The sequence below is a fragment of the Quercus robur genome, chromosome 11 (assembly GCF_932294415.1).
Source record: "Quercus robur chromosome 11, dhQueRobu3.1, whole genome shotgun sequence".
NCBI lineage: Eukaryota > Viridiplantae > Streptophyta > Magnoliopsida > Fagales > Fagaceae > Quercus > Quercus robur.
Genome location: NC_065544.1, coordinates 14,376,999 through 14,429,081, shown reverse-complemented (window position 1 = coordinate 14,429,081; position 52,083 = coordinate 14,376,999). Strand labels below are relative to the sequence as shown.

At 35.0% G+C, this 52,083-nt stretch overlaps 3 protein-coding genes and 1 pseudogene across 5 annotated transcripts; 2 read left to right on the top strand and 2 right to left on the bottom strand.

Annotated features, from left to right (window-relative positions):
- Positions 1-10,126: 10,126 nt before the first annotated feature.
- LOC126705592 (serine/threonine-protein phosphatase 7 long form homolog) lies at positions 10,127-15,210 on the top strand. The gene is made up of 7 exons (XM_050404673.1): positions 10,127-10,371; positions 12,518-12,618; positions 12,850-13,613; positions 13,715-13,802; positions 14,017-14,412; positions 14,505-14,712; positions 14,801-15,210. Exons 2-7 carry the CDS (start codon positions 12,520-12,522, stop codon positions 14,848-14,850), a joined length of 1,605 nt encoding a protein of 534 aa, XP_050260630.1. The 5' UTR covers positions 10,127-10,371; positions 12,518-12,519; the 3' UTR covers positions 14,851-15,210.
- A 148-nt stretch (positions 15,211-15,358) lies between these two features.
- On the top strand, positions 15,359-18,744 carry LOC126705593 (E3 ubiquitin-protein ligase AIRP2-like; annotated as a pseudogene).
- Positions 18,745-22,652: 3,908 nt separating this feature from the next.
- LOC126704596 (protein FAR-RED IMPAIRED RESPONSE 1-like) lies at positions 22,653-30,624 on the bottom strand. Of its 3 annotated transcripts, XM_050403622.1 has the most exons (10): positions 27,931-28,887; positions 26,641-27,631; positions 25,307-26,493; positions 25,168-25,224; positions 24,962-25,030; positions 24,773-24,841; positions 23,364-23,432; positions 23,148-23,216; positions 22,959-23,068; positions 22,653-22,867 (listed from the first exon to the last, which is right to left on the bottom strand). In XM_050403622.1, exons 2-9 carry the CDS (start codon positions 27,575-27,577, stop codon positions 22,991-22,993), a joined length of 2,535 nt encoding a protein of 844 aa, XP_050259579.1. In that variant the 5' UTR covers positions 27,578-27,631; positions 27,931-28,887; the 3' UTR covers positions 22,653-22,867; positions 22,959-22,990. The 3 variants fall into 3 exon arrangements, with proteins under 3 accessions (XP_050259579.1, XP_050259578.1, XP_050259577.1); XM_050403621.1 differs by lacking the exon at positions 27,931-28,887 and adding an exon at positions 30,479-30,624 and having other exon boundaries at positions 25,307-27,631; XM_050403620.1 differs by having other exon boundaries at positions 25,307-27,631.
- Positions 30,625-47,897: 17,273 nt separating this feature from the next.
- Positions 47,898-51,247, bottom strand: LOC126704741 (uncharacterized). Its single transcript, XM_050403756.1, has 4 exons — positions 50,799-51,247; positions 49,428-49,658; positions 48,913-49,156; positions 47,898-48,272 (listed from the first exon to the last, which is right to left on the bottom strand). Exons 1-4 carry the CDS (start codon positions 51,245-51,247, stop codon positions 47,898-47,900), a joined length of 1,299 nt encoding a protein of 432 aa, XP_050259713.1.
- Positions 51,248-52,083: the final 836 nt, after the last annotated feature.

The following is a 52,083-nucleotide window of genomic DNA, read 5'->3' as shown; positions in this document are numbered from 1 at the left end:
ACATATATATTTAATTAGGTTAGAATAAAATTTTTATCTTGTATTAAAAAAAAATTAATAATAAAGTAAAAGACTAAAAAGCAACGCCGAGCAAACACTGAGCATTAATGCAATTCAAATTACAGGATACCATTTACCTTGGAATTAAGCAACAAATCCCCAATTCATAAAAGTTTTTTTAAAAAAAAAACATAGATCCTCGTTAAATTGACTTGCATTCAAAGGAGTAAATTTCATACCAAAGGTTATTTCAATTTGGTTAGAGAAACAAAATATTTCAGTAATGGTTGATATAGGTGATCATTTCTAGGTTTTCGCTACACATGTATATATTTGTATTTTTTTTTTTTATCTTTATAAATATATAATTAAAATCCACATATTTTATAAGTCCAAATATTAGCTTAAATACATTAACACCCAATGTATTAGGTTAAATAACACGTTTATAATGTTTTTAATTTCTTAAAAAATTATTTTAAACTATTTATTAGTAGTGTACCAGCTAAAAATCCTAGGGGGAAAAAAACTAATACAATTAGGTATTTTATTCGGTACATCTTAAAGGAATACTAGTGTGTAATAACCTAAGAAAAAACGTTAGTCACATTTGCACTATATCCCAAAATGACTAGTCTAGACACAATTGAGGTTCCTTAAAACTTAAATCAACCTAGTATATGCTTGATGTATGACTCAGCACACACCGAGTATCGATACATAACGGCTTAAGGAAAAGCATTAGTCACATTTGCACTATATTCCAAAATAACTAATTTAGTCACAATTGAGGCTCCTTAAAACTTAGATCAACCCAATATATGTTTGATGTAGGACTCAGCATACACCATATCCATTCAAATCTTGGGCATCACAATCTAAGCCACTTAAATTGTTTATGTCCTCGTTAGGTCCACTTTGTAGGGTAGTGATTTTTAGCCTACACATGAGGTTATTGCGCCCACTCTGATATCATTTGTAACAATCCAAGGAAATTCCCTAGTCACATATGTACTATATACTCCAAAAGGAATAGTTTAATCACAATTGAGACTCCTTGCAATTGTTAATAAAGTCTAGATCATCCCAATATTGCCCAATATGGGACTCACATCCTACTACACACACTCAATCAATATCCAATCAAATCTAGGATATCATAACCAGTACCAACTTTATGACCGATATTGTTATGATATTGACTCCCTTGCCTGCATTATATCTGCAAAAGTATGCAAATGGATCTCTTTTATCAAGGGAACTCATCTTTATATCTTTAGGTGTTGTTGTTCTTATCCCATTTCCCATGTCTCGCTAATTAGACTCTTCCATGTAGTTTTCACCCCATCGCATATGGGATAAGATCTCCTATAATTGAATTTTCTAATTTCTTCCAATTTCTATTTAGATGTAAGACTTGCGAAATTTAAAAATCAAATAAATATCGTGTGTCATACATCCAACTAAAAATAAGAGGAAATTGGAGGAGTTAATTGGAAGGGGTCATTTCTCACAACATATCAACTTCAAAAGTGGATAAGAATAATAAAATTAAAAAAAAAAAATTATATCTTAACATGTGTTTTATAGATAATTAAGTTATATCCTTTATCCAATATTTTTTTTATTGATAAGTATTTTTCTTTTAAGAAGTTATTTGGTTGTAGGATTACAATAAGAGTAAAAGTCGTAGTACATGTGGCAATTAATTAGGATATCCACTTAGTGAAACCATTGCTCTAAGACATAATTTTTATTATATATAATAGATTATGAATTTTTTTTACAGAGTTCTAATTTCAAATTTTGGGTAATTTTAAAAAGATAAAGGTGAATGCTATTTTAAAAAAAAAAAAAAATCTATCATTTATAATGGGGAGAGGATTTGAATCTTGGTGGACATTTTCATTAGCCTAGTTGAATTACAAAACTCTCGAAAAATGTGAATTCATGAATGTGTTAAGAGTATTAGAATTGAACTCTAAATTATAATAGGGGAAAAAAAATACAACTACTAGCCAATATTGCACAGACTCTCTTACACCAATAACTGTTAGTTGATTTTGCCAATAGAGGGCTAACCGGTCTTGGTTTATTTGTTTGTTAAATAAAATAGAATAGTAAATTAAAAAAAAAAAAAAAAGAGGTTAAGACAAGTGGAAGTGAAAAATAGGATAGTATATTTGTTTTTTTTTTTTTTTTTTCAACTGATTTTTTGGGTTTAATTTGTCTAAAATTTTAGCTAACCTAATGTGAATTTTCTAAGGCCGACATGTCTTAATGCTTTCATGTTGGCTACTTCATGTTTGACATTCAAGTTATTTCTTTGACTAAATTATGAACTATGGTTTCTGTACTTCATGTTTGACATTCAAGTTATTTATTTATTTCTTCTCAAAAAAAAAGTTATTTATTTATTTATTTTATTTTTTGTTTTTGTATTGTTTAGAAAATAGCTTTGGGGACATTTTAATTTTAAACATAGTAATGCTATTTTTGAAATGAGTAGATTAAATTTGTACATTATCAATAATTTTAAAAATATATCAAATTGGTTGGTAATTCAAGTATTCAACTATAAATAACACATTTAAAAGAAATTTGACATGCAAATATGAAAGAGCCCTTTAATCAATCAATTTTAATATATACATACACACATACACTAGCTTTATCACAAGCGCTTTGCAAGTGCGATAAAGCTTTTTTTTTTTTGGTCTAGTGTCATAATTTACTTTTTATTTATTTATTTTTTTTGTTTAAGTTTATTTTGAAAACATGGATTAGCAGGAGAATGTCATATTTTGTAGGCATTTTAAGTGGAGTTGGAAATATATTGAGGTTTTTTTTTTTTTTGGTCTAGTGTCATAATTTACCTTTTATTTTATTTTATTTTATTTTTTATTTTTTAAGTTTGTTTTGAAGACATGAATTAGTAAGAGAGTGTCATATTTTGTAGGCATTTTAAGTAGAGTTGGAAATATATTTTTACCGGATTATCCTCAAATTTGGTATTTCTAAACTACATAAAAGTCTAGTTCAAAGAGGTGTATATATATATATATATATATATATATATATGTTGGATTCAAGCTACACTTGGTATAAATTTTATTTATTTATTTATTTTATTTTATTTAGAGAGAGTTTCAACCTATGGCGTCTGCTCTTGATAATAGCTCTTTATCATCAAACCAAGACACCAATCGGTTTTTGGTGTAGACGGGGAATGAATCTCATAATTTTTATTCAACAATCAGAGACTTTACCAGTTAAACTAACTAGAGCCCACATCACTCAGTATAACTTTAAGTAATGTTATACCAACCAATATTTTTTAATTAGATGTAAATTTTGATAAATCCATCACTGGATTACATTATATTCGTATATTCTCCATACTTACAAAATTTAAAGATGATTAAAAATCAATAACCATGTCATCAATAAAATTGTTTAAATTTAAGTTTTTGTAGTTTAAAATAATGCATAAAAGATGAGTTTGTGGATCGAATGGTAAATGACATCCGATTGACATGTATGTTAAGAATATATAGATCATGTAATTCCACGTTTAGATTTTCAAAAAATAAATTTAATAATAAGTTATTGGGTTGTGTAACATTGTTTAGAGTTACACTTGAACCCAATCCATATATATATATATATATATATATAAAATTATAATTATAATTATTTAAAAAAAAAGTCAATCTTCTAAGTCAATGAAAATGGCAACCTTTGTATTGGGTTAATTTAATGGTACATGATACGGTTCATGGTAAAACCTTAAAAATAGGGGTGTGCATGGATTGGGTTAAGGTGATTTTTTGACCCAACCCACCATGGTGGATCAAAAAAAATTCAACCCAACCTAACCCACATGGGTCGGGTTGGGTCAGGTTGAACTCATGGGTTGGACAATTTTTTTATTACTATTATTAAATTAAGCAAAAAAAAAAAATATCACACTTGCCACCTAAATTGATAAACAAAATATACATTAATATATAAACTAATATTCCAACTCAATTATCCAACTGAGATAATAAACAAAATATAAATGAACTAGTATCCTAATTCACTTATAAAACAAATATACGAGTTCCTTACTCAGTTATAAACAAAATATATCTAAATGAGTTGATAAACTAAATATATATGAACTATTGAACTAGTGTCCTAAGTTCTTGACTCAATTATAAACAAAATATATGTAACTGAGTCAGTAAACAAAATATACAGAACTAGCATCCTAAGTTCCTGAGCCAATTATAAACAAAATATATCAAGAGTTTATAAACAAAATATATGGAACTAGTTCTATGAATGGATTTCAAAAGAGTTCTATACTAGTCCCACTAAGAACCAAAATATCCAAGCTATCCAGATTCCAGCATTCAAATTTCAAACTAATCTTCCTCTTCCACTGTTATGGTGCTTTGAGATGCAAACTCTGAGACAAATCAAAAAAAAAAAAAAAAAAAGACAATAAATTATATAGTGGAATTTCAAAACCCAAAAGGCTTATATAACAATTAAAAAATTACAATCATAAAAAAATACTTTGTTGAAAAATTACCTGACTCAAGACTCTCATAGGATTCAACTTCTTTCATTGCTTCTTGAAGATCAATTATATCAGTAGCTCTTAACCAATTCTAAGCACAAATCAATATTTCAACTGTGTTAGGCAACAAAGAGCTTCGAAATGGATCCAACACACGACTCCCAGTACTAAATGCGAACTCAGGGGCAACTGTAGAGAGAGGAATGGCTAACACATCACGAGCTACTTTTGAGAGAAGCCGATATTTTGAGGAATTCACCTTCCACCAATTCAAAATACAAAAATTTGGAGAATCTTCTTCCACACAATCAGCCAAATATCTTTCCACCTCTGATTTGCTTTCCAAACTATTTGCTGCCAAATGCATCTTATAAGTAGATTTCACCAATGTGTGGGGATCTTGTACAAGTCTAGTCTCAACATTGTTTGAAGAAGAGCCATCTTAACCTTGCCCATTTGAATACCCATCACAGTTACAATAGTGCTCATACATACGAACAAGAGTCTTTTTCAACCTTTTTTGTCATGTTGTCTGCCACTGCTCCTGGATTCCATTTGGCAATCCAAAAATTTACAAACCTCAACTTGTACCTCGGGTCTAGTACAACAGCAACAAACATCATCAAATTAAGCTTCTCAGTGTCCCCCCCAATACTTATCAAATTTCTCATGCATATCCCTTGCCATCATACTCAAAAGAGGATCTTCACTTTCACACAAGTTTGTCAATTCAGTCTTCATCATACAAAGTTCATGAAAAAATACATTAGATGTGACATATAGAGAACCACAAAATTGTAATGTAACTTCATAAAACAACTTCAAAAATTTCACAAACACCTTCACATTATCCCAATCCTCAAAATCAGGTGGTCCTAATATTTTTTTCCCACTTCCATCATCCAAGAAGTAACGAATATATTGTGCATCATTAACACGTAATCTTTCAAATGCCCTTTGAAATTTTTCTGCATTCTCTAGCATCCTGTAGGTTGAGTTCCATCTAGTTGGAACCTCGAGACATACATAACCCTTGCTAGCAATCTTCACTTTTTCCACACATGCTTTAAACTTATCATACCTAGATGGAAAGGACCTCACATACCTTACCGCATTACAGACTTTAACAATTGACTCATGAAGGCTTTTCAAACCTTCCATCGCAATAAGGTTCACAATGTGTGCACAACATCTCATGTGCATAAACTCACCACCCAAGATAGAAGCACCCCACTTTTTAGTTATCCTATCCAGGTAGGTTACGGTCCCACTGTTAGAGGCTGCATTGTCAATTGTGAGGGTGAAAATTTTATCAATGCCCCAACTAAGCAACAATGACTCCACTACCTTTCCAATGGTTTCACCTTTATGATTAGGGACTTGACGAAAATTTAAAATTCTTTTGTGATATTGCCAATCATCATCAATGAAATGGGCAGTAAGGCACATGTAATTAATATTTTGGATTGAAGTCCAAGTGTCAGTGGTGAAGGAAATCCTTTGAGTAGATTTTTCCAAAAATATTTTCAACCTATCCCTCTCTATTGAATAAAGTCTTATGCAATCTCTCGCAACAGTAGTGCGAGTTAGGACAGTGAACCTAGGCTGCAACACATTACTATAGTACCTAAACCCTTCATGCTCAACAAATTTAAATGACAATTCATCCACAATAATCATCCTAGCGAGTGCTTTCCTACACATGCTCTCATTGTAGCTTACAGCAATAAGACTATTACTATTAGCACTCTCTGCATCATCACTCTTTTTAGGTCTGAAGGCTAAAGTCATTTGAGTCTTATCCTGCTTATTCTTTTTACCATAAGGATATTTTTTACACCGAGCTTCCAAATGAGTTCCTAAGTTAGTAGTGCCATAAGTTTTTGACCCAGCAGCATAAGTTTTGTCACAATACTTACATTCAGCTCTCTCACCTTCTAATAAGATGAAGTGACCCCATACATATGACGTTTGGTTAGGTTTTTTTTATACCTTATGCTTCTATGGGAGGCAGATTTGAGGCAGCAGCACTAGTGTCCGTTGTCGCCATTTAAGGAGCCTCATTTGTAGGAGTGGGTGCCACTGGAACCTCATTTGTGCCGCATTGAGTTTCAGATGCCATCTATAAATATAAATATATTTAAAAAAAAAAAAAACCCAAAGAATAGTATAATGTAACTACTTAAAGGCAAACAACACTGATAACTAAACAACAATAGTAAAAACAATAGGGAGAGGGCCAGACAGAGACAAACCTAAAAAGCAAGATAGAGAGAAAGGGACACAGCAACTCGACAAGATAAAATATTGTAGAGTAAGAAATACACCTGTAGGTTGAGACAAAGCAAAAACATTTAAAAATCAGCCAAAAGAAAACTAAGAAATCAACAAAGTAAAAGCTAAACATTGATCCACCACAGCAAGAGAGATAAACAGATAGAGTGAGTGAGAGAGAGAAAACATTGAGAAACTTTACCTGAGACTGGAAGAGATAGCTACCACCGGAAAGATAGAACTACGGCCGAGGCGGTGATGATAGCTGATGGACGGCAATGGCTCAGCAGAGGGAGAGAGTGTTAGAGTTCAAATGGGAGTGAAGTGTGACTGTGTGAGAAACTGATAGGGGAGGGGAAGAGGGAGGCGGCACATTAGTCATTAGGTTTGTCATTTGTGTGACTGTAAACTAATAGAATGTTATGTATGGTAGGAGGAAACCAAGTGCTGGACAGCTGGTTTTTGAATTTTTTATTATTAAGGCGTAAATACTCTTTTCGTCCCTATATTTTGGGGTCATTTCTATTTTAGTCCCTACATTTCTATTTTACCACTTTTAGTCCCTAATCCAATTAACGCTTATTATTTTAGTCATTTCCGTCACTCAACTAATAGAAAAAGCTGATGTGGCAAACAGAGTGCACTGTTGACACAGTAAATGCTGACGTGGCGAATAAAATAATAATAAAAAATTATTTATTATTTAATAAATGCCAAGTCAACATAAAATAATAATAAATGCCACCTCAGATCCATGTCAGTTTAGAATTTTAAATTTTAATTGATCAATTTAAAAAAAAAAAAAAAAAAAAAAAACAGAATTAAAAATAAAAAACACGTGAATTTAGATCTAACATCCTCTTCATCAAGAACACAGAAGAACACAACCCAGAAAAAATCATACAAACCCAGAAAATCAAACACAAGAACACAATAAAATCAAACTTAGAAAAATCATAAATGAATATAGAAATTAAATAAAAATAATATAAATAAAAAAGTCTTTTGCAAGCTCCAAGCTCTCTCTCTCTTTGAATAATATAGAAATTAGAATCTCTAATTTATCAATTTCTAATCTCCAAGCTCTCTTTCTCTCGGTGAAAATCTCAAGCGCTCTCTCAAGGTGAAGGTGGAGGTGGCTGATGGTGGTTTCAGGTTAAGTTGGATCGGAGGTGACTGAAGGTGGTTTTTGTTGAAGGTAAGCTCTCTCTCTCTCTCTAAATCCATGGTCGAAATCCCAACTCTCTCTCTCTCTAAATTCATGGCCAAAAACCCAGCTTTCTCTCTCTCTCTAAACCTTAGCCAAAACCCAACTCTCTTAGACCGAAAACCCGACCCTCTCTCTCTCAACCTTGGCCGAAAACCCAACTCTTTCTCTCTAAACCCATGGCCAAAAACCCAACTCTCTCTCTCTCTCTCTAAATCCGTGGCTATTTGTAGTTTCGAATCTTGGGTTTTGTTCATCAATTTGGGATTTGAGTTATGAGTTTGGTTTCTTAGAAAGCATAAGAAAATCTATGTTGAGTTTTGTGTTTGGGGCCAAAAAATTTGGGTTTGAGTTTTGTCTTTGTGTAATTGTTGAATGTCTTTGAGTTTTGTCTCTACGTAATTGGTGAAAAAAAACTGGGTTGAGTTTTGGGTTTGGGTTCTGAAATTTTGTCTATGTAATTGTGAGTTATGATTTTGCTGATCTGGGTTTCCACTTTGTTCAGATTTGGTTGTAATTGTTGTATTCATGGGTTGCTGTTACATTCAAAGCCCAACTTGAGATTTGTTTTGTTTCTTTTCTGTGTTTGAGAGAGAGAGATGAAGATGGAGAAACCAACGAATTACCAGATCTAAATTCAAGTTTTATTTATTTATTTTTTAATTTGGTTTATGTATATATGTGGATTGATTTTGTTTTGTACAATATTCATTTATGATTTTTCTGAGTTTGATTTTCTTGTGTTCTTTGTGTTTGATATTCTGGGTTTGTATGATTTTTTCTGGGTTGTGCTCTTCTGTGTTCTTGATGAAGAGGATGTTAGATCTAAATTCATGTGTTTTTTTATTTTAATTCTGTTTTTATTTTATTTTTTTTAAAATTGATCAATTAAAATTTAATATTATAAACTGACATGAATCTGAGGTGACATTTATTATTATTATTTTATGCTGACTTGGCATTTATTAAATAATAAATAATAATAATTATTATTTTATTCGTCACGTCAGTATTTACTGTGTTAACAGTGCACTCCGTTTGTCATGTCAGCTTTTTCTGTTAATTGAGTGACGGAAAGGACTAAAATAACAAGCGTTAATTAGATTAGGGATTAAAAGTGATAAAATAAAAATGTTAGGACCAAAATAGAAATGATTCCAAAATATAAGAATGAAAAAAACATTTACATCTATTATTAATTATATAATATATTTAAATATATATATATAAATATATATATATATATATATATATATTAAAACAACTAAGAGCTATTGGATTTTTTATTATATAATATATATGATAGTATATACTCTAAAGGCTGATTTTTTGTTAAGAAATTGAAATGGAACTAAACAGTAAACACTCTCTAGTCATAGTCTCCAGAGTGCTCTAAAGGCTGATTTTTTGTTAAGGAATTGAAATGAAACTAAATATTAAACTTATATATATATATATATATATATATATTAAAACAACTAAGAGCTATTGGATTTTTTATTATATAATATATATGATAGTATATACTCTAAAGGCTGATTTTTTGTTAAGAAATTGAAATGGAACTAAACAGTAAACACTCTCTAGTCATAGTCTCCAGAGTGCTCTAAAGGCTGATTTTTTGTTAAGGAATTGAAATGAAACTAAATATTAAACACTCTTTAGTCATAATCATAGTCTCCAAAGTACAAGTTGTACACGTCTGGGAAGCATTTCACTTTTTTCTATGGTATGAGTTATCATGTCAATTTGCAGTAGTTATCGGAAGTCAGAAGACTCAGAACTCATGTGAATTGCAGAGTGTAGTGTTACACGTTAAGCATTCCAATTTTTTTAGTGCAGTACAGTTGGTTTTTAAAAAAAGTTATTAAATATATAATATATTTTAAATATATATTAAATATAAACAAGTCAGATTGGATTTAATGGGTTTATAATTTTATGACCCAAACCTAATCCAACTCACTATAAAAAATATTTTTTAACCCCACACACCAAACCTTAAAACTCAATCCAACCCGATGGATCGGTGGATTTTTTACACCTCCCTTCTTTAAAAAAAAAGTGTTTGCGAAAGAAACGACAGGTAGAAATTAGATAGTCTTTGCTGATATAACTCGAGCTCCGAAATCTCGAGTACTTTATGTATTTACATGTAAATATGTAATCTCCTCTCACTTCAACTTCTCACTGTCACCCTCCCTCTCCCTCTCACCGGAGCTCTGCCTCTCCTTCTCCCTGTCATTAACGAACCAGAGATTATCTAACCGGATCCCTGTCTAACACTCTTCTCTCTGACACCTAGCTTTCTCTCTCAGAGGTAAACTATGTTTTTCTTTCTGCTTCATGGGTTTCTTTTGAGTTGGTTGTAAGAACTATGTTGTTATAATTGTGATTTTATGGGGGTAATAACATGTGATTTGTGAGTGGGTTTCGGAGGTGAGGGCTCGTTTTACTTCAATTTTGAAGTTTCAAAGTGTTGCTCACAAGGTGTTTGATTAAATGCTTGAGTGAGTCTAGATTTTGAACTTGCACAAATGTTTACAATCTGTTAGCTTTTAGCTTTAGCTCTTGAGCTTTTTCTATTTTCTTCATGTCCAAAGTGTTCATCATCATGAACACCATGTTCATTTTTTCAATAAAAGTTTTATTACCTATCAAAAAAATGGAAAGTTCAGGCTTTTTTATTTTTATTTTTATTTATATTTATCACAACTGAGTACATTAGGATTGTATGAAAGCATTTGGTTTTGTAGCATGTTCACCCTAAGAGTTTCCACCCACCTCACAAACACAAAGAGATGCAAATTTAAATAAAATCAATAAAACAGACTGCAACTTTTGAATCAGAACTACCAACATCTTTTATCAGGCTATGATCTAAAAGTAATGTACAAAAGCAACAATTAATATTCATGTAAAACACCTAAATCATGACAGTTACTGAACAAGTCTCAGAACTGATATTATGTACATAAATATTCCCTTTATAAGAAAGAACATACACAAATGAGTAGAGTGACACATTTAAACAGTACTCACCTGTGCAAAGCCTGTGGCACCATATCCTGCACCAAGAGCACCATAGAGACCACCAACCAAACCATAACCAACACGAGGTGGCTAACTTGGAAGCAGTCCTACCTTCTGTGAATTTGATCCTCCAGACTTTTGATCTGACTGTGGTTTTGCAATAGAACACTCCAAAACTTGGCCTGAAAATCAGAACAAACCAAGCAATGTGAATGACTAATTTAATTTTTTTCCAAAAAAGTAAAATGCATTAAGAAACAAATGAATGATCACCATCAAGTTCATATTTTTCTGTATTCTTCAGCGCCTTCATGCCTTGACATTTCATATTGGGATGTTCATTCACAGCTGCCTGCAATTTATGTAGATGCATATCTAATCTTTATTTCTATCTTGAATTGAAAGTTCATACAAGGATAAAATGTGAACATTTGAGTAAGCTTTCACGGTCTTGGCATTTATGAGCCAGAAGTCTAACAATGACATGGAACCTCATATATTAAATTGATGATAGTTGGTAGACTGAGTTTTTGATGGTATCAAAGCACCCTTTTCAAGTAACATTTTGCATGTCTTTCAACGAAATGCTATTTACTCCTCATATTACTTTTGTGTCACTTATTAAACACTGAGTGGTACACATGCTTTACATGCACCACAAGAGAACAATGATCCAATTGCCTTTCATATAGGCTTCAGTTCATACACAAGGCCAAAGGGTACCAAGTACCAACCCTTCTCACTATGTCACTGTCTGCACCCACTAATTATATAAGATTAAGAGTTTTTTTTTTTTTTTTTTTTTGCAATTGTTGTAATATGTGATCACAAGCAAGAAATAAAATCGTGAGCTTGTGAAGACATATAGAAGCCAAGAAGTAAGAGAAGTTGTGAAGTATAGATTCAAAGCACCACTAGCAAAATAAAATCCTCTGCTTTATTGCAGCTCTTTGTAATATATGATTTTAATATATGTGTTTTGCATGTTGTACGCCATTCTTGAAAATTCATTGAGAATCTTTTTAGTACTGTGAAAAAAAAAATTTGAAACAATAGTAAAAGGAAGTGTAACCAGTTCTAAAGGTATTTTATTTTTAGTTTAAATTATATTTGTTAGTCTAATTTTCAGCTTTCTATGAATTGTGGTGATAAGTGCAGAATTGCAACCAGTTCTGATATTTAAATACCATGAAATATCAGCAAGTTGAGATGATAACCTCTATGCCAGTATTTCCTTTGTCAGTAGGTTCATGTTGCTACTTTTATACCTTAGTGGGATTGACTTTAGTGCTTCAAATTAATTGTTCCATTCATGTCACCAATTAAAGCCATTTCTGCAATAGTTGTATTATGATATTATTTTGGCATAACTACTGTTTGTACTTGGCTAGTAGTCACTTAATGGGCCATTAATCACATTTAATGTATGCTAGATATGGACAAGCATCCAGCAGGACCCCGTGATTGTACTGTCTTGACGAGGCAAGCAGAGCATCGTTCGAGTTGGCTTTGGGATGGTCCTCCGACAGGCCAGGTATGCACTTGTCCAAAAATTTTACAGGAAAAGATTGTACTCATTGTTAACTAGATGAGTGTGTATGTGAATTTGAAGAACAAACACGTTATTATTCTCATATAAATCATACTCAAGTTATTAGTGACAAATATTTTCTTAAAATACATTGATGTTGTCAGTTTAAGTTTGATGTGTAATTATTACGTTGTTATTGAATTCTATATTAATATAATGTTGCTCCATTTGTAGGCATGGCCAGGTGTACTCACTTGTCGCCATCGATTCAGTTGTATGCCCGAAGTTGGGTTAGATCCACGGGTTGCCGCTTATATCACGGATGCGGGGTTAGGTGGGCTATTACACGTCCCAAATATAGAGATCGATCATGCATTGATCACCGCATTGGTGGAGAGATGGCGGCCGGAGACGCACTCATTCCACTTGCCCCACGGTGAGATGACAATCACGTTACAAGACATGGAGGTTATTATGGGGGTACCTGTAGAAGGCTTGCCAGTGGTGGGGAAAACCAATATGGAATGGGGCAACTTATGCCACGAATTGCTAGGCCATAAGCCTCCGGACAAAGAACCCCATGCTAATGAAAACACGGCTATGTTGTGTGGGGCGAGGTTAAAATTGTCTTGGCTCAAGACAATGTTTCATGACCCTCTACCGGCTGATGCCACTGACTTACAAGTGCAGCAATACGCTCGGTATTACATACTAGAGATGTTGGGTGGTATGTTGTTTATGGACAAATCTGGCGAACGGATCTCGGTCATGTATCTGCAATTCTTGAATCCAATCAGCAATGGCAAGAAGTATAGCTGGGGTAGTGCAGCACTAAGTTGGCTATATAGACACCTGTGTAAGGCGTCAGAGACTACCGCGAAGCAGATTGGTGGTGCACTGCTATTGGTGCAAATATGGGCGTATGCCAGGTTCCCACACATATGTCCAATGATGAGGCATCCACATCAGGCACTGCCCTCGGGTCCACTTGCTGTTAGGTATGTAGTTTTTGTATACTTATTATTTACATACGCACGACTTTTTTGCACGGGATTATGTAAGTAACTAATATGAAGGTTATGTATGTGTTGTTTGCTAGATGGAAAGTGGCTACGTGCACCACAGAACATGCAACGCACGTCTTAAGCGCCTATCGTATGTCACTTGCTTCGCTACGGCCAAATCAGGTATTGTACCTTTGCTGGAAACCGCATTGGCATGTATTGTTCTACTTACAATTCGCTTGCAACCCAACCATCAATAAAGTTTTTTTTTCTTTTTTTGGAGTTATACTTTTTAGAGTAGAGATACATATTTGTATTATATATCATTCCCATTCTTTACACTTTTTTTCTAACTATATTGTTAATATGGCTGTTTGTCTCTGTTGGATCATTGTAGATTGTGTGGGAGCCGTATAAGTCAGTGATAGGTTCCCTGCCCTCATATTGTACTGCAGGCCAACACATATGGAGGTCTACCGTGCCGCTTCTACATTTTTGGGTGGTTGAGGGCCATCACCCCGAACGTGTCCTCCGACAGTTTGGGATGAAGCAGGGCGTACCGGTCGATGTCAATACTTCTACTGATTTGCACAATATAACACTCCAAGGGAAGCATGACAAAGATTGGGCTGTGGAACATGCCTCTCCTATTGCTAAATGGGCTGCGCATGCTGAAGTTGTCAATGCACCGATCTTTGAGGGGGAGATGGGGTTCGATGACGAGTATATGAAGTGGTTTCGTCGCATCACTCGACGCTTTATTACAAAAGAAACCTCATACTGGGACACTTTGGTAAGTTTACAATGTCTCTTCTACTACAAATGTCCTCTGGTTAGCATATTTTAGTTCAACCTACTAACACTACTCTTGAATACTTGTGAAAGGTTGAATCACATTTGAGGATACTGGCAATGTGCGAACCAGGTTCCGCGATCCACATTGAGTGTATGTCTGCCTTGGAAGCTGTTGAAGAGCTTAGTCGGTTGAACTTGGATAATGCACGTGTTGCGAGCAACACGAGTGAACCGGCTGCAGGGCATGGCCAGCTAGTTGGTGGACGTCGAGGCCATAGAGGGCGTCATTCTGGTGATGGTACTATACCTCGTTACATACTAATTAGCTATAGATCTTTTTATAGTTAAACGAATTGCATATTATTATTTGCTTGTATTGTTTTCAGGCAAGGTGAGACCAGACAAGGAACCAGTGAGGAGAAGAAAACGGGAATGATTTAGGTTCATTGCATGTTTGTCAATAGGTAGCTCAGATTTTTGTATTATTCTGGGCTTATCTTTCCTTTCCTGCATCTTCAAGAGATCAACACTGCAGTGAGGTTCAGTTATTCAGCAACAAAAGTATTGTTATAACAACTACTAACGTGAGCGTTAATTCTGCCAATTAGTTTTAGCGATTACAACAGTACTCCATCTGGTGTTTTGCTATCTTATCTACTATTAAAGTGAAGTCTTGTAAATACCCCCTAGTGGCCTGTGCAGGGGTTTTTGTTAGTATCCCTCTGTTTTGGATTTCTACTACATCAAAATGCCTTCAACTTCCACCAAATCAATGCACTTGTCATTTCTTTCTACACATATTTGTTTCTCTGTTTATGAATAGATTAATGCAGTGCAAAAGCAGTCTATGTTTATTTTTCATTTGTGTACACTGATTATACATAGGACCCCCCACCACTTTCTGGGTTCCTTTGTCTCTGATCATCTCTCACTATTGGTTCTTATATTCCATAATTCTAACAAGAACTATCATAGTAGAAAGAGAAAAGAAAATAGAGTGAAGAGAAATGTTGGATTACTATCAGCAGCTTGCTGCTAAGCCCTCTTACCATGATTCCATTAAAGTTCTTGAGACTGATATTCAGTACGCCAATATGCTGTAAGCTCTCTCTCTCTCTCTCTCTCTCCGGGCTTTTTTTATTTATTTTTATTTTTTATGATCATAATTGTTTGGTTTATACAAGAAAAGGTGGGGTCTGCTGAAAACCTGTAATTTTTGTGTTAGTCCACACCCCTTCAAATTTCGAAGGCCATACCCCTTTGAGTGCACCATCTGGCTTTTCCCCCCTCAAGTAAAGTTCCCCTAATGCACCCTTGCTGAAACTCCTAGAACTGCTGCTCATTGTATTGAATATGCCCACTTAATCAAGTGGGATGAGGTAATAAATTACTCACCATTTTGCTCTCCCTTTTCCAAAGTGTGTATTTTATACTAACTCTTTGTTATCTAAACATGCATCATATTTGTAGGTTCATAGTGGAAAGACTTTTGATCCAGATGACCCAGAGCACATGAAGTGGATCTATAATGAGGTTAATAGAATGCATTTATTTGCCGACATTTTTTTTTAAAAGTTATTTACCAACTTTTTTCTTTATATTGATTTCTGTTGTTGGCCATCTCACTTATGTAGTTATGTTACCCATATCCTGTATGCTGTCAAGAGAGCTGAGGTTTTTGGCCTTCTAGGAGTCACATATTCTCTTACCCAGGTATTTGTAATTGTATAGCCCGGGATGTCAATTCCCCAAAAGCTTAACTTTCATTCTATTTTATGCCCAAGTACCGTGTGGTTTGTATGAGATGTTCTTTGGTTATCATATATTTTTAAAAAATCATTTAATTTTTTTTTTTGGCTTTCATCTCTTTATTATTGTGATAATGCTTGTGAAAATAGTATTTAGGGTATGTTTGGTAACGGTTTTTTTTCCCTTATTTTCTATTTCCAAAAACAATGTTCTATTTTTGAAACTAAAAAACTTGTTTGGTAACCCAAAATGGACAGAAAACAAAATCTGTTCTCAAAACTCAATTTATGAAGGAAACTAAAAACATGCAAAAGACTATTTTCAGTTTCAAATTTTCAAAAGTCAATGAAAGTACGCATTTAATTTAATGAATCTGTCTCATTTAATGAGTTAGCATTAGAGTTCAAATTCTAGTAACAACATATTTTAGTATTTTCTATTTTTTCCTTCAAAAAACTTTTTTTTTTTTTTAATTTCATCTAACCAAACATGTTTTTTATTTCAAAAATACAAGAATTTTTTTTTCTTTATATTCCCAAAAACAAGTTTTTGAAAATAAAAAATAAAAACTGTTACCAAACACAACCTTAGCTTTTGATTAATATTTTTTCCATATATTTAAAAGAATTCATTGTAAAAATAAAGTCAGAGTCAAAGTTTCAGATATCTAAATTGTTATTTAAGTGGATTCACCTTACTGTTTACAGGGGGTTGTGAAGAAAACATTATTCCAGCTATTGATTCCACTAATGCAATTGTATCAGCTGCATGTGCACTTGAAGCTTTGAAGATTACGACAGGATGCAGCAAAACTCTATCAAACTATTTAACGTGAGTCATAATTTTCCTATTATTTTTGCTTAGCAAAAAATGCCTTATAATCTTGTCCTTGATGTGGTGATAACCTTTGATGATAGATATATGTATAGGAACATTGTTGCATTCATAATCATCATACCATGATTAGGGCTTTTTGATACTTGGAAGGTCATGTGTCACTCTTTGATCCTACCCTGTGGGTTATTGATTCAAGATAATCTTATTGGTCAGTTTTATGTCTCCTAGAAGCCTGTTTGGTCTAGCTTCAGCTTATTTGGGTTATATACAACTTTTCAAGACTTTGTTCTTTCTAGGTATACTTTTGCTTAACATATTTTTTAAGTCAGATAAACCAATGGAAATAAGACCAAACAAGTCATTACTCATTAAAACCCCTTGTTAATTGGTTACTCTAATTTTGTTAAAACACGCCTAACTTTGTTATAACCTTATTAATTCCCACTTTCTTGCTTATGCATTACTACAGCCAATTAGATGGTATATAATTTGTATTACCATATCTCTTATATCCATATTTGTATATACTTGTAAAATCTAAGCTCTTGAAATTTGATATGTATGTTAATCTCTTATTTCTTTAGGTGCACTCTGATGGGAAGCTGAGAATGTCTTCATCTGGATGGAGAGCTACTATTAAAGACTTCTACGGTATGTAAATTATCTTCAATTCTGTATTTACCATATGTAAGATAAGTGGCCTATTGGGCATCATACATAGAAGAAAACAGTTGTGTTTGGTTCAAGAAGTTTATCAAGGATGTAGCACTTATCCTTTTATTAGTATAATAATATGATATAATTCCAATGGTTTTTAATCAAATCATTTTAAGGACACCTATGTGGTTGTTAGAATTTATATGTTTTGGAAATTAGATTAGAATAATGTCATATTCATATCTATAATCTTCTAACTATCCCTAAGAAAAACAAAAGCAAAAGAAATGGCTTGATGGTCTTGTGCTTCACTTTATCTTGTGTTATCTTATGTCAACCATGTGTCCTTTAACTTGTGACTGCAGCTATTATATTGCCATCTCTTCAGCATCTCAATTGTAACTCGTCAGAGTTTGATATTAGTCAAGAGGAAGGTGGCAGCATGGAGATGATTGTCAGGAAGAAATTGGACGATAAGAGGAAAGACTGCAGAAGGGGACTTGGAGAGAGAAGATGAGTGTGGGATCTGCTTGGAGTCCTGCACTAAAACGGTTTTTCCTAATTGCTGCACACTCCATGTGCATCAATTGCTACCATGACTGGTATTTATAACCTTATCAATTTCATCCTTCCATTTCCAATTTAGCCCACTGTTGATTTGTGATAACGGAGAGAAGCCTTAATTTTTAATAGTTACAAGTTCCCTTTCTTTTCTATCTGTTATAGGAGCACAAGGTCAGAATCTTGCCCATTTTGCCGGGGAACTTTGAAGAGGGTGAAATCAGGGGACTTGTGGGTTCTGACATGCAGTAGCAATGTGGTTGGCACTCAAACTATGTTGAAGGAGGATATGTTGCGGTTCTATCTTTATATAAACGGCCTGCCTAAGGATATCCCTGATGCTCTGTTCTTAATGTATTATGAGTACTTATTTTAATCTAACAGACATTAAGAACGATGTACAGGAAGGAAATATGCCAACCATTACCTGTCCAAGAGTCTGGTAAGGTTTCCACGTAGAAAATTCATTTCAACTTTATATTTGATTAGGTAATGATCAAATGACACTCATGAACTACTTTTCCTACTTACTATTTCTTTTTCTTTTTTTCCTTGAACTTTTTGCTCTATAACCCATCATCTTCTTGAGGTAGTTCAAGCCTTCCGCCACCCACCTTAGTTTAATCGTAAGTCACTCCTATTAGCTTTCAGCTTCTCTCTGCTTTAATTTCTCTTGGACTTTGAGCTAGTTGATGGCTACATTAAGTTTCCTTCACTGATCACCTCTTCAATATTGACTAGCATAGTCAATTAATGTTTAAAATCAGAGTGGAAATTTTTTGCTTATATGCTAGTAATGCTACCATGCCATCAATAAAAACAAGTAATTTTCAAAAAATAAACCAAAAGAAGTCTTTCATTGAATTCCTTTTCTATTTGGAAGTCACTTTCTATCAAACAAACACAACCTAAGTTTATACAGGAAAAAATAAATAAATAAAAACACAAACATTTCAAAGATCTAATACAGCAATGGTTCGTCATACATATTAAACTACAACGTAGCAATTGCGGCCACACTAAATCCCATAATTACTCTTCATCTGACGTATTCACGTCCAACTTATAAATGTTATCTGCAAGAAATGATTGCATATAGCGTGCTTGGTCGTATAACTGTAGCTTGACTAATTCACAAATCTTGACTTGGGTCCAATATCGATTTAGACATATCTTCATTCGATTGTTTTCCTTTCTGATGCGATTCAATGCCTTACGAAGTCCATCTATAGTATCTATTGGCATATGAGTTGCACGTTGGCAAGGCATTGGCAACTAATAACCAACTAACTCTTCGTAAAACAATGCTTGTTGTTTAACTAACCAAGTCCACTCCTGCCTCATTGTGTTGTGAACTTGTCTACTATTTTGCAAATTGGGATCAATCAAATAGCTAAACTTGTCTTCAAGTACCCATTGACGACCCATTGTTCTGAATACATCACTGGGTCTGTAAATTGAGTAATCACCTTCCATTTCCTTGCAATGGTATATCAACTGCAATAGTTACTAAATAATGTAACTTTGCATAAACTGTTAATACGATAATACTACAGTGTCCATAATGTACTGTTACACTAAATACTATCTATTTGTACAACGTTGCATAACCTTGTTATTAATACAAACATGCATAAATAGTAGTACATTGAAGAGTCACTGAATTAAACCATTGAAATTATTCACTATTAAAAGCTTCACAAATTTAAATAGTTGTAGTAGTAGTACATTCCTGCCATTGTTTACTCACATCAACACGTTCCAAGACAAAATACCATAGTGTATTTACAGCTCTGTTAAAGTACGATGCATAGTGCGAGGTGACAAATGAATTAAAAGTTCACATGGCATTATATGACAAAGTTTGCAATCCAATAAAAACTGTTGTTATTGATAGACATGACATCTTCAATAAAGTACACAATGCCCAGTGTGATGAGAAATTACGTAAAGATTCATGTGGCATTACATGACAAACTTCGTACTCCAATAAGAGACATGACATCTTTGTTAAAGTACAAGGCAATGTGTGACATGTGAAATGAAGTAAAGGTTCACGTGGCATTACATGACAAAGTTCGAAATCCAATAAAAACTGTTGTTATTGATAGACATGACATCTTCAGTAAAGTACACAATGCCCAGTGTAATAAGAAATTACGTAAAGGTTCACGTGGCATTACATGACAAACTCCGTACTCCAATAACAGACATGACATCTCTGTTAAAGTACAAGGCAATGTGTGATATGTGAAATGAAGTAAAAGGTTCATGTGGTATTACATGACAAAGTTCGGACTTTAATAAAATATGTCGTTATTGATAGACATGACATCCCTATAACATGTCATTACCACCCTCAATTGACATGAAAACATAAACACTTTGGCATTAACGACTGTAAGATGTACTCATAAATTCGCCGAATACGTAAATGGTTTGTTTCAAACTCACTAGCAATGAAGGTTGAATTGGAAATGAGTTCCAACGCTTCAAAATCACATTGTGTAGTGAGAAAAAAGTTTGAATCTACTTCCACATATGCATCATCAGAAACGTCATCAGAGCCACTACTACAGACATACACCAACCACTAAGGGCTAACATGGGTTCGAAGGAAGAGAGATTTTGTTAACGCTCCAATATACATGCATGACAGACTTGGTAGCGTTGAACACATCATGGTCGGCGAACTTAAACAACTAGGTGCAGATAACACTACCGTAGAAGCCACCACAGGAGAACAGCCGTGGTCAAAGCTGTATGAGAAACGGTGTGAGTTGGAGGTGTATTGTAGGTGGCATGGGTTAAGAGTTCCAAAAGCACGTTCTGTGGAGTTACCTAGAGAGGTAAATGTACTTGCACGCCTTGAAAGGGAGAACAATCAAATGCAGTGGAGGCTAGATCGTTTCCATGCAATCCAAAAGGCTAGAAAACATCTTAAGGGAAAAGCACAAGAGCGAGCTATCAAGTCCATTAACGAAATTACAAACTTAGATGATAGCAAAGATATTTCAAACTTCTCAGATTCAAGCAACGATGATTTTCAAGAATTTCTACCTATCAACATAAGACGTTGTTAATGTGTAACAAAAATATGATCATGCATGCTGAAATTTTGTAAAAGTCAACCGTTGTGCTAACTACAACAATACCTTCTACAATGTTCTATCCATTTTCATTTGCATTTTGCACAAAGAATTTATGGGAACTTATCTTTTATTATTTCTGTCTTGTTGGGTTGCATTTTAATGCTATCCACTAATTAAAACAGTAGTCAAAGTTTCCAGCATAACATTGAGTTATATATGTCCAAATTAAAGTTAAATTTATTTAAATGAAAAATGATGTTTATTCAATTATAAACATCATTTGCAACTAAGAATATAATTAAGTTTTCAAATACATATTTGCATCAACATTAACAACAAAAATTAAATCAAACCCAATGGCCATTTTAGAATTGTACCTTTTTTGTTGGATCGTTTGGTAGATCCCCACATATTTAAAAAAGTGGTATTTGACCATTTTAGCCGTTATTAGCATCAACTACATATTTGCATCAAGGTTCTCAACAAAATTTAAAATAACCTAAATGGCTACTAATGAATTGTACCTTTTGGTGTTAAATCTAACGGATCAAATTTGTTAACAAGAGACAAACTAAGTTAGAAATGTGAGAAAATTATTTCAGGTGAGATCAGAGGAGGAGACTGACTTGTAGAATCGCAGGCTGGGCTGCATCTGCTAGGAAGTGTGGGTGAAAGGGAGATGTGATCCAACAGAATGTTGGTATATAACTACACAATACTTGAGTTTAAGAAACTCAAGTACTGTGTAGTTTACTAATTAAATTACTTGAGCTTCCAAACCTCGAGTTCAATGTGACATTTTATAATTAAAAAAATATAGCTCACCCATGGTCATGGTGGCAAATTTTAATGGAACTCAAGTTCTTGAAACTCGAGTTCCTAAATAGTGATAGCTTACTATTTATTTCTAAAAGAATGATATATCTCTATATATTCTGCAAAAATGTGCTCGGGACAGGGCAATCTTTGGATTTCTTGGGAATCTTAACGCTTTGGCTCTGTTTGCAATAAATGTCAATCAAGTCAAGGTCAGTGTTTGGTGCCACACCATTTTCTACCATTGTGAACAACAATATTTTTGCTTATTCGATTTACTAGCAATAAAGTCGGATTTATAAAAAGTTTATGGTAGGTTTGAATGGGAATTCACTCGGTATATTTTGATATTTTTTTCCAACTTTCGGAAAAGAGCTTGTAACCCTCATTATGAAAATGATTAAATCCTTCCATTACAATATTGTGTGGAATGGAAATTTGATACCTACCATCACTCTTTCAAGGGGGATTAGACAAGGAATAGGTGGCTTTGGAATGGAATCCTCAACAAATAGTTAGGATGGGCTAATATACAAGATATCAATGTGTCTTGGATTATATGATGTTTCCCCAAATATTTAACCAGATAAATAAGTCCATCTCTAATTACAAACAACAACTACAAAAAAACTTCATCTAGTATTATAACATGCATCAATGCACTGAAAATGCAAAAAGGAAAAAAAAATGGTAGTTACATCAAGTTGACTGGTACTCTTCCAAGAGATAATTCATCTCCACCTGTGAAATACAGATAGTAATCTTTAAATTTTTGACAAATTAAGATTCTATCATTCTAAGAAATTAGAATAGTAATTAATATATAACCCACCGGCCAGTAGATCACAGCTACTAATCTAGCAACTAACGAGAGAGGTGTTTCTGATGAATATGCTTCGATGCCATGCCATGCAGTTGTGAAGGTCCCATGTTAGACTGGTCCTGGAACAAGAGTAAAATCACCAATGTAAGGAGCCCATTGAAGAAAGAAAGGAAAATCCCGAGTTGCAATGTTAATTACCATATCTTGCAAACTATCCTGAACATCAAAACAACTAGGAATAGTTTGTGGTCTGAAATGTAGCTGCCCCTACAAGCACACGAAAGATAAGAGTATATCATTATTTAACTTCATTGTATAAATATTATAAAAAATAATAATAAAAAAAACCTCCCTTGAAAGAACAAACCCCTATACTGAACTCAACTCTAAGCAAAACATAGTAGAATGCCATACCATCCCATGCAACCTTTGTTGAGCTAAGTAATGGACATCGTGGATAGGAGCTATAGAGTTCAATTGTCCCTACAAAAAAAACAAAAAGAGCCCAATTTAGATATTGCATTTAAAACAATATTCAACAAATACGTTAACTAGATACCAACCCTTGCATATTACTCCCTCTGTCCTAATTTAAATCTCTCGTTTTTCTTTTTGGGACGTCCCAAAATAAATATACAGTTTCCAAAATTAAAAACACATACTTGACAATTTTCTAAACTATCCTCAGCCTTTTTTAATAACATAAATAGGATTCTCACTAAGGGTGCGTTTGTTTTGAAATCATTTTCCCCCAAACCCGCGTGTTTGGTAGCAACGGAAAATAAAATTTTCCGGAAAATCATTTCTTGTTGACCAACAATTACTCCTTTGACCCGGAAATTATTTTACACCCTTATTTTCACTTCAATTCATTTCCGGAAAAAGAGAGAGAGAGAGAGAGAGAGAGAGAGAAGAGAGAGCCCAGATTAGAGAGAGAGAGAGAGAGAGCCCAGATTGTGCCGCTCGTCCGACGATCGCACCGCGCCGACGAGCGGCGCGATCAACGATCGCGATCGATGAGATTGCACGGTGTGATCGTCCATCGAGCAGCGCGATCGACGAGTGCGATCGCGATCGTCAATCGCGCCGCTCGTCGGACGATCGCACCGACCTCGCCTCCGCTCGATGTCGCCTTCACCGCGTGATCTCATCTTCTCCTCCGCCGCGCGATCTCAATTTGACCGGATTTGATGAATTTTTTTGCTGGGTTTTGTTTCTTTTGTGAATGAGTGTGGAATTGATTCATTTTCTTTTGCTGGGTTTTGTTTCTTTTGCCGGATTTGATGCATTTTCTGTAAAAATGTTTGAATGAACCAAACACCGAAATTAATTTTCCGTAAAACGAATTTTGTGACAGCCAAACACATGAAAACGTTTTCCTTTCCGGAAAATAACATTTCCGGAAAATGGAATATTTTCCGGAAATGCTTTTACGCGAACCAAACACAGCCTAAGAATCGTGCCAACTTCTAAGTTCTGATGGCATTTTAGGAAGTTTGTTAGACTTTCTAAGTTTTATTAATAATTGTGCCTAATAGAACCAACAACCAAGGAACTTACTTTGGGGAGAAAGAGAGTATGCTGATTCTGTAATGCAGCTGATCACAAATAGTCAACATGGCTTAGAACTATTGAGTTTAATTGTCCATAGGGAAAGATAGGTAAAACAGGGTTTTGATAAGTATATAGGTTATATTGCTGGTAATACTTATCTATTGTTCCTTGAGTAAACTCCATATTTTTACCCTTTTTTTTTTGATAAGATATTTTTACCATTATAATAAGACAAATAAATTAATTAATAGAAGAAGAAGAAATCTCACCATTCCCTGAACAAGTTGTTGTGTGCTAAAATAGCCATCAAGGGCTGCAGCTCTTGAGTGCAGTTGTTCCTACAATAAATAAAAAGACAAAACTCTAAACTCTCAGTAACAGTCATATTCAAAAGTCAAATTAAAAAAACAATCTTTTCCTATTCCATGCATTAAGGTAGCTATTAAACCAAAACATACCATCCCTTGCATTCTCTCTTGTGATTCATAAGAACAATCAAGGGCTGGTGCTCGTAAATTTGCATGTCCCTGCAAGTATGGAATCCACACCAAAATGTTATTAAAATTACAACATCATAACCTGCATTACTTATGAGATTAAATGAGTATAACTACTTATCAAAAAAAAAATGAGTATAACTAAAGAGAGACACAACATTACTAACCATTTGTGGCCAGCTGTCATGGGTCCCAATTGATATGACCTCTGGCTCTGGATGTACCTAAATTTACATAAAAAGGCCTACTTAAATAAACATAGTTCATAATAAAGTTGCAATGATTATCACCAAAAGCTCAACTAACCTGTCTTTTTTTGGATGCACTATTTTTTCTGTTTGCGTTGCTAGTGCTGTTACCCTGGTTCACTTCTTCAAGGCCTTGAGGACCATGAGTTGAAGGCGAGCTTGGTTCTATTAAACTCTGAATTGAGTTGTTTACACTCTCGCACTTTCTCAAAGCTTCTTCCAGCGCATTCAATGCAATATTGTAAGTCTCTTGAGATAAAGACCCTTCATCACCCAACTTAAAGGCCCGTCGACATAGATCATTGTAGCGTTGAACCCTAGACTCAACAACTGAACCTTCTCTTGTTGTTTGTCTACTCTTTGCATCCTTTGTCCAACGTTTCAATATATACTGAGATGGAATGCTATGTACACCAGACATTTGAAGAACAATCATCACATGCCTACAAAGGAAACCATTGAATTCAAATAAACGACACAAACAAGCTATATCTGATGTTGTTTCATTCCATACCACAATGAAATCTTGATTCTCTTCAAAATCTTGAACCCTAAAAGTTATGGTCGCTCCATCTTCACTTTCTTTTCTTGGATGACAAGCAACCACTCCCAAAACTTCATTTTGAAATTTCTTAAATATTGTGTGTGTATACAGAGTAGCCAACTGTTTCCCAAAAGGTGATGGAGATTTCAATCCTGGTTGTTTATGCCAAGTTTCAAAATCTGCTTTTGCTTCCTCTTCACACTTCTCTCTTAGAATCACTTTATAGTGTTCTAAGAACTCCTTCAATGTAGTTTTCCTTTGCATGTATTTGTCAAACAAACAGTTCATTCCTTCCAATCGTTGGATTGTAGACATCCCTGCCAAAAAAACATCTTTCATATATGTAGGTGCCCATTGTTCACGTTCTTCATACAAAGATTGGAACCATAAGTCATTTCTTAAATTGAATCTATCAACCATTTTCCACCATCTCCTTTCAAACTGTTCAGTTGTCCAAGACTTAAAAATGCATTTGTTAAATTTTGCCATAAAGTTTTCATGTTGCCTTATTACATAACTGAGCTTCTCAGGAATTTTGCTCAGTATATGCCACAAACAAAAACAATGACGAGAATCGGGAAATACCTCTGCAATAGCTTCTTTCAAGGCTTTGTCTTGGTCAGTAAGTATCACTCTTGGAGCATGTCCACCCATTGCTCTGAGCCAAGCCCGCATCAACCAAACATATGTTGGTTTAGTCTCTTCAGACAACAATGCACATCCAAGCAAAAGGAAATGAAAATGATGGTTCACACCAATAAAGGGAGCAAACGGCAATTTATATTCATTCTTGATATGTGTGGTGTCAAAAAAAATTACATCGCCAAAACTTCCATAATCAAGCCTACCTTTTGCATCGACCCAGAAAACGTTTCTCAGCCGCTGCTCTTCATTTAGATCTATCGCATAAAAGAAATTAGGATTCTCATCTTGCATATACATGAAATGGTCAAGCATAACTTGAGCATCTCCTTCTTCTAAAGCCAGATGCTTTCCACTATCTAATTGATTTGCGATTCCACCTTTCTGCTTGTCAACTTTCTTATAGCCACCAGATTGTCTAGACATTGTAGCAAACATCTTTTTTGTTCTTGCCCGAATAGCATGCAAGGCATCAACATTACTACTACCTAGATCTAAATTCCGATGACCCCGAAAGTAATAGGCTTGATCTGGAAAAATTTCATGATTATGCTCCTTTATGAAACTAGAGATAATCCATAAACCATCTTGCCTAGTTTTAACATGCATGCAAGCCTTGCAATCTGTTTTTGACCATGATAGATTAATCCTACCTCGTCTCCTCTTTACAGGAATGTTCATTGTGCTTTCTATATTTGAATCAGGTTCCATAGTTTCATCTGCTTTACGTTCCCGCTTGCTTCCATATCTAGTACATGCAAATTTCGCATCAATAAATTTTCCGGATATTCTGGAACGACGGCTGGCCTTTATTACAACAGCAAATCCCACAGACTTCGCATATTCTCTATAGAATGAAAAGGCTTCCTCCTTTGATTCAAATTCCATTCCATCATGAGGCTCTAAACTTTTGAAAGAATTTAAGTTAATATCCTCTCCAGCATTCCCCTTGTTTCTACTATCTGATATTCTACTATTTACATTTGGTCCTGTATTTTCCTTATCAGCTACATTAGGAGATTTTATGATCAATCTGTCTCTATCATGCACTTCATCACCACCATGCACCATATTAACATTCACACTTGACCTACTGTCTTCCTTATGGCATTCTCCTGAAGGCTGCTCAAGATCTATCCCCATGGAGAAAATTTTACTTCTATTTTCTTTTGGAAATCAAACTATTGACATATGTACCTAAGAAGTGAGAAGAAAATGTGCACCTGTTAGAAGCATATTAAAGAATAGTCCAAAGCCATCTAAAAACTCCAGAATGTCATTGAATATAATTCGCATATTAATCAAACATAACCATATATGATAAATCTTAGATAAAGTAGAAATTTCTATTGATAGAAATACGAAGTTTTTAGCAGTATGAATGAATATTGAAAATCGATTATCCAGAATCACTTTAAGAAATATATAAAAATGCCAGCCAGATATCAAATTAGTGCTAGTTATGCAGAGAAAGAGAGAGCACTGAATGTGTTAACCTGATCAAAGTCCTTGAACTTCTATGTATCAACTTTCATCATATATAGCATAACAATCATGATCCGAATGTGCATCAATGCAACCACAGTAAGCCAAGTTCCCACACTAAAAATATACGCGCAAATTTCAATTTACGTGAAATGAAAAGATACTTATTACACGCAAGAGTATACCAAAAAGAAAACATTTTTCAATAGTAATAAAATGATTTTGTTCAAAAATTGGAAAAGGCACAGCCATACTGATCTATTACATGGTTAGTAATGTATACAAAGAATATGCAGTGAAGAAAAAAAAGAAGTAAGAAAAATGCTAAGACCTAAAGAAAGAGGAAAATACCCCAATAGCGCTCATCCAAAGGGAAAACCACATCATTCATATAATTTGAACAGCTACATAAAACAAGTAACTTTTTTTGGTAACCACAACAATATAAATTTCAATCATTTTTCCTTAAAGGCTGTCTCTTCTTATTAGCATGGTTTCATTTTATAACCTCATGAATTGCAAAAGTCCGGCAACTTCAAAGCACAAATACAAGCAATTTTTTTTTTTTTTTAATAAAGTAAGGAACCTTTTTAAAGAAGAGTCCTTTGGACTCGCTCTAGCTAGTAAAATCTACAGGCAACTAACCTAACCCCACGAGCCAAAACCAATTTCCGAGTATCCAGAGGCATTCACCCTTTATGTTCATGCCCAGGAGCAAGATCCAAATTTATTAAGCATTCCATCATTTATCCAGGAAAAAAAGAATTAGAAGGGTTTGTTGTTTCTTCTACAATCTAGGGAAATGCTTAAACCTAACATAACCTGCATGCAAAATGAATGCTTGGACCCATGTTCAGAACTTCAGATTCATTGCAGCAAAAGAGTACTTATAGAAAGTATACAAGAGGTCTTAGACTGGAATCAAGAATTCATTCCTTGGAACATATGTATGGTAATGACCAAGCAAGCAGGTTAGATGCATTACCATGTCCCACATGATGTAATGCCTGACACAAGAACTTCAGATGTTGAAGTGTTCATGTTACATGGAAGATAACGTACATTTCAAAGATACCTTTTGGCAGGTAGCTTATTGGTGGAGTCTTGGGGGGTTTGGCTTGAAGAAATGTCAACTTCTAGGGACTTAAGTTGGGCAGCCATGTCCCTCATTTCCATAATGTGTTCATGCACACGCTTAGAATACTCAAATGTCTTGCTAGAAAACCTCTTCATTAGTATGCTTGTCAAAGCCTTATTGGATCTTACAAATTGTTCTTCAATGGTTTTCATGAAATCCTCAAACTTAGAACATTTCGGGATCGAACCCCTAATGCTCTTGTTTATATGAGATTTAATGAAAATCAAACTTAAGCAATTAAATTGCCCATCATTCATATTCAATTTTCTCCTTTGGTGCACTTGATTATGTGGTGGAGATGAACCACCCAACCTCATGGAATCAAGTGCATCAAATGAGAAAATTGAAAATGATCGATGTGATTGATCTAATCACTAAAGTTTGATGTTCATTAAATCTCATATAACCAAGATCATTAGGGATTCGATCCCGGAATGTTCTACGGTTAAAGACTTCATGAAAGAGATTGAAGAACAATATGAAGCAGGACAATTAACTATTCTAAGTATGGAAATGATGGACATGACTGCCCAACAAGTTGTATGATGTATTTTGGAAGTATTGTAATAAATTTAAGTTCCAAACACAAAAAGTTCAAAAGGAAGAACTAAAAGTATGCATTGAAAAGGTGACACAACAACTAAACCAGATAAAATACAACCATAACCAAAAAATGGAAACTTTCAATCAAAATTCTAGACAAAGCATCATGTGATTGCAATAACAAGATGAGAATTTGAAAAATTGGAAGAGAAAAAAGGATACACAGATAAGGAAAATGCAAAATTCCCACCTCTCAGACGCATATAACACTCAAAAAATGTGAAATTTCATTCAAAATCCCACATATGACTACTGAGCATTAATGTGAACAAAAACTCCAATTATAAACAAATTTAATTTGAAGAAATTAAAAACCAACCAAGAATGCAGACAAGTAAACCAGGTACAATACAACAATAACTTAAAAAATGAAAACTTTCAAACACAATTCTACTCAAGGCAACATGTGACTACACTAAAAAGATGAGAATTTGAAAAATTAGCAGAGAATAAAGGATACCCAGATAAGAAAAATGCAAAATTTCCACCTCTCAAAGACATATAACACTTAAAAATGTAAACTTTCATTCAAAATCCCACATGGGATCAATTTGCAGACCCTGATACCACAACTACTGAACATTAATTTGAACAAAAATTCTAAAAACTACATGCAAAAATAAAATTTACAAGAAATTAAAATGAACCCAGAAAAACCCAGAATTAGTTTTTTTTTTTTTAGAAAATTAAACAAGCCAACAGTTAAGAACAGTGCAAATAAGTGATAAGAAAAAAATAAAATTATTTTTTTAATTAATGGGTGTAATAATTGGGACTAAAAAATGAGACAAATTGAGAGAGGGAGTGAGAGAATTTACAGTAAGAAGAGGAGGATTAAAGAGGAGCATCAGATCGTAGAAGTGAGCGGAGAGAGCGAGTAAGCAAGTTTTTTGGTTTCTCCATTTCAAAGCTTAGGGATTCAGAAACCATACATGTACTCGCGCTTACATGCCCACCCCACCACTAATTACCTAAATAAGAAATAAATAAATAAATAATGGATTTATTCAAAAAAAAAAGGAAAAAAAAAGAAGTACTGTAGCATCCTAGAGCATCTCCAGCAGAATCATTAAATTTTTGTACTGTTTGAAAAATGAACAGTGACTTTTACCTTTATCTATCAACTTTTTCAAATACACTTTCCAACAGACTCTCTGTCTTATTCTCTATCTCATTTAAATATTATTTCTTCATTCATTATTTATTCTTTTTTTTAACAACTACACATCTTCCAACATTTTTTTATTCAATACCTAATTATTATAATAGTAAAAAAAGATTTGAAGAATGAACAGTAACTCATCAGACTTGATAAGCTACTGTTCATGAGTCAAAAAAAATTTCATGTATAGAGAGGCCATTGGAATAGCATTTTGTGGTTATACTCTCCAAAATAGACAGTATTTTGTGTTTGTTGATGCTATTGGAGATGCACTAAACTAGGCAACTGTTAAAAAAAAAAAAACACAACTATTAAAAGTTTAAAATTATTCATCCATAATCTATAAATATTGTATGATAGAAGCTTTTGACTATTTGTTAATTTCATGAAAGCTTATCATATCTAATATGTTTAAAATCTTACGTAATGTTTTATATGTTCATCCGCAATGTAATAGAGTTGCTCACTCACTTACTAGAAGAGCAATACTTTTCTCTCCAATGTCCGTCTGAATGGAAGATATTCTATTATACCTTTTACCTGTAATTTAGGTTGATTTGAATAGACTCTCTTAATATTATGCATTGATTTTCTTCTAAAAAAAGAAAGAAATCTCACACACACAAATATACATATATATATATATATATATAAAGCCAAAACTGAGAGAAAATCAAGTTAGATTCTAAATTAAATTTCAATTGAAATCTAATTTTACAAGAAAAGGAACCGATTAATTTTCATTAAATTAATGGTCACCTTATAAGAATAACATAAAACTTTGTAACCATATTACACTATTAAGAGAAGGTATTAAAAATAAATAAATTTAAGTTTTAGTAAAAATGATTAATAATAATATTAATAATTTTTATAACAATAGTTTGATGTTCTCAAAATAACAATTTTTCAATCCTTTGTCATCCTACATAGAATTCCTCCTTCAAATCTATCATCCTCCTCAAAAATCTTGTATAAGAGAAGGATCTTATTATTTTCCACCAAATTAATGTCACTATATAAAAATAACATAAAATTCTATAGTGATACTACACCATTAAGAAAAAAAATTGTAGTTCCTTTCTTGTCCAACTTTATCATCACCTCCACATGTTATAATTTGAAGAAAAAAAAAACAAATAAAATAAGATTTTAGTGCGAATGATTAAGTCCACAAAAGTGTAACTTTAATTTTATAAATAAGGATATTTTACTAAATTTAATTTTAAAAACAAATTCAGGGGATTGTATTAATGTGTTGTCACCAAACAAACGAATAGTAATAATTATCCCATTACAACATCTTATATTTCTTATAAAATTGTAATATTTATTCTTATTCCTATATATTCACTATTACAAATGTACCATAGTGCGTGAGGGGATACCACTTGAAGTAAAGAGTTCAGTAATAGATAAAAAAGTTCTAAAAATGCCGTTCATTAACCTTTGTGTAAGGTAGTGTGCTTGACACAATCATAGACACTAGTAATTATGAGCAAGGAATGGTGCTAGGAAATCAACTGCTTGACTTTTATACCCTCCCATTATTATCAGTTACAATTCTCTTCCCCTCAAATCTACTCAATTGTAACTCTTCTTTTTATAATTCCAAGTGTATAATTCATCTGAAGAACTATATTCAAGTGAAATTTCCAAGTAACAAACTAACAATAGAAGCATAGTTGTTTTATTATTTGTTGTGTATAACTCTTGTGCAACAAACACAATTTTCTTCAAAATTTTCACACTTCATAAGCATCAAATATCAGTATAGTGTTTCCAACATTAGTAGGCTACACCCCTTGCAAGGCTCCAATTTCCATTAGAAATGCTACTCCTCTCTTACTTCAACCCACCAGAGATTGGAGAGCTACAAATCATGATATTTGTTTTGTTTAATGCAGCTCTCTGTCTGATGTTAATCCAAGTGTTTAACTCATTTACTAGTTTATGAATGAACCCATATACTATTTGGAGTTTATCACCAGTATGTCCCAAAACCAACTATGTTCCTCTACTTCTATGGTTTCCAAATTACACAATTTAAAGAGAGTGGTAGCCCAGAATTCTTGCTCACTATTTCTTTTCTCTCTATAGACCATAACTCACGCCCTGAACACGATTAAGGACTAAAATGAGGTGTTGAGGTGTTAAAGCAATCAAAGAACAAATAGTTAAAAGTTGTAATTTTGAAGGAAAGCTTGGACAGTTGGGCCCATCCCTGATTTCACAACCCCAACCAATATAAGAGGGCAAGAATGAAGCTTGACAAAAAGGTTGGGCTTAGGCTCAAAGAGTTTGTTGCTATATACAATGGAGGCCTGACCTTGAATATGGCCTCTGGGCCAAACTTCATCATTTGCTGGCCCATATGAACTTTTTATGATTTTTTAAATAAGGGCAGTTTAGATTCTGATTCTTCTAGTAAAGGAAGCTACAAAACTCATGACATAGCCCAAAATTTTAATGATTTTTTATTTGTAGAAAATACTTAAAAAAAAAAGAGGTATTTTATTTTATTTTTAGGACAATTAAAATAAGTTCAAAAAACTCATTTTTGGAATTGCCAAACGCACTGGCTACCAACCTAGCTAACATCTTTTTTCTTTTTCTTTTTTTAATTACCTAAATTTATTGAAAATAGAAGAGAACAAAGCCCAACTACTCATTTGTCCACACACAAATACTCATAACCGATTACTATATATTATAATAAATATTAGGGGTATGAAACTAGATGAATGATTTTTGGTTAAGATGCATGCATGAATGTGGAACACAGTATTGGAAGGACAAGATAAGGAACGAAAAATAGTGATGATTTGGCATGACTTTGAGAATTTATTCATCGAGTTTGATGACCATGCAACACAATTCTTTTGATAATAATATAAATTGCATGCGCTTATGATTAATAAATCTTTCTTGCTGGAGATTTTTTATCTATGTTTTGTAAAACAAGGAAGTGATTCATGTACCCAATACCTCTCTCTCCCCTTTGGCTTTTGCTTCAAAGTGAATTGAATCCAAGTTATTTCATTAATTCACTGTCATAGAGTAATAATCTCAGATGTCTTACTCATTCACAAGACAAGCACAACAAACAATAATAACTAAAAAAAAATGGCTCTACAAAGTAGATACTTGAGAGGAGTTTAATTTAGATGCTAATGTTTTTTTTTTTTTTTTTTGCTTGAGAGATGCAAAAGTTTAAACTAAGCAACAATGAGCAAAACCATTAAAAAAATATGCATGATCTTGGACTTATGTTGGTTGGTAATTTGGTATCTATATTCATTAGGAAGCATTTCATTCAAATTCTGATTCAGCAATGTCTCATAGATTATTAAGACCATTGGCATGTTAATAGAAAGATTAAAGAACTAAAAATTATTGAATTGTTTACAAGGTTTCAAAACTGATTGCTAATTTAATGGCAAGAAAGAGGCAATTTTGTTGGTTTCTATAAAGTAATTGATCCATTATTTATTCTTAACAATAAAAAATTTATATTGTTTATGGTGTTATACCATTGATGCATATGGCCTTGTCCTATGAATGACAGGATATACTTTCACATGCTTAGAAATCTCTCTCTCTCTCTCTCTCTCTCTCTCTCATTATAAAATTCCTAGGTTCCTACCTACATGTCCCAACTTAGCATGTCCATAAATCTTTAGGTTTGGAGAATATGTTGACAGTGGCACATGACTTCGCAGTCAAAATGTTGACCTATTACAATTAATTATTTAGGTTTTAAATAACATAAACCAAAAAAAAAAAAAAATCTAAATAAAAATACTAAAAATAAACAAATTATTGGCTCCCTTCACATGCAATTGCATAAAATGTAACCATACCTGAATCACATCTCCGAATTGAAAATTGTGAACTCAATTAATATTCCCTTCTCATCTCATGCATGAAAATTGGTTTCGCTTTGATTATGTAAAATGAATAATGAAAAAAAACATTATTTTTCAACAACATAACCATAAAAAGATAATTATTTAAGCCGAATTTTCAAGTAACACCATGAAAAAGTAATCAAATGGTTCTGGTTGCAGTTGCATGTTAACACGTAGAGCTTGTAGATATTTTCTTAAAGTTACCTATTTAGAAAAATTTTGGTTTCAAACATGTATGAAACCTTGAACTCCTATCACTAATAGGAAGATGACATGTGTCTCGTTATGTGCGGTGCATACATAACTTACTTACTTAGTTGGGTTAAGTGAATCATGTACATTGCACATAACAATGATAAATACCATTTTCCTACTGATGGTTGGAGTCAAACTTTAGCTGATTCCATAACAAATTTGATTGTATTTTAGATTTTAAACTTTATGATCTATTATGCGCAATTTTGTGGCTTTCATTTGTATAGGGCTTGTGGAGTGATCATAGTGCAAAAATTGGACTTATGCTTAAGGGTATTTTGCTCATACAAACTTCAAGGCAAGATTTGAAGAAGATACTAAGTTCAAGGTTAAAATTTTGTTAGACAGTTTGTTTGCCTCTTCTTCATACGCACTTCTTAGAACAGCAAATACTTTTGATATAAAGTTCTCTAATGTCTTGTTATTAGAATAATGATTAAATAATTAAATTTATTATTTTCAAGCAGCCTACACTTGCAGAACAACCAATAATTTATCACTAACGTGGTGCAATGCTAATAAATCAATGAACATATATAGCACAATGTTTTAGTGGTTGATATTCATGCAAACTTACAATTCCAGCATTCTACGCTTTTGGTTTTATGGGTATTTTTTGTTATTTAATTTTTTCTTGTTGAAACTGAAATATTATTATATTTAAAATGGATATACAATGAGAATATAGACAGAGAGGCAGAGTCTAACATTTTCCACAATTTCTCATTCAACAAGATAAAGAAATAAAAAAACCCAGGAGTCAATATTAAAAAGGAATATATATAACGGTTAGTCCATAGTTTAGAATATGGTATTTATTACATGATTTATTATAGTAACCCCTAAGTTTATGGTGTAATTTCTTTGAGAGACGAGACAGCACCTATATATATGATATATCCTAATGTAGGTCTATTAGTCCTATGCCCTATTACTCTCCCCTATAGTGGTCGGTTGGCTTGGAATGTGGACTCCATAGAAAACAATGGTGAATTCTCTTTCTCCTTGAAACTATATACTATATATTAATTCTAGCCCACAGCCTTGAAACCATGTAGACCATATGGAATATAATACCATTTTCATTTCTTTTACATGCTAGGAAAGAGCACGTTCTATCACTTCTATGCACATGTTAGAGAGAGACCGAGAGAGAGAGAGAGAGAGAGAGAGAGAGAGAGAGAGAGAGAAAGCTTAGAAGTAAACAAATATTTTTCTCGAAACCCAAATTGGAATAAGGTAGCTAGAATTAAAAGAATATATAAAGCAGCTAGTCAAGGCAATTTTTTTAAATTAACTTTTAAATGTTATTGTTCTTGACTATCATTTTGACCAGTTAAAGTAGAACAAAAATCCGTCATACAAGAAAACAAGCAAATTCTCACCTATCTCTTTTCAAGATCATGCATGATGTAACAACGACAATCATACCTTCTAGGAAAATGTGTATGTTAAAAGAGAACTGTTGTACCATATGCAATACTGTTCTTCAAAGCATTTTTGTCTCCCCCCCCCCCCCCCCTCCCTTTTTTTTTTCCTTCCCTAGTTAACAACCCCAAATGTCAATTTATCTTCCCTTTTAAGTATTTTTTATAAATGTGTTCAAAGCATTTAAGTAGAAGTATGGAACAACTATAATGCCTCATGGCGTGTGTCAACATGGTTTTCCTTTTCCTTTTGTTTTGAACGAGTGAGTTGAGCCAAAATTATTTGTACTACTACTAAGTACTAACAAGGATGTTAATTGTTATTGACATATAGGTCAAATGTCATATTTTGGTGCTTTTAACAGAAATGTATATCATCTAAATCCCCCAACTTTAAAAAAAAAATTTATAAAAGAAAAAATCAAAGATGTTAGTTTTTTTTTTTTTCCTTTACGTGTGAATAGCTATAGCTGCTGGGATTCTAAAAGCTTCCAATATATTTGCAAGTTACTCAAATGCTAACCAACACATAGTATTTTTTTCCGTACTCCATATCTATATCTCTTACACATATACAGGAACAGAAATTGATTAAAACAGCAACCTTTATCTTACTATAAAATGAAATGTTTCATTGGTATGATAAAAGAAAACAGATTCCTATATACACCGTCAATGGTAAATATTAACTAATTTAAAATACTCCATATTTTAATTGTAATTAGAAACGTTAATGAGTTTCAAAACATATTTTAAAAAATGTGTGACAAGGGGCAATCCATGCATAAAATATAGCAAAAAAACAGCATCCAACTAATTTTTATATTGATGCATTATATTTTCCAGTACGAAATTTATATATCTTGACTGTCAGCGGGTTAACCTAAACTAAACTGTCAAAACCATTAATTCAAAAACACATATAATTAAATTAATCAATCTGACAAACAACTTAAAAAAGAAAAAAAGAAGAAGAAGAACTTGAACTTTATAAGGCTCCAATGTAGATTTTTCATCAGGACACTGGATTTGATGTTTGATCACAACTCTTATAATGACATGTCAGGGTTCTGAGAGAGCTGAGTATTACACAAAAATATACAAATAGGTAAAAGCCCTAAAGTAATAGTAGTAGTAGTACATTTTGAAAAATGAAGATTCTAACTTTTCAGTCAAAAAAAAAAAAAGGGGGAAAAAGAAGAGAGAAAAGATTTCATGTCCACAAGTGAATGTCTTTTATAGTTTTATACATTTTGAGTCGCTGACACAGATCAGAGATCACTGCCTAGCCTTGGCTAGCTTCAACCATGTGCTTTTATCTCCCTCACTGCTCTCTTTCTCTTTCTCTGTTTTTCTTATATATGTCCTAGTTCTGGCCACCACGTGATGCCCCTTCAGTAGTGACTAGACCCACCTTGCAAGTTTGATGTATATCTCCCTCACTCATTGACCTATTCCAAACTATCTATATATTGTCTCTGGTAAGTATTTTTACTATCTTCTTCGAACACTACAAAAGCACAAAGTTTGAATTCTAGTTTCATGGATTCTCTCTAGCTATATTAAACAAGAACAGAAAAACAAGAAAAGAAAGAAAAGAAAACAGATGCATGGATCCTCACCAACTACAAAAAGGAAATTGTGCATGGATCCTCTCGTGACTCAAAAAGGTGTGAATAACCTAATTCAGATTCACCATCAATAAATCTAAAAAAAAAAAAAATTTACACCATTTTGAGTGTAGGTTGTTATTAGTGTATAATAAAAGTGATGTTTGTAGTAATTCCAGTAAAAATGATGTTGTACTAAACACAATTTGTGATCTCCGAAAATTGTGAAATGTGGTGTTTTTATTATTGTTCTAAATATTAATTAGTTGTAACTATTTATCCTATCTATCCACCTTACACTGCAAATTATTTAAATAGTTTGGGATGATTAGTTTCCCATTAATAATAATTTTGATACTAATTTGGATTGCATGATATATATTATAAATTAGTCCCAAATTAGTTTATAATACACCTAATACATGATTCATATACTCAAATAAATAGTTAAATACTTGAAGAGGTTTAGATACCATCATTCGTAAAAAATAAATAAAATAAATGATTCATAGTAAGGTGATAGCTTTTACTAACCTTTTTTTTTTTTTTAATAAAAAAATCTATTAGATATGGATTATGGTGAATGAAGTTAAATTTTCTTTCAATTACTTCATAAGGATTTCACCAAGTCCTGTAGGCTTTGAATTATAAATATCAACGGTTGATAAGGTAAAGGCATAAAGCTTATAAAGTGTTTCACCTTTTTAAGTGTTGAGATTCTTCAATTTTTGGATTGTTGTAATTAACCATATATATATTCTTCACTTGCAAGTTGCAAGTGGTTTCAGTTTGACTGATTCAAACTATTGATCAATACTCAATAGTGAATGGTTGAGATTATCTAAGTCAGGCATAAAATTTATAAATTTCTTTGGTAAAAAGTTTAATTAACTATTTCTTAAATTTAAAAAATAAATGTTAATTGACTATTAGGTAATTATGCTATGTAATCTAAAGACAATTCTTTGCTTAATGGAAAAAGTTGTGATTCATTCATTCATAAGGGAACTTACATCATGTTGACGTCAAAAATAAGTTTAGCAGAAAAGAAGAATAAATGATAAAGTGGGGGAAGAGAGAATACTGATGAAATTAAAGAGAACAATTATTTTACCTTCGTTGAATTAATTTTTTAGAAAAAAAAAATTTTGGAAAGAGAAGCAAATATCCTCGTAAAATAATATCTTTAATCTTTTTTTATTTTTTGAATCATATATTTAATCTATTGATGATAATAAAATGAGGGAAGAGTTTGTTAATACATTATTAAAATATTAAAAAATTATTAATAATGCAAATTCCAAAAATACCATTAAATAAAATATATTCTCTATCTATATTTTTTAATATGAGATGATTATTTTTTTTTAAAAGAGTTGAATTTAATTTTCCAAAATTTATCATGAAAATTGGCAAACAAAGTGTATATATTTTGGCCACAGAGAAGATTTTAAAGGATAACGACCTTGATATGTCGGAGTGGGACCCATGTAATAAATCCACATAATTACTTGAAATTTATTTCCTTGTACCCTGACAGTAATAGATACAGAGAGTACTGGGATGTGGGATGCCATTGCAGTCAATTTCATCTTATTCCTTTATTATGGCTAAACATTGACAATCATGGCCTTGCTTTTACAATGGAATGTCAGTGCAATTCCGTCTCATAATTCACAATTATGGTAAAAAAAAAATCAAGTTGGAAAATGATCCCGCTTAATATAATAAGGGTCTGATTAATGTATGTCATATTGATAATTTATTTTTAAAAAATTTTTTATTAAAAATTGAAAAAAATTGAAAAAACTATAAAAAAAAAAAAAGTTAATTGCTTTTTCATATATAGTTTATTAATATATACCCTAAAGATATACGTTAGTAAAATCCTAATAATTGTTGATGGCCATTTTGGAAGCCAAAGTGGAAAGGAAAAGTCCAGCAACATGGACAAAAAAGAGTTAGCAAATGGACAGAAAACCCATTAAGCTCAGACGGCAGGAATAATGGATCACAGGCCCATGAGATAAACAAATAGGCCTTGAGGGGGTAAATTGGCCTTGAGGGGGTAAATGGGCTTAAAGGAGTCCGGAAAGAGAGAAAAAGCAAACTATGGGCAGTATATGATGTGGAAAAGTGAAAATGGACCACGGCAGACCCAAAGTAATGAAAGCAAAGAAAGTAAGGGGTTGATTGCAAGCCCATGAACCCCAAGGATGAGGGATAATGTAATTGGGCCGGAGAAGCACGAAGAACTCAGTAAAAGCCCATGAGAATGCAAAGTTAAGAAAATGGCCGAGGAAGCCCAAGGAAAGTAAATGGGCCTAGGTCGCCCAAGGGAAAACAAATAGGACACGGGAGTTTGTAGCAAGAATGATAAAGTGGTATGGCAGAAGATTGTATTAGGAAAAAGGGTGGGCTGAAGAAAAACAAAGCTCACCGTCAAGCAAGGCCCAGCCCCTAAGTGGGGCAAGCCATAAAGGAAATGGGAACCAGAAAATAGTCAAAAACAAACGGCAAACTATGCAAGCCAACCATGGCAAATGCATGAGCAGCAAACAGATTTTGGACATACATGGAAGAGAGGCACGCGCAAGATCCAGACCTCACCAGCCTGTACCCAACCAATACAGGACACGGTGAGGTCATGAGTCAAAGGTAAGAGGGCATGGTTTGGCTGTGGGGAGAGGGGAAAAACCTATTTTGAGGTTCCTGCTCGGGCTCTTTTGGGGGAAGTATCCTGCTAGGATGAGATACTACCCAAAAGAAGTAAAGCTGAGTTGGAACCACTAGATGCATGCCATGAGGGATAGAGAGAGAGAAGGCACCCACACCATAACAGGAAAGGGTGCCACGGCAGACAAACAAACAAAATAGTTCTCTTTTGTCTAGCGATGAGGAGTGGCACACAGACGGACCAGTGGTGGTCAGCAAGTACACCCAAACCAGACAAAGGTGGTTAAGGGCCAAAATAGTAAAATTCGGTCACGGTAGGCACTATAAAGAGGCCCTTGCCGTGTACAGGAAGAAGGATGACACAAGCACCACGGTATTAGAAATTTGAAAACCAGGAAATAGAAAACAAGTATTAAGAAAAAGAAGTAGAATGAAAAAAGATAAGATAGGGGAATATTAGAAGAGAAGGAAAGAAAAAGATAGAGAGTTAGAGTAGTAGGCATGCACCAATAGGTTGATTCCCTCTCTCCCTCTCAAAGTCCTGCTCTCTGCCAGAAACAAAGAGTTCTCTTGTGTACCAACCATTCAAGTCTACTTCCCTCAAAGTGATTAATTTCCACGGCAGGATCTGCTTAAGAGATTATTCACTTTGAGAAGATGCGTTCTTCCCTCTCTGGTTTTGGTCCTGCGGATCAGATTTAATATGATTTCTTTCCTCTTTTAATTAACCCATATACTACCCACTTGTTTTCCTTATTTTTCTTATAAAAATAATTGTTGTTAAACTGTGATTATCTTTTCTTAAGTAGGGATTATCTATTTACTTCAATAAATAAGTCAAAGTACTTTCTTTTATCTTATTGTAGGGACACGATTATTTAACGGCCCAAGAATGACGTTGGGCTCGCACATGAAAGATCCCTCACAATATGATTTGTAGAGAGTGGGCTTAAAAGACTGGCCTTTGATCACGAGGCGATGATCCGGACTTGATTTTAGGGGAACTCATGTAAAAAAGGGGTTCAGCCTGGATATCCAAGCCCTACAGTTTCGTAGCCTGAGGGATTGGACTCCTCGGACTTGGTCCGAGGAGCATTAAGGTCTTCCCCCGGCTACCCGGCGGTGGGTTTTTTTGTGGTGTGCATATATCATTAAGGTGTTTTCACCCCTGGAGTCTTTCTCCTGGAGGTGGGATGGGAGGCTCTACTTTTTTGGCCCCTCCTCCCCTTCCTTCTGGCTTTCGTTTCCTTTTATACTCGTATTCCTCCCTCCCTTTAGGGTCCACGTGTGAGCTTTTTCTTCGGGCAAAAGACTTGTCCTATCCGCCCATACCTCCAGTGGCTGGGAGTAGACGTAAAGGTTAAATAGCTTGGTCAAGAATAGGGGCTTGTCAGGCACAGAGTTCTCTCTTACAGTATGAGTAGTATTTTCACTTATCCTATCCGTGCATTAAACTCTTCCTTGACAATAGGTCTCCTCAGATCAGGCCTTGGGCCTTGATATAGGGCGGGCCTGGGCCATGAATTTTCTGGCCCACAATAGCCCCTCAAAATCCAGCTGCCCGACTTTTAGTTGGGGAGGAGGGTTTTGGTGACTTTGGGCCCACATCATGACTCGTTCAAATTCTGCATGGGAGACGTGCCAAGTCAAGAGTCATCCCTTCGTTCGCGAGTACCCTGAAGTTTCAGCAGTCGAAGCACGTCTTCCCGAGGATCTTGAGATCCTACGGTTGTGGATGGTGTGGGAAATTGAGCCGGAGCTGTCTTGTCTGCAGTGCGTCTTGGAAATCTGCTCAAATTAAGCTATATGGCCCCTCCTTACCCTTTATATAAGTAGGACAAGTGATTGTTCTCCTGGCACATAAACCCTTCCGCTCACTTCAGAATCATCACCCTTTGTCCATATCCAGTTCCCTCCTCCGGTGTCATCTTCCTTTTGTGCCGTATGTTCGAGGCTTGGGCGGAGATGGAGGAACTTCACCCTTCACAAAGACACCAGACCCTTCCGAAACGCAAAGTGATGTGGCCTGGGCAGGGGAGGCACAGATTTAAGGTGTCTTCCCGCTTATACATGGTGGGGACGGTACTATCCCCTCTTTTAGTCAAAATCCGAAGCAGGTTCTGGTCACGCCAGATTTTTGGTGTGTCAGAAGAAAGATTTTCCGCCATCAGCGCCGTCTGCCTTGTCGTAGGCAAATTTTGGTGTAGACTCCTCAACTTCCGGTTCCCGGCACCTTCTCTTCAACGGTGTGGGCCTTAAGTTGGGCTCCCTGCACCTTTTCTTCGGCTGCGCTAGCCTAAAGCTAGGCGCTCTCTGCACCTTTTCTTCAACGGTGCAGGTCCCATGCTGGGTTCTTTTGCTGCCTAAGTTATGGGCATATAAAAGTATTGAGGAAGAACAAAGTCTTGAAGCAGCAGCCAACCTCTCATCTGTACTACCTCCTCGGCTTTATCTTATTCTCTTGTATCTTTCTTTTCGATTATGTACTTAGCTTTAATATAAGCTGATTCCAGCTTTTCATTGTAAGCTGTACTATTTCTTTGTTTTAATAAAAGTGAAATTTATTTATTTGTTTTGAATATTTTTCTTTTTTGCAATATTACTTTGTGAGTGGGTGTGCTCCATGTGTGTTTTTCTTCAATGATACTTAGAGCAGGAAAACTTTAAAACAGAATTCAACTAATTTTTAATTTACCGACATTACCAGGTATAATAACGATAATTCACAGTAACTTAAATTTGGGAAACTAACCGAGATAACAGCTGAATATCATGTAATAAGTGTGAGGAAACCATCCGAGAACGATAAATTCTAAATAATTCATCTGAGGGGGTAACCGAGCAGTAAGGGACTCCGGTTGTGTTTTTGGTAACATATTGCTCCATATCGTATCAATCCCTTTGGTATTGAGGATCCAAGAGCAGACTTGAGAATCCATGCAGTTTAGGAATTAACCCAATTGTTAATGGAGAGTTCTCCTCGAAGGGGTTCTAAGGTCCATGCAAGGTAGTTTTTTCTTTGGAGTAGTTGGTTTCCCCATAAGCTTGAGTCCGAGGACCATGCAAGGCCTTGGTTCTGTCCAAAACTTGGGTTTTTTCTTTTGTGTACTTAGTTTCCCCATAGGCTTGAGTCCAAGGACCATGCAAGGCCTTGGTTCTGTCCAAAACTTGTGTTTTTTCTTTTGTGTACTTGGTTTCCCCATTGGCTTGAGTCCGAGGACCATGCAAGGCCTTGGTTCTGTCCAAAACTTGTGTTTTTTCTTTTGTGTACTTGGTTTCCCCATAGGCTTGAGTCCGAGGACCATGCAAGGCCTTGGTTCTGTCCAAAACTTGTGTTTTTTTTTTTTTCTTTTGCGTACTTGGTTTCCCCATAGGCTTGAGTCCGAAGACCATGCAAGGCCTTGGTTCTGTCCAAAACTTGGGTTTTTTCTTTGTACTTGGTTTCCCCATAGGCTTGAGTCCGAGGACCATGCAAGGCCTTGGTTCTGTCCAAAACTTGTGTTTTTTCTTTTGTGTACTTGGTTTCCCCATTGGCTTGAGTCCGAGGACCATGCAAGGCCTTGGTTCTGTCCAAAACTTGTGTTTTTTCTTTGTACTTGGTTTCCCCATAGGCTTGAGTCCGAGGACCATGCAAGGCCTTGGTTCTGTCCAAAACTTGTGTTTTTTCTTTTGTGTACTTGGTTTCCCCATAGGCTTGAGTCCGAGGACCATGCAAGGCCTTGGTTCTGTCAAAAACTTGTGTTTTTTCTTTGTGTACTTGGTTTCCCCATAGGCTTGAGTCCGATGACCATGCAAGGCCTTGGTTCTGTCCAAAACTTTTTTGAGTACTTTTTTGTACTTATTTGCTTTTTTCACAGGTCAGCCCCTTGACCATGGTGGGGAGAGTTGGCTTGAGGTTGGAAGCCCCTAGAGCTGCCCGTGCCGTTGGCGCTGCAGGACGTAGCCCCTGGCATAAGTTTATGTCGGAACAACAACTGCATGTCACCGGAGATGGGGGAAAACCCGCGAATCTCTGCTTGCTAGAGAGTTGACTCAAACGCCACCTGTGCCAACGCGCAAGCCTCCCCACAGACGGCGCCAATTGTAGGGACACGATTATTTAACGGCCCAAGAATGACGTTGGGCTCGCATATGAAAGATCCCTCACAATATGATTTGTAGAGAGTGGGCTTAAAAGGCTGGCCTTTGATCACGGGGCGATGATCCAGACCTGATTTTAGGGGAACTCATGTAAAAAAGGGGTTCAGCCTGGATATCCAAGCCCTACAGCTTCGTAGCCTGAGGGATTAGACTCCTCGGACTTGGTCCGAGGAGCATTAAGGTCTTCCCCCGACTACCCGACGGTGGGTTTTTTTGTGGTGTGCATATATCATTAAGGTGTTTTCACCCCTGGAGTCTTTCTCCTGGAGGTGGGATGGGAGGCTCTACTTTTTTGGCCCCTCCTCCCCTTCCTTCTGGCTTTCGTTTCCTTTTATACTAGTATTCCTCCCTCCCTTTAGGGTCCACGTGTGAGCTTTTTCTTCGGGCAGAAGACTTGTCCTATCCGCCCATACCTCCAGTGGCTGGGAGTAGACGTAAAGGTTGAATAGCTTGGTCAAGAATAGGGGCTTGTCAAGCACAGAGTTCTCTCTTACAGTATGAGTAGTCTTTTCACTTATCCTATCCGTGCATTAAACTCTTCCTTGACAATAGGTCTCCTCAGATCAGGCCTTGGGCCTTGATATAGGGCGGGCCTGGGCCATGAATTTTCTGGCCCACACTTATAATTATCATATCTGCCTACCGCAACTCATCTGAAACAGTTCTGCCCGCCGTAAGCGTGCTCCTGGCAGACGAGGCATAGTTTGTGCACAAGTCAGACCAAATTGAGTTGCAGTTGAACCGGTCTCAACTCCCTTACTCGTAATATTTGGGCCCAGTACCGTAGGAGGCAGCTCAGTCCGATTTAACCAAAAAGGCCCACTACAATAATAATAAAATGTTTAGTAGTTGATAAAAAAAATGATAAAAATATTTACATCCATAACATTATTTTCCTCTAGAAAAAAAAAATAATGCCATTAATATTTTGAACCATTTTAAATTCTTAGCTTTCTTTAATTAAACTTGCTTTTTGGATTTCAGTTAGTTTAATAAGTAAAAAATTTTATTGTCAAATTATAAGCCTGGATCAAATTCCATCTGCCCAAAATAAATTGGTGTCTTTACTTGGTGATTAAAAGCAATTATCATGGAGATAGAGGTAAAGCCATGTTGGGGTTTCCATATTTCAAAAAAAGAAAAAGAAAAAAGAATGGATATATTTTTAAATTTATATCTCAAATATAAGAGTTGTCCCTCCCAAAAATAAGGGTTGCCCCTTAAAAAAAAAAATGAAAAGGTTTGATTAACCTGAAGGTTCTAAAATATATAGTTGTCCCAATGAATCCCTAAAAAATACAATGTTAATTTTAAACAAAAACAGACTTTCCTTTTTTTAATACGGAAAAATTCAATAGAGGTTTTTTTTTTTTTTTTTTTTCCTATCTCATTTACAAAGTTAGTTCTTTTTTCAGTCCAAATTATAGAGTTTTTAATCAATAAATAAATAAAATTATTTCGATCTTTTAACTTTGAAGCCTCAGTGGCTTGAGGATTTGACTGGGTCTATTTATATTATATTTTATTTGCTTTGATTTATGAACAATAAGTTAGATTTATAGTTGAATAATATATGCAATTGTAGAAATATTTTTTCTTTGGAACTAAAGCATTTTTTGTTTTCCTGTTAAGTTTTCAATTGTTTAATTTTAAATGTTTGATTTAGAGTCCAAAAGGTTAAATTCATTATAATTCTTAAATATAGCTAAACATGGAGTTTTATTATTAGAAATGATAGTAATTGAAAAAAAAATTAAGAATTACAATGAATTGTTGAATTTTTTTTTTTACATACCTATAGAAACTTGCAAATGTTAATTCTAGAGATAATGTATTTTGTTAGAATTAATTTATAATAACCTATCTTACATTCTTACTAGTGTTCATTCTCTTCCAAATATAAAAGTATCAATCACTACTTCATACATTAGCATCCCTTTTAAGTGAGGATTATTTTTGTTTTAACTAGGATTTAATAAATTCAGAAGAAAAAGAAAACTAGGTTTTAAGAAACTCATCACAGTCAAATAAATATATATATATATATATATATATATTTTACTTTTGCTTGATAAAATTAATATTTAAAGTACTAGTACTATTTTAACAAGAATTTCTTGTTGATACTTTCTTGAAATGGTGTATGAGGGTTGGCATTTGGCAGTGACTAATGAATATGACCAAAGCAGAAACTACCAATGCTGTAAAAAAGAAGTATAGGGCCCGTTTGGTAAGGTCATTTGAAAACTCTTTTGTGTGATTTAAATGCTTTTTTTTTTCTTTTACTTTTTTTAGAATGAAGCATACTTATTTTATTAATCAAATAAGGCTGAATCAGCCTAGACAATATGGTGTATGTCTGGTGGTACATCTTCCATCCAGACAGTTAAATTAGGCTTATTAATTGCCCATCTAGCCAATGCATGAGCAACAGTATTCCCTTCACGGCATACATGAGAAAAACTGGCATGATGAAAAGAATTAGACAAAATTTTAATGTCCTGTAGCAAGTGACCATGTAAGGCTAGAGAAGGACTTGGGTCTTAGAGTTCCCTGCAAATAGATTCTGAGTCTCCCTCAATGACGACGTTGATGATACCAATTTCTAGTGCAAATTCCACGACTCTCCTTGCTACTAGTGCTTCGACCTGAGCCACCGTTGTTGGGAGTGGTAGTTATTGCGACAGTAACACCATAATTGCTCCTTCGTCATTTCTGATAACGACGCTAACTCCGACTTTCTCTTGCTAGGAAAAGGTAGCATCATCATAGTTCACTTTGTAGGTCCCACGGTCCGATGGCTTCCATTTGGTGTGATTCTTGTGCTGCAGCTTTCCTACAACGGGATGAAGGAGCTGGAACTCTGTTTTTCGGTCTTTGGACAGAGTATGTATCTGATCCAAAGGGCAAGCTGTTTCCTTGAAACAAATCTTGTTTCGACGATTCCACACAGTCCAGCTCATAGAAGCCAAGAGAGCAGCGTCTAACTTCTTTGTAAAGGCTCGCTTGAAAATCTCCTTGACGCCACTGCCTTTAATCTCCGTGACCCATCTCCATTAGGGGTCCATATTCCACATAACCTGCACATCAGAAGAAAAGAAAAGGGCATGTGAGCAATCTTCTTCTCCCGCTTTGCAGGTTTCACATTGACCATCTTGTGTAATCTTCTTGCGACACAGATTCTTCTTGACAGGCAGTGTTTCTTTGCTAGCTCTCCATACAAAATTTTTAATCTTGCTAGGGACCTCCATACCCCATACTTTCTTCCAAAAGGCTGTATCTTGAACTGAACTCTGAGATTGCTCCGAATTCTCATTTAAAAATCGGTAACCCAATTTTACTAAGTAGTTGCTCGAGGGAGTGAACGGCCAAATCAGTTTGTCCAATTGGTTTGTAGAACTCAGAGGAATGTTCTTGATAATCTCTGCTTCCTGCACAGTGAACACATGATCAATAATTTCAATCCTCCGTCTTCTAGTCATTGGATTTATTAGAACTTCCACACACGAATTTTCATGTCCAAACAGAACTGGAGTTGATATTTTGGCTGAGGATTTTGATGGCAGTGAACTATCTCCCCATATCCTTATCTGCTTCCCATCTCCCACCCTCTAAAGTGCCCCTTTTTAAAATAACTTCCTAGCCTTTTAGAATACTTTTCCACGCATATGAAGCCGAGGATGAGTCCTTTGCATCTAGGATAGTACCTCTAGGAAAAAATCTGGCCTTAAACACTCTATAGAACAAAGAGTTGTCATCGTGGAGTAATCTCCAAGCTAACTTAGCAAGCATCGTCTCGTTAAACATTGTTAGGTCTTTAAAACTCATTCCCCCTTGATCTTTGTGTTGACACATGTCCTCCCACTTCACCCAGTGTACTTTCCTCCCATCTCCTCTTTGTCTCCACCAAAATTTCCTAATGAGGGTCTTAATTTCATGACATAAAGTGATGGGGAGTTTAAAACAACTCATCGTGTAGGTAGGTATTGCCTGGATGACTAATTTGATTAGAACTTCCCTTCCGACTTGAGGCAAAAGCTTGCCTTCCTAACCCTGTAACCTTCTCCAAACCTTTTGCTTCAATTGGTCAAAGCTTGCTCTTTTATTCCTACCCACCATGGTTGGCAAACCCAAATATTCTTCATATTGCTTCAACTCGGTTACTCCAAGGGCTCCCATAATCTGCCTTTGCATGTCACCTGAGGTAGATTTGCTGAAGAAGAGAGCTGTTTTGTCTCTATTCAACTTCTGCCCCGACACCTTCTCATAAGAAGATAGAATATCCATCACCTTTTGACAATCATGAATGGTAGCTCTGCAAAACAAGAGGCTATCGTCTGCAAAAAAAAGGGGGGCGGGTTAGTTTAGGGCCATTGCGACAAATAGAAACTCCCTGAATGTCACCTCTTTTAGCTGCTTTTTGGATCATCCGGTGTAGACCCTTCGAGCATAGCAAGAATAGATAGGGTGATAGAGGATCACCTTGACATATACCACGACTCGGTTTTATTTCTCCAAAAGGTTCCCCATTGATCAACAGAAAATAAGTAACTGAGGTAATACACTCCATGACTAAAGCCACCCACCGGTCATTAAAGCCCATTTGTGTCATCACCACTTTCAAGAAAGACCACTCAACCCGGTTATAGGCCTTACTCATATCGAGTTTGAGAGCCATGAACGCCGAATTACCAGAATTGTGATTCTTCATATAGTGTAGTGTTTCACAAGCAACTCGGATATTATCTGTAATAAGACAACCTTTTAGGAAGGCACTTTGATGTTCTGAGATAATATTCGGAAGCACTCTCTTCAATCTATTTGCAAGAACTTTTGAAAAAAATTTGTACAACACATTACAGAGGCTAATGGGTTTGAACTTAGTAACATTCTCTGGATTTTTTGTCTTAGGAATCAAAGTGATGAATGTATGATTTAGAGACTTTGGTAGAGAACCTGAATTTAAAAAACACAATATATCTTGAATTACATCACCTCTTACCAACTCCCAAAAATTATGGTAAAACAGTGGAGGCATCCCGTCCAACCCAGGCGCTTTGAGTGGCACCATCTGCTTCAAGGCCAATTCAACTTCCCAAGCATGAAATTCACCAATCAAACACTCATTCATATCCTCTGTGACAATCTGTGGAATGGAATCCAAGTTTGCCACCGAAGCTACTGGGTTGGAGGATGAAAATAATTGTTGATAGTAAGCAAGGAAAATGGCCGAAATTTGGTCTGGTTTGGTACACCAGATATTTGCTTGATCTTTAATCCCAATAATGAGATTCCTACGCCGCCTCTGTGTTGCTTAACAATGGAAAAAGCGGGTGTTTCAGTCTCCGTCTTTTAGGTACATGGTACGTGACCTTTGACGCCACATTCTTTCTTCTTTGTCCATAAGGGAATTAATCTCCTTTTTTAGCTCTACAAGTCTGACCAAATTCCCTCCCTGAAGTGCCATGTTCTCTACCCGTATAAGTTCCTTTCTTTTTTTCTCCAACTCTCTCCTAACGTTGCCGAAACAGTTTCAGCTTCATCTTGTTAGTGCTTTTTTGCAGTTTTCAACTTTCCGAATCACCCTTGTGTTCCCTTCCTCGTCGTATCTAGCCTGCCAAACTCCCTCCATAGCTTCTCCACAACCCTTGTCGCCTAACCACATTTGTTCAAATCTAAACACTCTTTTCCTCATTAAACAATCCAATTCCGACTGCTCTATCCACAGACACTTATGATCAGAAGTTGTGCTGTCCACATGGTGAACCCGAGTACCATGATATTTCACAAACCATTCGTAGGAGACCACCGCTCTGTCTAGCCTTTCCTATATTGAAACCCCATTGCTGTAATGTTTACTCCAAGTAAAGGGAGGGCCCTTGAAGCCTATGTCCATAAACTCGCATTCATCTAGCACGTCACAGAACAATTGCATCTGTCCATGCGGTCTTACTCACCCTCCAAGCTTCTCTGATTGCTTAACAATCTCGTTGAAGTCCCCGGTGCACAGCCAAGGTAACAAGTTTAGTTGGTGTAAACAACGAAGATGGTCCCATGACTCATGCCATTTATGTGTCTCAGGCTCACTGTAGAAGCCTATAAACCGCCAAACTGCCTTTGAGTTTTTATTGATGACCATATCAATATGGTTCAAAGAAGAGGAAACTACATCAACTAAAATGTCATTCTTCCAGTAAACCACTAAACCTCCACCTTTGTTTATCCTCTGAACAAAAAACTTCTTGTCAAAACGAATCCGATCTTTCACATACTCTAGCCTTGCTTTGTTTGCCAATGTTTTGGCTAAGAACACGACTGCGGGAGCTTTTGCCTGCACCACATCCGCAAGCTCTTGAACTGTTAGTTGGTTCCCAAGCCCCCTGTAGTTCCAAACAATGCAACTCATTGCATTTGGCGGGGCTAAGAAACAGCCTCCGCCATTATCTGAAAGTTTTCTTTATTCTCGTGTGAAACCAGAATTTTCTTGCATGGTAACTTACTAAGATCAACAACCATATCAATGGGATGCTTCGAACCAACAGAATCTTCTTGGGTGGGTGTTGTGCCAACAGAATCACGTACAAGACGCTTCCATTTTGTCTGGTGGGTTCTCTACGTGTATGGGAGCATGGGAAAAATTTGTCACGTCATGGAGTGTAAATGCATGAGACCTGAGTGATTGATTCACCTGTGGTGGGGTCTGTGACGTATTCTGGGTGGGTGCCAGCTCAGACCTTAACTTTTCCATGTCAAAAGTCTGGGAATTTTCCTTTTGAGGTGCCTCATTCTTGGCAATACCAGAAGTTGGGGGATCCTCATAACTCCTGAGTTCCTTGTCTATCTCCCTTAATTACTGTGTGAAATACTCTCCCTTATTTTCATGATCCTAGGGGATAGAGTTAGTGTTGCCATTCATGGACGTGGAATTTTGGGGTTTTGAATTCTAGAAAACCTCAAAATCCGCTTCCATATCAGATGTTTCCTTATCGGGTAAGGACATTGGTTTTGACTTTTGCATCGTCTCTGCCACCGGACTAGATTTCGTCTCCCTCTGCTGCCGTGTAGACATATTTTCCACCCTATCCTCATAGAACCCAAATACCTGGACTACACTTTTCTTTGCCAGGCCCGACTGAATGGCTCTAATCCAAGAACCAATTTGTTGATTTTCTACTCTGAGGGTGCCCTTACTTTGGATCCAGATGTCACAGTCCCTATCACCATGATCAAAACAACCACACC

Bases quoted from the DNA above. Each gene is read 5' to 3' on its own strand.
- LOC126705592 (XM_050404673.1), top strand. From the start codon at position 12,520: ATGGACAAGCATCCAGCAGGACCCCGTGATTGTACTGTCTTGACGAGG. The intron at 13,614-13,714 runs GTATGTAGTTTT...GTTGTTTGCTAG, and splicing joins TCGGGTCCACTTGCTGTTAG to ATGGAAAGTGGCTACGTGCA. The intron at 14,713-14,800 runs GTACTATACCTC...TATTGTTTTCAG, and splicing joins AGGGCGTCATTCTGGTGATG to GCAAGGTGAGACCAGACAAG.
- LOC126704596 (XM_050403621.1), bottom strand. From the start codon at position 27,577: ATGGGGATAGATCTTGAGCAGCCTTCAGGAGAATGCCATAAGGAAGAC. The intron at 24,842-24,961 runs GTATGTTTTGGT...TATTTATTGTAG, and splicing joins AAGAGAGAATGCAAGGGATG to GAACAACTGCACTCAAGAGC. The intron at 23,433-24,772 runs GTGAGATTTCTT...TTTTTTTTGTAG, and splicing joins AACAACTTGTTCAGGGAATG to GGACAATTGAACTCTATAGC.
- LOC126704741 (XM_050403756.1), bottom strand. From the start codon at position 51,247: ATGAGTTGCATTGTTTGGAACTACAGGGGGCTTGGGAACCAACTAACA. The intron at 49,659-50,798 runs GTGAGTAAGACC...TCTTGCAAATAG, and splicing joins CAATCAGAGAAGCTTGGAGG to ATTGAAGAGAGTGCTTCCGA. The intron at 48,273-48,912 runs GTTTGGAGAAGG...TTCACTGTGCAG, and splicing joins TTGACCAATTGAAGCAAAAG to GAAGCAGAGATTATCAAGAA.